This window comes from Daphnia carinata, chromosome 2, assembly GCF_022539665.2.
Source record: "Daphnia carinata strain CSIRO-1 chromosome 2, CSIRO_AGI_Dcar_HiC_V3, whole genome shotgun sequence".
NCBI classification, from domain to species: domain Eukaryota; kingdom Metazoa; phylum Arthropoda; class Branchiopoda; order Diplostraca; family Daphniidae; genus Daphnia; species Daphnia carinata.
In genome coordinates, this window is record NC_081332.1 from 6,885,120 (window position 1) to 6,955,731 (window position 70,612).

The following is a 70,612-nucleotide window of genomic DNA, read 5'->3' on the forward strand; positions in this document are numbered from 1 at the left end:
TGAAATTTCTATGATCCCCCAAAACCAATGAGGGTTTCAATTGCTAGGCACAGGATTTTACTAAATGCCTTCCTAAAAGTCCTACACATCTGTCTCGTAAAGAAGGGCTCTCGGGTTTTGGTTGCGCTAGCTTATGGGAATAGGTTAAATTGCCTGGGGGAGTCCCATTTCCTCTATCTGATTTTCTAAATCAAATACAGATGGCGTTGGGGGGGGGGGGGACTGGTAAAGCAGGCTGTTGCTGTGTTGCACAAGTGATGCTATGCCGAATAGATAAAGGACCGACTGCAATTTCGAATCTGGATTCTTATCCGGGTTTATAAATGCCATCGTCCACCATTCACGTTTTATCAAGATATGTTGATAAGGCGACAAAGGGAAACTTTGGGACAAGGTACGTCATAGAGAGGCACACAGGAAAATGCAATTAGTTCGGGATTAAGATAATCGGGGAGCAGAACAAGTACATTTTAGTCCCCTTGACGTGACTATCCTTCATCGTGCGCGAAAGAAAAGCCTTGTGGAAAGCATTCGACAAACGCGTTTTTTTTTGTGTGTGTGTTGTTCGTTCTTTGAATGCCATGAAAGGTGACTACATTTTGGTAACGGGACTGCTGATTGCTGCGCTCGCCAATCTGCCGGAAATCCAATCTCAAGGTAACACCTTATGTGTTTTCTTAAATATACCTACACGATAACATATCCCATTTATAAATTTCTCGTTTGAACGCGTGTGAAGCAGGAAAAGTGCTTTTTTCCTCTGAGTTTTAGTTTCAGACTTTCAAGGGGTTAATTTTGAGAATTTAGATAGGCAAATTTATCAAAGAAACCCCTTCAAAGCATCTCCTTGAATTCACTGTGAAAAATTATGAGTAAAAAGTTGTTAAAAAATTCAAAAAAGAAAGGCAAAATTTTAATGACCTAGTTGTATAAAGTTTAAATGTCATACTTTTTTACTCAAAGTGATATATATGGCCAATGATTTTCAGAATGCGCATTTTATGGAGAAAACATAAAGGAAAACCAAACTAATGTGAACATCACCGAAACTATACCAAAAGACACAGTCATCTTAAGTGTAACAACATCTGCGGGATGTAATATCTTCTCTTATATAATGTCTCACGTTGGCAGAAAATGTTTGTATTAAACAAATTAATCCAATTTTTAGACTTGAACTGCTCGGATCTCTCTTCGAGTTCGTTGGAGTTTTCGAAATATATAGGATACAGACACACTCCGACTGCGACTGCAAACAAAACGCTGGAATTGTTTATGGCTCAAGCGATTGGTGACGACCTTGACAACGGCGACTTAAATATTGCGGTAAGATAGTAAGGAATTTCTTTTTAGACACGGTTTTAGCAAGGTTTTGCAAGAAAAAAAAAGAACACTGTCGCAGCGCTTCCGACCCCCAGTCTGTTGCATGGCCCTGTCAAAAACAGCGTAAGCTTCGCCCCATTTCCGGGTTGAAGCTCTGCCGGTAAAAAACTGTGTTGTCTAGTCCTGGACCATCGCTTCGTGATTGTTACAGTAATTTTGTAAGCATCTAAGTCCGAGAAATTTGCCATCCAAAATTAGTTGTTTGTTATAACTTACAGACTTTAAAATATCAATTCCATCTGAGGACTTCCTTGCGCTATATTTTATTTCACATATAAGCATTTTATTAATATTTACCATGTATTTTTTTTGTTCCTCGATCTTTGTGACAAAGTATGTTTTGTCGTTTCTCCCAGTTTTTAGTCCTGTTTGAATGACATAATTCTTCAAAAGTCGGTTCTGCTACTTATTTGACAACGAGTATAGTAATCGTTTTCCATTTTCTGCCATTTATTCGCAGGAGCAAAAATATGCATTGCTGATAGGCCAATGCAAGCTCTACTGCCAACAAACCACCACCAGATTATCCGTACGTCAAAATTAATTTCATTTACCGTCTTGAAAGGTGATAACACTCATGTTTGACACTTCGTAAATAATTTAGGTTGCCGTGACTATTGAACCCGAAAATACCCAGACACCGATATTCAGCCAGAATTCGGCCCATTTGACTTTGGACGAAAACTATCCCATCGGATTAGACTTTAGCGATCTATTGATCGTTAATGAGCAGCGGTTAAAAGTCTCTGATAAGGACCTCCCTCTCGAAGAACTCACCTTTGATGTTAGTGATTCACGATTCAAGGCATTCCCGCCGACATTTCGATACTACAATGATTCCAAAAATCATTTACGTGTCGAGTACGAACCACGCATTGCTGTTAATCAGCCGTTGAACGCCGAAGATAGTCCTATCATCTTTAATTTAATCGCCCAAGTATATGGTCTATTAACGATAACTTAGTTTTGTCGGACAATTAATAAGCTCGTGTGCTTTCCCGCTTCTTTGCCGTGTCCCGTTCTAAAGAATAACCAAACTGAAAGTCTCTTCCCGATTACAATCGACATATCTCCGAACGATATGCGCGACCCAGAGTTTGTATGGCCATACTACACTTCTACAATTTCAAATTCTCAAGTAAACATTTTTCTTCCTTCTCCATCCAATGAAATATTTGACAAGTCTTTTACGTTGCCTTTTTTATTCTTTATGTTATTGTGTTGTTTATTGTTAGTTCACAGGATTGCTGACAATCAAGCAGGGAAATATTCTCGCATTCGACGGTGACAGAAAAATCAATCAGACGATCCGTTATGAAATTACCGACAAAGGTACGACTTCCATTCAAATCCCACAACTGATGTTTCAATATTTACTGTATATTACTTAAGATGTCGAATCAATTGTCATCTAGGTGGTCTCGAAGTACGTATAAGGAACCAACAGCCAGGTAAAGGTGTTCCAATAGAAATAGAACTAACGCTGTCTGTGGAAGGCTCGGCAACCGACAAAATGCGTTACGTCGTTATTAAGGTACATTGGTATTCACGCATTAAAATCCTGTCTGCGATGCACGTTCACAGCTTGTAACGCCATTCAATTACCTCAGGCGACACAAGTAGATGACGTAAATCGATACGAAACCGTCGTTCTCGCCGTAGAGCTCCCGCAAACCGTAGTGACGACGCCAGTTCCAACAACCCAGCCAACTTGTCCTCCTTGCCCGACCTCCAGCACAGCCACCGTGCCAACGACGACCACGGCAATACCATGTACTACTCCAACCCCACCGACTTGTGCGCCCTGTTCAACGGTGACGACAATCTCAACTACGTGCCCGACGTTCGATCCCACTACAGAATGTCCGACAATCAGCACAACAGACTGTTCCGCTTCTTCGACAGAGGCTACCCAGACTACCCTGTATACAAGCACGGCCTCATCTACGTATCCTAGCAGTTCTCCAGTTACGTCAACTACAACGGAAGGTAGAGCTACCCCTTATCCTTTTCACGAGACTTCCCTCTGTCTGCTTGCGTTCGAACACCGTTTTTAGCTTTTGTCGACTCAATGCGTATGATCGAAAACCCATTGGGTTTCTCCCTTTTCTGTATGATTGCTCAGCAGGAACGACAAGTTGCAGTTGCCCTACGTGTCCCGATGAGACCGTAACGGCCTGTCCAACAACACAATGCCCAACGCATCCGACAGAATGCCCAACATGTCCGACAGCAACTACCTTAGATTCATCTTCAGCTTCTACAGAAAATCCTTTGTCGACGGGTAAGCTCATAGAGTTCGGGCATTTATGAGCAATGCTTGTTTTGGGAATGCCAAAATCTTTGAGCAAGATTGTCCAGATTAGGTATTATGTTAATTAAGGTCATGAGCAGATCTTCGAGGTCCCAAAGGCATTTCAGATAAAAAAAAACACGAAAACAAATAAGGAAAAAAGAGGACCTGTGCAACGATTTACAACAGCGAGATACATGGGTCGTTGCATGTACTGTTTTAGCAACACACGTCAGCTCCGGCTTCTTATCCGACACATTGACTCGTGGCCTTAAAAACTTGCCAAACATACCCCTAACTAGGTGGTGACGCAATCACTACAACTATGACATCACCTAGAAAGCGATATTAACTTTTCCTTTTTTTTTTTAAATCTATAATCTCCTCTCTTTTTCCTCCATTAGTAACTTCAAACCCAACGACTTACTCAGAACTGACGACTGAAAGTTCTTCGACATGCGACTGTTCCACAACCCCGTCGACAGGTATAGCCCTCAGCTACTTTCTACGTTTAAAAAGCTTGACAACATACGTTTTACCAAACGATGACGCAATGACTGTAACTAGGTGTGACTTTGCATAGCAAACGGCGGTTTTTTATTTCTGTGTTTGATGCCCTTTCTTTTTCTTCCGTTGGTAGTTTCGCCTTCATCCCCAGTGACTTGCCCCGAATCAACGACTGCCAGTACTTCGACATGCGACTGTTCCACCACCCCGTCAACAAGTACAATCCTTGGACGCTATCTGTATTTTAATGCCATTAGATATGCCACAACATACGTTTTATATGATGACGCAATGCCACAATTATGCGTAACGTCGTCAAAACAGCTATGGCGCGAAATATTTTAAATTCTTTTTTTCTTTTTCGTTCTCTTTTTCTTCCAACTTCAACCTCATACCCAATAGGTTGCCCAGAAGCGACACCTACCATTACTTTACCCTGCGAATGTCCGACAGGTATAGGCCTCAGCTGTTGTCTATGTTTAACTTCTTTTTTTTATTTGTGTCCTACAACGATAGCTATTCATTTCCCCACTGAAACGGATGCTGAACGCACTTTTGTTGTTTTCTCAGCAGTTACGTGCCCAACAACCTCTACGCCGACCCCAGGAAGTCCTACGGTGCATTTCGACAAACAGCAATACGCGTCCGAATTGGTGGAAAACTCGCCCGCGCAAACTTTGGTTGTCAGTTTGAATGCCGAGAGCAGCTCGATGGACGAACAACCGGCATACAGCTTCGCGGAAAGTAAAGGAACATTAGGCCAGGCCTTGACGTTCAATGATTACAGTATACTTAAATGATTGAGTGTTTTTTTTGCGTCTATGAAAGGTTACGACGCCACGTATTTCAGTGTCGATTCCAAAACGGGAGTTGTCACCACCGCACGATCTCTACCAATTGGCGATTATACTTTGGAGGCCATTGCCGAAATTCGTAGTGGTGCCAAAGATTATACTCGGGTAAGAATTTGCCTCCAAGTGAAGAGAAAAAAACAAACGAAACAAACTAAACAACATATTTATTTAAAGATCGTCGTCTCATCGGTCATGGGAACCTTGTGCAACGGAACCCAGTTCAGCTCACCTCTGTACGAATTTCCTGTTGCTGAGCGAACAACCGGAATCGTTGGTCAAGTAGAACTGCGATCGACCGAGGACACCGTGTACGATTTGACTATCACATCATGCAACCCGCCGTCCATGATCGGTAACCTTCAAATGCCCTAAATACCCCCCGACCCTGCTCAGAAACATCCCAGTTTGACTTTTTAAGCGTTTTAGGTGACTTTGACGTGAAGCCAAATGGAACACTGGTCGTACTTAGGCCATTCGGTTGGACAGCCACGCTTCTGAAAATTACGATCACAATCACAGCCACAGGCCAACGCAATGTGAGACTATCGCCGATTTCGACAATAGTCAATCTCGATGTTTTGGATATCAACGAAGCACCCGAATTCGTTGGCTATGGTACTTCTGTGGTGGTTGGCTACCCAGAGCGCACCTACTTTGATCCTTCAGTTCAAATGCCACTCTACACAGTTAAGGTAAACCCCCACAATTTTTAATTTTATTTCTCTTTTTTTTTTTTTTTTTTAAACTGCCCTACTTAACTTGCGTCACAACATTTTTCAGGCATTCGATCCCGACAGCCAAGAAAACGCTAGTCTGACTTATCATTTGGCCAACGAATTCGAATATTTCGATATCGATGTGCTGACTGGGTCATTGTTTGTCAGAGGTCTCGACAGCTTGGATTCGACTTCTAGCCGCACGGTTCAAGTCCTCGCCAGAGATAAGCACGGCTTGCAGGACAGCCTAAGCATAACTGTACGGTTATCGATCAAAATGCCGCTATCACCGTTCGGACATTTATTGACTGTCTTGTATTTCAATTTTGATGCCGATGCTTCTATTTTCAGGTGAAATCTTTGGGTGAAGATTTCATCGCATTCATGAAAGCTAAAAGCGACACCGACGTCTTGACGGCAGACACGGTCGCTAGCGATTTGAGCCGCATTTTAGGCTATCAGACGGTCGTTTTGCGCATTGAAAAGGGTCCGGATTCCGGCGCTAGTGTCCGACAACTACCTAATGGTTACGCCTACAGCATAACTTTTTACGCTGTAAACCACACGGCATTCATCGCGAGGGAAGAAATTGTTAAGTGAGTTTGATCAGTTCCATTCGTGATGGGGATAAAGATCATCAGATTTTGATTGTAAATCTAAAAGGAAATTGGATCAAGCCAATACTAATGGCTTGAGTTGGACCATCGAAGGAAGTTTAGCCGCACCACTAGAATATGAAGTTGACACTCTTGTTGACAACTTAACTGCGGAAATGCAAGGTTACGAAATCGCCACTATTGTCTTGTCAACATTATTTGGAGTGACACTCCTCCTTATTGTAGCGTACATCATTTACACCAGAAAATTGTACGGGTCTAGTAATCGACGACGTCGAATCTAAATGTGTCATCCTAAATTTATGTTTTCTGTAATGATGTTGTAGCGAAACGAAACGTCCCTGGAGCAAAGCTGTCCACGCCGCGTCTCTGGAAATAGACAAGAAACACTGGGATCAGCGCTCGTAAGTTCCATACGTGATCCTGTGGCAAAAATAGGAGACAATGTTTGCATTTCAAAAGCTTTTCATCAAATTCTTACCTCATCTTAGATTCGCCCAGTCGAGTGGGATGGATGACGAGCAAATATTGGAGCCGGAAATCGGTAGCTTTAACAGGTGACGTACCGTTTCGTGACAAATTTTATTTCGATTCAAATTCAGAATTAGACATGACGAACGCGTCAATTGTTAATCTATAGCTCACTGTCCGGATTAAGCAACGGAGGAGCGAGACCATCACCTACCATTCGCTTCGTCACGGGAAAAACATTTGACAACGACGTTGAACAAGCGCAATCACCTACAGAAGAAGAGGCCTATTGCCCTCCAACCCCCCTTCCGAAGAAAAGCATTTTAAAAGATTCAAATGCCACGGACAAGAACAACAAACAGGTATATTGAGAAAAACGCAAAAATAAAAATAAATCGATAACCGGTTCGGACGGTCAATCATGACCTACAACGTATTTGGCTAGAAAAACTGCTCATTTCCGATTGACATTGGAATAATTTTATCGATGCTTATAGAGGACGGACGGCGATAGCAAGTTAGAGGACACTAGTGTTGGCGTCAAGTTCAACTCGACTCCGGAAGTGATTGAAGTGGCTGCCACCTCGTCTGGCCCTCCATCGCAAGGGATAGATTTGTCTACCGAGAGTAATGACGCCGTTGACGACGACAACGATTTACTGATTGAGGAATTCTAAATCCTGTAAAATATGACTATAATGAATTTTTAACGTTTTCTACTGTAATCGTTGACTATGTTATACGTGCGTTATGTTATTGGGTGGTCTTAGATCTTTCCGATTTTCGTAGACAAGTTACGTCATTACTACTATTGTTACAGCATCATTTTTTACTCGATATGAACTATATCTTTTACGGGATAATTATACTTACATAGCAGAGAGACAAGCTACTGGGAACAGAGCCGCAGAACCTTTGTCAATTTGCCGCCATATATGTGAATTTAATCAAATAAAATATGCCGATTAATAACCGTGACTGCCTAACTATGGCAAATGAACGTGACGTTACTTGGCAACACGAATTTTATTGCATGACTGCGGCACAACTAACAGGAGGATGAAAGGAAAATGAGCTTCAGTCATGTCAAGGCTGTACTGCCCATTCCGGCATTATTATGTCTGTAGATTGTGCAATGAATTTCGCAACACTGTTCGAGTGAGAATACATTTTCGGCAAGTTACAGTCCTCAGCACTACAAATTGCGGACGTCCGGCCAAGGGGGCCAACAGTAGGACGCCAGATTCAACTAGGTTAGATGAGTGGCGACATTCAAAATGCACATAAAGCAGTAAATGGTATCAACGCTCTTTGAATTGTTGGTTACAGCCAGAAAGCATACAGCATAAATGTGAGCTTCGACAAGCCAACAAGCGAAATTATAAATCAGTCAGAAATGTGTAAGGAGAAGAGAAATGTCAACGTCAGGCCGGCGCCCAGCGATGTGTCCGTCTGCTGCTTGACTGCTCACTAGTCACTCCTCACCCCTGCTTACCAGCCGCCTTCCTCGTTTGCTGACATATCTTCTCTCTCATGTCGTCAATCAGTTACATTTTCGTGCGAAGTCTTCATTTGTTGTTTTGCCATCGTTCCCACCATCAGGCAACGAGAAGTGCAACCACCAAGACCACACTCTTCACCTCCTGTCTCTCGCATAAAACATGCGTAGACAGGCACAGGCCGTCCCCCTCACCCCTCCCTCCTCCGCACGACGATGCGTCTCCATTACCAAATGCTAATGATAGACATTACGGCCCTCCTCCTGAAAAAAAAAATAAATAAAAGAAAAAAAAAAGAAAAAAAGGGAAAAAAAAAAAGAAGAAAATAGTCGACTCAAATAAAACGTGTGTGTGTGTCTCTCTACATGTCTATATGTCTAATGTACAGACAGTATATATTAAAAATAAGAAAAAAAAATCAAGGACAAAAGCGACCTCAACAAGAGGATGTCGTTCCGGCCCCTTCGGTGATGGATTGATTCGAAGCTTGGAAAATAACCCAAAACGAGGGACAGCACAGCTACCTACCTATGTATACCTATCTATCTTTATCTCTTTCCCTCTCTCTCTCTCTCTCTTTCTCTATTTCACTCTCTATCCATCTAGCCATATGGCCTATCCATCTATACACATTTAGTAACTTTCAAATTCTCCATGCGAGACGCTCAAGTTTCATTACTGACTCGTAAATTTTCTGTTCCTTCCAACCAAAACAAAACACTATAGCTGGCATAGACGAAGACGAGCAAAAGGGATAGAAGGCAAGGTGACTACAATGTCTGGGGTGGAAACGGGAAACAACTCTTGGCATTTCATGGTCCATCACTGCAGGAGCTCTACGGACCACGATCTACTTGATTTAAAGCTGTCAGAGCCAAAAATAAAAATACAAAAAAAAAATAAATAAATAAATCTCATTCTTCTTCACCAAAAAGAAAACCCGGAGCTTTTTTTTTTTTTTTTTTTTTGTCGTCCTGTCTTTTTTTATTTATTTATTTATTATTATTTAGTTTAGTTTTTTTTTTCTTATGTCTATTTTTGTTTTGGTTCCTTCTTTTCTCTATCGCTCTCGTGGTGTTTTGCCTCTGAAAAAGAATGCATGACAAATGGTGAGTGGTGGAAATAGCCCGAAGACAAGGAGCGAGGCTCGTGCCCAGCGTTTGATGAGGTGTGTTTCTCGTCTTGGACCTTTTGGGGCTTTGATTGATATCGACTCCTCCCTCGCCAGTTGAAATGGTATATATACATGTACATATATAGTAGACTACGCTTATATTTATATATATATATATATATATATATATATATATATATATATACTCAAAATAATTATACATTGTAAATAAAAACATTATACAAGCCCCACGAGCAGGAGCAGCACTAGTTGAGGCCATTACTCTCTCTCTCTCTCTCTCTCTTTTTCTTTCTTTTCTTTTTCGTAGCTAACGTAGCCAGAAAGCAACAGCCAAAACAAGACTGCAAGTAATAAATTATTCTTTTTCCCGTTTGTATTAAAAGAAAGATAATGATTATGAATGATAGAAGGGGATGGGGGGACAGTGTGCATTGGTTGTGTTGATTTGTTTTTGTTTTGTTTTTTAATAGTGTGTATTTTTTTTTTCTTTTCTGTTTTATTTTGATGGAAAGAAAACTTGGCCAACCCACAAAAGAAGTTTTCCTATCTGCTCTAGTACTACCATCTCTCTGGTCAGACTCTTTTCTTGATTTCCCAAGGCTCCCTCATTCGATGCTTTTCATTCTTTTTCCCTTTGAAAAAATATCGTTTAAACCTTTACTGTTCTCCACGAAAAATGTATAAATTTATTAACGTCTTCCTTTTTTTTTCGTCTATTTTTTTTTCTTGTCTTTTTCTTTCCTGGTTTCTTCATCTTGAGATTCTTAACGTTCTCATGGTCTAACCTGTCGGGGGTCGCCACCTCCCACTACCAAGCACACCGGCCCCCTCCTTCCCTCTCGGTTGCTCGCTCTGTTTTTGTCAGAGTGGGCACCCCAGCATGAAACCAGCTACGGCAACAGGTTGTTTGGAGGAAGAATCAGAAAAAAAAAAAAATAAAACGATGAAGATGGTGAAGAAAAAGAGAAGTGGAAGAAGTAGAAAAAGAAGCAGAGAGGTATGAAGGTGGGAAGAGAATAGAACGAAGTTGGTGAAGATAGAAGAGATGGAAAGAGAAAGAGAGAGGTAGATAAAAAAAAAAAAAGGAAAAGACAAAAAAAAAAAAAAATAAATATAAAAAAATAAATATAAAAAAAAAAAAAAAAAACAGAAAGAAAAGAAAAAAGAACCAAAGAGATAACCTCAAGCTGCTTTGAATGTTGGCCTCTCAGTTGAGGTTTCGCCCTTGGCGCGACGAGATATAGCTTTATTTTCCCGTCTATTGGCAATCCCAGAGAAGCGTTTGTACGTGAACCTTCGGCATCCTTGCGTGTATGCGAGAACGAGCCTAGTTGTCGAGTCTTCCTCTCACCCACTCTCCGTCTTCCCTTTTTTTTTTTTTTTTTTTTTTTTTTTTCGTTTCTCCCTTTATTTTTCTTGGTGTGTCTTTTAGGTGTGCCTAAACCTCTTTTCTCGCTCAATCCTGGATGCGTGATCTAGCGTGTCCGTGTGTTTCCGTGAGTGTTATAGTGTTACCTCAACTGACCGGGTCACAATTTGTGTTGCACTGCCATACCGGACCGACGGAACAAATAGTTAATTTTTTTTTTTTTTTTTTAAATTGCTGTTGAGTGTGTGTGTGTGAGTGTGTATGTGAAGGGGATTTTGGCGCGCTTGAGTTGGCCCGCTTCGTCTTCAAGCGGAAACGGAAGTTTCACTTGCGCCATCCACTGCTTCTAACGACATGCTGAAGAATCAATATGAAAGTATGAGATCGTCACGTTGAGAAGCAACAGGAAGTGTATAGAATTTTTGACGGCTGTTTTCAACCCAGTTCGACAGATTCATTGAAAATAAGGGCGCTTGCGAATCATGGCCAGTGCTACGAACGAACGCCAAAGAGTGGTGGTAACTCGTTTTCTTTGTCTTTACGTCTTGGTCTTCGCCATCTCCTGTTTGAGCGTCATACCGTCTTCTTCCGCCAAAACACAGGTAAAATCATTCAACTGCATAGGAATTATTATATTTTTTAAAGCAAAAAAAAAAAAAAATGAACGAAAGTCAATGAAAAAAGATACACACGCAGCTAGGGTGTGTCACACTGTATACAGCTGTGCTGTATGATTATGGCATAGGTTACCGTAGGCATGAGGAATAAGGATGTAAGACCCGTTTTCAGGTGGCTCGGGTTGGAGCCCAAACAGGTTCTATCCTTCACGTTCTCCATAAAGCTCTTCCCAACGGTCCAAACCGCAAAACAAATCAGAGACAAGGTTTTTTTTTTTTTTTTTTTCTTCTTCTTCTTCTCCTTTTTGTTTTTGTTTTTCTTATTCTTTTTTCCTTCTTGGAAGATCATTGGGACAGGCGCGACATGACAAGACGAATGATACCTTAGATTCCATTTGGGAATGGAGCCGGACACGAATCCCGGCAAGCGACTGTGCTGTTTTTGCTGCGTACTCATTCATGAAGCCCATAGATAGACAAGTCGGAAGTGTGTATGTGTGTGTGTGTGTATGTGTGTGTGAGCGTGCGTGTGTATGCAACCAAGGGAAGAACTGAAAATCAGCTGGCCTTGCCGCCGCTTGACTGAATGTTGAATACATTGGCGAGCTTCTATAGGTTTTTATGATTCGAAATTTCCATATAAGCGTTCCACGTCACTGGCTGTTCTCTCGCTCTCTCTCTCTCTCTCTCTCTCTCTCTCTCTCGCCCTTTTTTTTCATTTTTTTCCCTTCCCTATTCCTCCCGTCGGCCTCACGCGTTCTCTCTCTTTCTCTATTTGCCTCTCTCTCTCTCTCTTTCTGTTTCTGCGTCCCGCCCACTCGTGGCGCGCAAGTGCCAACTCTGGCAGACATTGGGGACTGGCACAGAAATGAGCCACGTCCTTGTCCGAATCTTCAACCACCTCAGCGTACATGTGTTCCGTATTTGCATTGGAATTGTGGCCAGAAGTTTGCTTGTCTTCGTGATACCGCCCGTTTAGCCATTCATCCGCAATCCCGGAAGGCCAAATCGATTCGCACAAAAAAAAAAAAAAAATACAAATAAAAAAGGCGAAAAAAGAAAAGGGGGGAAAAACAACAAAACGAAACAAAACAAAATGAAATAAGCTGACCTCAAATCTCGCCGTCGTTTCGTCCAGTTCCGCTTTGCCCATTACCCGTCTAACAAGGCATGCTTCAGTAGAAACGATTAATTTTGCTTTCGTGTCCAAATTATCTAGCGAAGACTAGGAAAGTTTGTTTTGAGTGGCTGCTGTTGACGACAGAGTTTGTCTGCCTTTCGACTGCCTACCCTGCAATGACTAAGGAGCTTCAACAATAAGCCAAATAAATAAATTAAATAAAGTTAAATAAATAACAGTCATTAAGACAGAGACCAAATCATGATGTGCATCTCTTTTGATTAATTTTTTTTTTTTTTTTTGGGGGGGGGGGGGGGGGGGGAGGGACAACGTGCTATTGGCGGGTACTATGCAATTGCCGATTATCTTCGAATAGTCCGTGTAGCCGTTGTAGATGATGTTTCGTGGCCAGCGGGGACGCGAAGGCCATCTGTCTTGCCTCTTGCGATCTGTCTTCACGCTGCAGGCTTCAAGAAGTGCTCACGTGTTAGGAGGAGGAAGACTCGTTTAAAATGCGTCGTCACCCATGTATCGCACTACAACGCAGGTGCACTCACTGCCACCGCTTTTCCTACGTCAAACATGGTAGCTCTTTTTGTTTTCTATGCAGCAAGTCGCCACAGTTCGTGACGCGTTAAAACAAGTTACAGCCAACAGGTCAGCCACGACATCCACCGGCAGGCTGATGGCAATGATTACAATCAGGGACTCTTTCTTGTGATTCACCCTCTTCTGTTTGACATTAGGAAGCAGGCAAAGAAAAATGAAAACAATACAAAGAAATAGAATTAAATTTTCATCTAAAAAAAAAAATAGGAGAAAAAAAGAAGGCCAGCAGGAAAAATCATCGATTGGATGCATAGTTCCCTTTTACGTCTACGCACCGTAAACTGATACCAGTCTGACATGCCAGATGAGATCGTGTGGCATTGTGGCAGTCAGCCACCTGAGTTACGCAACTGTAACATTCGACCTTCCTTTTTCTCTGCTATCGTCGCATACTTTTTCTATCGCTTTTATTTTATTTTATTTTTTTTTTATTATTCGTTTTTTTTTCTTTTATTTCTTTTTTTCCGTAGCTTTTCTTTTGTGTTCCCAACCACGATCGACGAAGAATTTTTACGATTCCGTTTAGGGAAAAGAACAAGGAATTTTCTTCTCGAGTATGGTTGGCGGGAAAAGAGGCACCCATGCCTCTCTCCACCAAAGAAATAAAAACTACTTACAAAACTAGAAAAATAATACAAAAAAAAAAAAAAAAAAAAAAAAAATGGCCGAGCGGACGATGACTCAATCGTATAACTTGCAAGCGCATTGTCGATATGGAGGCAAATTGTTTCTTATATTTTCAATTTATTTGACGTGACTATTTGGTTTCTTGAAGTCGTATGTCTTTGGTTTAGGGAAAGCTGAATAAAAGGGCAAGCGATACCTGCAACTTCTTTCACCTATGACCTTTCGAATACCAACGCGTTTTTGCATTCTGTTATTCGTTTTTTTTTTTTCTTTTAATTTCTTTTCTGAAGAAAAATTTATTTTCAATATAGTTGTACTTGAATACTTCGTTTTATACCGGAGCGACTTGTTGCTGCACTCCACTCGATCGCCTACAGAAAATGCTTCATCGAAAAACTTTTACGGTCGCCACGGCACTGAGGCTCGAGATGGAGTCTCTTCCTATGTAGAACTAATGCAGGACGAAAGACTTTGTCTTTCCTTTTTTCTTTTTCTTTTTCTTTTTTTTTAAATCATAATTGCAGCCATTATTATTTTTACACCCCACTTTGCTAGTGTATATTTAGTTTGTACTTTAATTTCTATGTTGAAAGTGTGCTTACAGAAGGCCAGCTGACGGCTGTCTGAGAAGAAAAGCAAACGGACAACCAAACAACGAATGTGGTTGCTGTGATTAAAAATTTTCCGCGGATGAGATACGCTATCTTGGATGGCTCTTTTGTCAATAGTGCATTGCAAACGGCAACTGCTTTATGCGTGCGTAAAAAATTGTAAGCGAACCACGAAACGAACATGGTGGCAAAAATTTGAAAAAAAGTTATCTTTCTTTATCTTAATCGTCGTTAGTTACGATACCTCAACCTGACTGTATGTCTAGTTTCGCTAGCGGATACTGCTACCTATTCGATAGCGAACAGCAGTGAGTGCCCCCTTCACAGCCGCTGTGTCTTTTTGCCTTTTTTGTTGGCTAATCATTCATCGTAGGCACACAAAGAGAAATAACTCAGGTTTCTGAGTAATAATGTTACTCGAGTTTAATCCACATCATTCAACCAAATAGCGTAATAGGCACAATCATGGTAGAGAGCAAGCACCACCATAATCGGGCCTGTGAGGAAAACGAATTTTTTTTTTTATACTGCACTTGATTTCTAGCCTTCTAATGGCCTCGTTTCTTCGTTCGCCCAGCGGGATCCAAATGAAAGTGGACCGCTTCAGGATAGCATGGTGACGCAGGGAGCATGATAGTTCTCTAGTTTGAACTGTCATCGTTACACACGTTCTTCGCTTACTCCACCTTCAGCTGTCATAATCCAAAACGGAAAATAGGCGTAAGAGTTGAGGACGCAAACAGATGCTGTTACTGAAATTTGAGTTTCGCAGATGTGAAACATCTGCTAGCGGAGCTTGAAAAGTGAAATCGCAAGCAGGAGAAGCTATTGCAAAGTTTATTTATTTGAGCTCCTATTCTAGGTCAAGTGCGTGAAAAACTGGATAATCTGCGTCCAGAAACACGATTGCTCTGTGTCGCCGAATTTGGTGTGAAAAACAGGAACGTCAGTTACTGTGACTATAGTCTGTGCGTTCACTCCAAATGTCTAAAATTTCACTGATGATTTAACGTCGTCGGTACTCTTGGTATAAACTTTTACGGTCTTGTCGTTTGTTACGTCCTACAGAACAGCACCGAATGGAAGAGAAAACCCACCGCCATCAGCCATCCCGCAACGTCCAATGGCTCGGGTGTGCAGATGGCGAAACCACTTCGCCAGCATCAGCATCGCAATCACCATCGCAACAAACGAGTTGAAGGTACGTGATGCACATTGTTCGACTGCAAAGCGTGGCAGACGTGGCAACTTAAGCCCTCGCCTCCAACCCTTCCGCCTGTCGTCCTCTGCTTTTAACCGGCCAATTTCAATTTGTCTTTTACCAGCCAGTATCCTTGAGCAGAACGGGACGACCATCGCCAACAAGAACAAGAATATTAATGGCAGTCATAACAACAACGCAACCAAAGTTAGTCCGACCACCAGCGAAGAATTATCTCCTTGGTCACCGTGGTCCAAGTAAGTCCCATTGGCGAAGTATTTGGCGTCACGATTTGCAATTTTGATTTCTCCGGACATGAAGTGCTTAGATTTATCATGAGGCACCCGTTGCTGGGTTAGGTCTGACGCGAGGTGCATCCGGTACTCTGGGTGCTCGACTGGGTGGACAAAAACGATAACCGTCGGCGCCGTCACGTTGATTTATGAGCTCGGTTAAAACACCTTACTATGACTGTGAAAAAAAAAAAAAAAAGATAAAAAACGCCGTAAATCAACGGGCTAGACAAGGATAACAGAATTTGAAAGGATCCCAAATCATAGCGCTATTTTGTCAGTTAACTATAGTCTGTATTGTTACGGGTGACTAGTACTACGTCAATGCCTGCCTGCTTTCCTCCATTTTTAAAAGAAATTCCTTTTGCTGTTGTTTTAAACATGCAAGGACATATACGTCAAGAAGACAACATCCGTTTCATCCGGCTACATCCCCTTTTTTTAAATAAATTTTTTTTTATTTTTTCAACCTTGTTAAATGCTAAAGGGAAAACAGCGGGATTTCCGGGTTCGAACAAGCCCAGTCTCGCCTTAACAAGGTACTGTAGTCCGAATTGATGTATCGTGCGTGCAAAAAAAATTCCGTATGTTGGTAATGACCACATGCGCTATAAAGACGATTAGTAAAAAAAAAAAATGATAATAATAATAATTCGAGGTTCGCAGTTGAGGACGATAAATACAAACCCCACTTGATTTTTTTTCTTGGGGCGGTTAGGTGCAACAAACGGTGTCGCCAAAATCGCCAGCGCAAGTGTATTCCGTCGGCAGACTCCGAAGCGCTAAGGCGATGCATCCAGCAACACGTGCTGAAGCAGGAGCGCACGTGCCGCAAGGGGCGCTGCAAGCGCGGCGGTAGGGCTTTCCATGTTGTTCTTCCGCCGAAACGGGAGAGCCTCAAGCAGCCAACCACGACCACGTCGTCGTCCGCTTCGTCGACCCAAAACCAGCAACAGTCCGACGTGCGCGTGCTGCTTAGTCTCAATTCCATTTTCTATTCTTCGTGGAGTAGGTGGTCGACGTGCACCAAAGCTTGCACCACTACACGTTACAGGTAAACCTAAAGTGTAGCACCAATTCAAAACGATCGATTCAAAAATTGCAAACACCTACACCATGTAGGACGTGTCGCTTTCAAGTGATCTGTGGCAACACTGTGCTTCAGGAAGACGCCTACTGTTACACGGAGGGTACCAACTGCGAAAAATGGTACAGCGGCCGATCGCGGTACACCAAAGATGATGACAGTGAGTTCACTTTTTTTTTTCTTTCGCGTGTGACGTTCGCCCAGTGAAAATGTATTTCAACACCGCGCTACCTTTGCTAGGGTATGAGCACAGTCCCGTTGCAGTGGCAGAGAAAAGTAATGGCAATAGCAGCGCGAATACAAGCAATAATAAAGGTCAGAAGAAAACCAAAGAAGATTCCGAAGTTGAAATTCAACCGGAATGCGGCGTTTCGGCGAGTGGCAATGGAGGTGTCGGAAGTAGTGGCGTCAGCAACCTGTCCTATAATTTGCAACTGCGCATTATCGGCGGCAGGGAAGCAACACCAGGCAGGTGGCCGTGGCAAGTGGCTATTCTCAATCGCTTCAAGGTAAGGCGTTTCGTCATCCACCGTTTTTTTTTTCTTTTATTATTTTTTTAACGTTGAGTCATTCCTTCATTTTTTTTTTGTTTGATGCCCTTCTTCGTAACACGTAAAAAAAAAATTTTCATACTAGGAGGCGTTTTGTGGAGGTACTCTGATCGGAGCCCGTTGGGTGCTGACAGCCGCCCATTGTATACGAAAGAGACTCTCCGTCCGCATAGGAGAATACGATCTAGTAGAGGACGATGGCACCGAAATGGATTTCCGGGTTAGTTTGTATATTCTGTTTATTTTTTTAAACTTCAGCTGTCGTGCCAATCGAAGTGAACCGATACGGGATGCGTAATGTTTTAAAATGCTAACTGTTTGGCTTTTGGTTTTCAGGTGGAAGAAGTATTCGTTCATCCGGATTATGATCCAGAAACGGTGGACAATGACGTGGCCTTGCTTCGGCTTCCTGAGGCCATTAAGCTCGGTCAGCAGGGCATTAGGCTGGCCTGTTTGCCTCAACCTGGCCAGTCATTGCCGATCACGCAAAAGTGCACCATCATCGGTTGGGGTAAAGAAAGAAGCTCACACGTCTTTGGCACCGAAGTCCTGCACGAGGCCGAGGTTACAGGCGAAGAAGGCCAATAAGTTCTAATTCAATGCCGGAAAAAATGCTCCTCAATTATTTACCATTTTTTTTCTTTCTTTCTTTCTTTATTTTTTTTTTAGGTTCCTATAGTAAAAACTTCAGCCTGTCGTGAAGTCTACGAGGACTATTTCATCACGGACAACATGTTCTGCGCCGGATATCGCAAAGGTCGGATCGACTCGTGCGCCGGCGATTCCGGTGGTCCACTTCTCTGTTCCGTGGGCGACAGGTGGACAATATTCGGTATCACCAGCTTTGGTGAAGGTTGCGGTAAGCGCGGAAAGTTCGGCATCTACACCAAAGTGCCTAATTATGTCACCTGGATCCAGCGAGTCATCGATCTAAACGGCGGCATCTAACGGTTTTGCGTAGAATCGTTCCCTACACCGTACAATCGTCTTCCCTTATCTATTGCCGAGCGAACGCGCTAGCTCCGAGATCGTCTTGCACAGAAACTCGCGTTTTTGTTTATTATTATTATTTTATTATTATTTTTTTTTTTTTGCTTCTTGTCTTTTTCGGTTTGTTTTGATTATTTGTTTCCAGTTTTTTCTCGATTTTTGGTTTTTGTTTGTCCTTATTTTGTGCTGCTCCAACAAATGAACACATATTTATAGATTTTTAAAAACATTATATTTGACTCGCCATGTGACAACTAACTCCGTATAATACATCCAAAGTAACGAAGAGAATCAATAATAAGAAGCCAGTAGAATTTGAAGAATCAATTGATTTCAAGGCCGAACGAAGCCAAAAACGTGTGACAGTTTATCTAGCTACTTACAAACGCCACCAACTATTCAATAGGTCCCCCTTCGTCCCTGCTGTGAAACTGTGATATGAGCGCATAGTTTACACGAAAAACTGAGAAATTCAAGTGTTTTCACGCGCAACAGCAGAAAATGAGAAAAAAAAAGAATTCAGCCCTAACGCTGCCCGTCATAAATAGCTCTTTGCTTTGCGATGGTGCCTTAAGCACCTGGCTTAGGATGAAACTCCATTTTGCGTATCTAGATGATACAGGTTGCTTAGTGGCTTCGTATTTCTATTATTACATTATCGAATGCCAACGTTCCACCGAAACTCCGGGTCGGTGTGCCATGTCATGCCAGTGATCAATCCCAGTTGTAACAGCTGTACTGTTTGCCCAGGTAGAAAAGAAATGACGATGACCCAAGGTGATCCGTCCCAATGTCCTCTTTGTTCCTAAAATAAAAAGGTTTAATAAATAACTCGAAAATCCATTACGTTGTTCATTTTTGGACGAAGAAACGTTTGCGAACGACTTGAGTGATATAGAAAGAGGTTTACCTATTGTGGATTTGGTGACAAGGACGAGCTGGCAGGAAGCTTCGTGAAGCACTTTCGACTGAAGGGCGAAAACGAACTTCTCTCGTAGCGCGGCCGTGGCCTCATCCCGCCGGATGCCATTAGTCCTTCGCGTTGCCATTAAATATCCGCGTTCGTACAACAACACCTTAATCGTAACTAGACAAAAAAAAAGTGGTAAGTTTTAGAAGGTTTCAAGGGTTTCTCATCAATGTGCTTGTTACAGCGAACTTGGAACTCTTCCACAATTCTTCGTAGAATTTGAAAGAAACCTTTGTCTCTCACCTTTCTCTTTATCTTGGTTGTTTGGAATGAACATTGCTGGACGAATTTGCAAAAGTTCCAATATAATCCGCCCGTGGTTAATCAGTTTTGCTTCATCCCACCAAACTCGATACAAAAGTGCAATTTGCATTTCGGCCTTGGCCAATGATTCCGCATTCTATAACGAAACATTGTTGTTCAAAATAAATAAATAAACAAATAAAACGTTATTCAAAGAAGCAGTTAGTCCCAATCCATGCGAAGATATTTAACGTTGCAGATTTCGATTGGGTGCGGTGAAACGCCAAATCACAGCTAAATGATTCAATGAATTGTTTCACGATAATAATACGAATAGGATCGTGCTAATAAGACGAATTGTTTCAGGCACAACTTGCAGACCATTGAATTAATGTAGAACAAGCTATTGCTCAAACTATCAGTTTGTTTGCAGTTGCAGAAACGTGTACACAGATGCAGCTAGCCACCTGTTCAATTACGAGGTTTACCGAAAGCAACGCAGCTTTCGTCAAGCGAATGCACTTGAAACTTTGTCTGTTGCGAACGTTCGTATGCGCATATGCCATTATAGCAATAGATGAATCACTCGAAAATGAGACTACTGACCACCTTACCACAATGTCTGCGTGAGGTGAAATGGCTGGTATATTCTCCAGTAAACACCACCTCACTTGACGCCGGTGATTCACTCCGTCGAAGTCGGCCATGCTGAAAATTGCCTGACCTAGCGTTACTGAGCGTGAAACACACCTTTCGTAGCAGGATGATTCTGGACGGTCACGAACCATCAGCAAAATTTCAGTTTTATTCAAAAGCAAATTGGACATGTCCAGTTCGAATACTTGATTGAAGAGCGGATTGCAGTTGGACTTCAGCGTTTTAGTTATGCATTTGATCTGTCTTTCGGGAAGGATTACAATCTGCATAATGAAAAACAATACTATTCAAAAATTTTGTTCTTTTAAAATATTATGTGAAGCAGTTCCGTGAATTTAATAAATCACCTTGACATATGGATCAGGAGCAATATTTTTACTCCTTGTCGGCAGATTGAGTGCACCCAAAATCTTGAGGGTTAATAATTGACGCGAAGAATTAAATTGCAAAGAAAAACCAATTTTGGCTTGGCTTGTGTGGATGAGCTCATTTGTTTCAAGATCACGCGAGTAGAGTTTCAAGTTTAAATTGGCAGGACCCAATAATTTGCTGTTGACGCGTTGAGGACAAACGGTGTCGGCAGCCGAAATGCTCTCCGAACAGGTTCTGTTTACTACGTTGTTCAATGGTTGAGATTCGTCCGTAACACTTGATTGAGATTCAACAGTGGCGGGATTTTTTTGCTGAAAAAAAAAATAAATTAAAGAGAATTGTACATTTTGGTGAAGAGAAAACATTCACTCTAAACAAGTTTCAGTTTGCGATCTGTGTGGTGGCAGTACTTTACGAGTTGCTGGTAGAACGAATGAGACGATGTCCTCACTGCGGATAACGGGTATTTTAGAGGTAAGTTTAAATTTCTGTTTGGCTGCGAAGCCGTTTTTTGTCTGCTCATGCTTATATAAGTTCTTCTTTCGCCACCAGAAGAAGAGGCAACACACAGTAGCGGACATGATGATGACGAAGAATGAACAGACAGCTACGAATAGAGCTAGCCCGTGAGTTGACAGTCTGGAGTCCACTAAGCGATTGAAACTCAAATTACCAAACTATTAAAGAATGAACTTTATCCGACTGACTTGAAAAACAAAATCAACAAAGACGAACTAACGTTGTTTCTTGAGGTACGCCAGGCGTAGGTTAATGATTCCCTGGGCAGCAGCGACACGTCCAGTTAAACACGGTGTAACAAGCGAATTGCGTCAGAAGCATAGGCAACTGGGTAACTTCACGCGGAAAAAAGATGTACAATTGAAAGACACGTAGGCAGCTTTGAAACTAATGCCGTATTCGTCCCGGAACCACAAATGCGCGTTCAGATCAAACCTGTGTGACGTCAGAAATTTTTATTGACCAGCGGTCACTGACAAAAGCGGGCAAAATCCTGGACGCGACTATTTAAAAATTTTTTTTTTTTGTGGCGTTAAACGAGCGTCCAACACCATCGCACCCCAATAAGGTAATAAATATAATTTTGACTGGGAAAGGCTCAGTATCGTTTAAAGTACCTTGCGTGCAAACCATATGATCCCCCATCTGTATTGCACTCAAGGATAAAGCTAGAGTTTGCAGAGAAGCTTTTGTGTGTACAGTAGCAGTATTTATTTTTATTTTTATTTTATTTTTTTAACCATACGATTATCCAAGGTTGTTCCAACGCAGACAGCGAGCACACTTGTTTTGTGTTTTTTATCAGTTCCGGGACTGAGCGTGAGATGGCAAGGTCGCAGTGCCATAATCGTCAAACTACGCGCGTCGCTTGCAGGTGTGTGTGTTTTCACTGACGGCTGCATCGTGATTACGGTTGCCAGAGATGCAACTAGAGAACATGGAATGCCTTGATCACCTTCACACCAACGTGCTGATGTGTTGTCTCTTTTGGCCGACATAATTCTGAAACGGTGAGTCACCATTCGATAAATCGTAGAAAACGAATGGGGAGCTTCAATGCAACGGAATCCGCTAAAGAAAGGAGGCTGGCTGTTATATAGCCATTGTCTAAACAATGGTACAAAAATGGGGACATAAATTGATTTTGCCGGTATATTTTTAAAAATCTGCATTGTGATAAAAAATTGGATTTGCTTTGAATGAAAAAAGTTTTCGCTGTCTTAATACAGCTGTGTAGTTGTGTGTTAACACACCAAACAAATCCTTGTCCTCAACCTCGAAACTTCAAATTGGAATACAGAATACAAAATAAAGAATGATTCTTCCAATAAATTTAATCTGATTCCTTTCATTTTTCTTATTAATTTTGGCCTCAAATTCTATTCTCATTCGACATTCGAAGTTCGAATAAGAATTCAGATAGTTGATTGGTTTTTATTGTTCTAAGCACCTAGGACTCGACCCGATTTGCAATAAATCCGCGACGCCCTATAATTTGCCGAACACAGCTTGTTCAAATTTGTTATTACTTGTGACAAAATAAAAAATGCCTTAACAACTTAACCGTGACATGTTACATGCGTGTCATCCAATTTCTTCGTTAGTCGTTTGTTTGGTTATTTATTTATTTATTTGGTTGCCATTTTTCTTTCAGTAAAACCGCTGCTCTGTTCGATGTTACATCATAGTTTATGGTTTAACAAGATTTTAGGATTTTAATCGATTGATGGCCAATAAAATTAAAATTTTCTTTTTTCTACTTTACTTTCGATATTAAAGCCCAAGAACTTTGCTGTTTCCCCTCTATCTTTCTTCTAGCTTTCGCCCGTTGTAAGCATATACGCTATGAAATAAAACCATCTCACCCGAACAAAACAAATATAATAATGTTGAACCAGAGTAAACCATAATCACTACATTCAAATTGTGATATAAAACTAAAGCAATTAAAGTAATTTCCTGAAGTAACTCATAACTGGTAGTATTATAGGCCGGTGTTATTCCCCTCTGGCGTTAATTGAGTAAACGTTTGCTGTCAACGAGACATTTTCAACGGAAAAGATTGCCAAAGAAAACGTACAATTTGCGATTTTTCTTTAATATCCATAAGTTAAGTATAACATTCATTTGCTTAGCATAATATTTAATAAATGACTAAAAATCTAAATGATCGTTGACCAAATACACAATTTTTGAATGAGTTGGCAACCTACTGAAATCTTGCGTCACACGTTAACCTTTATCATTAAAAAAATTTATATAACGCTGAATGATAACAAAAGTCATTTGGGTCGGCGGGACGTTGCTATCGATGGCTCACATCACGTGCTTTAACATGTGAGAAACAATTGCGTACTGCATATCGATAATTTACCGTGCCCATAGCTTATAAAAGTTCTTGCGGCCTTCTTTTAGGTGTACACTGACACCAATAAGCATTCACGATGGAATTTCTTCTAGTTGCTTTGCTTTTCGTGAGTGGCTTAAGCAGTGTAATCAATGGGCAAACAGTTGGTACACTTCCACGCCTGGTAAGTAAATTCCAGTTTTAAAAAAGATTTTATTTTAATGAAATTGTTCAAAGGAAGTTGGTTGGTATTTGTTTTGCAGATTGGTGAAATTAGCGCTTCAGCTCCTGCCTTTGCCGACATTCACGAATCCAGTGACAGCTCACTGCCTTATGCAGATAGATTTACGCTTTATGTGTCAACATTCAAACCATTTCAGCTCAAGGTATTAAACGATGTTCTCTTATTTCAGAACTATTTATGATACCGTTACTATCGTTGGCTAAATAAACCAACAGACAGATCCAGTTCTTTTTTTGCGTTCACCTGGAAGATATTTGTATGATACCACCAACTGGCCGATTGAGATTCTAGCGGATAGCGCCCTTTGGCCTAATAACCCAGACCTTCTACCAAGTAAGAGGAGATGCGTAGAGTAGTGAGAATAAAATTTATCGGATAAATACGATGACTAGACGGGGTCGTCATTACGTATTGTGAACACGCGCTTATTGTATCTGTAAACAGAATAGTCGGTTGTACGCAGATTTCTTACGTTTTACGCAACTTACTGTGTTCGGTTTTTTTCGTCCCATTTGAACAGAATCTGTTGTTGATGGCTATGAAGGAATTGTTCAGACCTCTGGATTTTTGGTACCCGGAAAAACTAAAGGGCAACTTCAGCTATACAACATGAATGCAGCTATTCCAGCTGATACAGAAATCAACATCGCCAGCAGTGATGTAAGTAGAAAAAACAAGTATTGGGTAAAAGCTAAAGAAATCTAAAAAATCTGGCCGAAAACAAAATGTGAAACTTTTACAAATGAAAATTGTTCCCTTGAAAGTTACATTTTTACTTGTTCGTTGAAGATTAAGGACTATTCGTATCATCGTGTTATCTGGAAGGATATGGACGGCGATGGTGATTTAGACGCTGTAACAGCTCGTTTTCACAATAGTAAGATAAATTCATGGCTAAAAGAAATAAAACAAAAACGTAGATAAAGACCACAAATTCTGTTACAGCTGCGGAAGAACAAAATTTTCTTTGGCTGGAAAATCCAGGCCAAGCCGTTCCAGGTATTCATATCGATTACAGCGGTAGGGAATGTTGAAACTTGGCTCATTGCACTAACCTTTGGCAGGCTGGACCCAGCACGTCATATACAACCAAGGGCCTGATGTTCACTTTCGTAACATATTGCTAAATTCTTCTGGCCTTCCCTTTGACTGCTTCATAGCCGGTGAACTTTGGAATAAGCGCGCTACGCTATACTGCATACCGCTTGGAGCCAACAATGGCTGGAATAATCCTGAAAATGTTATTTGATTAGCTGATTGAAACACTTTTAAAAAAGTGTGATAAATTTTATCTTGTGTTACAGATTCAAATGAGAATCATTGATGATACCGTAGGTCAAACATTCGACCTGCTACTTGAAGACTTCGATAATGATGGACGTATTGATTTCCTGCTAACATCATTTGATGATAGATTCGGAGTTAAATCCGGCAGTGTTTATATTTACGAAATTCCTGATGACCTTTTGTAGGAATCTTTTCTTCCCAGATCTACTTAGTTTGATAAATTTCTGAGTGCTAAAAAGAAATTATTTAGAATCAATTTTATGTTATAAATAGTGCTGGCACCTGGGTTCGCCATATCATCGCTGATAACTTCATTCCTGACGGAGCTAACACGATGTCTCCTGGAACACCACAATCTTTTTATCCTAGCGCTGACTATGCCAATGAAATTCTTCCGGATGGCAGGTGAGACTTAACGTGTAGGTTGTGCAACTGAGAGCCATTCCAAACTTCAATTTGGGTTTACCATCTTTCAGGAACCACCGCAAGTGGATTCTCGTTAGTGGAGATGATGACGGTAAAATTTACATTCTGCGACCGAAAACTGAAGCAGCTAATGACTTCTCACCCTACGAAAAAACTGTGCTTATAGATACAAATGCCCAAACAGCAGGTGAGCGCACTATTTTTTCGGTAAAGCTTAAACTGGTGGTTATAATTGGCTCTTTAATCATCCAGGAAAACCAGCAATAGGCGATTTGGATGGAGATGGTTATACCGATTTCGTAGCTCCCGGCTATTCCGCTAATAAACTTTATGTATTTACATATGCTCCATTGCTTTAAAAACCCATCCAGAGCAAAACTATTGCCAGGAATTTTTGGAAATCCTGTGTAAATTTATATGTTGAATAAAGAAAATGATTAACAATAATAATTAATAATAATGAATAATAACAATAAAAATAACTTACCAAACACTTCGTGTTGGTCTCTGTTTTAAGATAAGTTTGTCAAATAAAAATCTTCGAATAAAAATTTCGAATAAGAATAAAGAATCATTAATTTTTTATTCGTTATTGATTGGTTTAATTTAGTGTTATTTTACTCGTTATTCCCATTTACTGTATGCCGTTATTCTGTTTTTATTCGAGTAAATTTCGACAAATGTGAATACTGGTTTGAAATTTTTTCAGCTTGGGTTGGTTGTGTAGGTATTTCTAATGAACGAGGCGCCTCACAACCATTTAAAAAATGGTTTTGTCTTTAAACAAGACTATGAAGCCACCCACTCTCTCTAAATTTTCCGTCGGCGCATAAAGTAAGTGAACGTTGACTTCGACTTTACCCCAATTTAAAAACCACGTTAAATATTGTTAAGAGCTTTCCAGCTCGGTTGAAGCTCGGTACTCGCCATAATGTCACATAACAATTCTCGCCATAATTAAATGTAATAATTAAGGAATAAAACAACATACCAGAATAGGATTTCGATTCCGTTTATCTACCAACGAATAACACTATATCCAACAACGTTAAGTGATAAACCTAGAAAGCTAAATCAAAACAGCTCGCTGAGACTCTTCTTTTCGTGACTACGTTGTTAAAGATTTCTTTAGAAACTAGTGAGAGTTGACGGTTGACGAAGTGGCAAACGTTCACAGCTTGTTACCATATGATTTTAGCAAGCTGAGAAAACTACCTACTCGACTCCGGTGGTTATTTTACACGGACCAACATTTTGCCGTGTTGACGCGTATGTAGGTCACGGCCAGGACTATTCCTTATCTAAAAGCTGTGCCCTGCTTACAAGAGCATTTTAGTTTAGTTCCTCCTTGGTATCCAACCTCTCTTGGAGCCTTCGACCGTCCAACCAGTCCCGCAACCTACAATAATATTTGGTACCAGCCAATAAATGTGTCATATATCATGTCAAAAATACACATTACCCGAAAAACAAAATCTCACGATTCCCAGCTTGAAGCTGCTCGTTGGCAGAGGGTCTAAATATAGCTCTCATAATTTGTTAGGAGCTCGAAATCGATCTACGGCAAGTAACCTTCCATACATATCACAAACTGTGCTATATTGGATTCACTCGAAGAACTGCCAATTCGAAGTCTTCGTAAAGAATCATATTGGTAAAATTCTTCGAAACACAGATCATCGTCAATGGCACAATGTTTCTTGAGTTTCAAATCCCGCAGATCTCTGCAATTGTGGCATTCACCCAAAGGACGTCGATGAGTTGGTCCAATTCCACAAGTGACCGCAATTTTTGAGTCTTCTTCCATTGGAATTGGTACAGTTGGTAAAAGATTACAGAGACAGAAGAATTGGACGTGAACGGAATCTGGATTTTTGGTCGTCAAAACCGAAGATGAAAATCACGTAATCGATCGATGTACAACCCGTTTTTCTATTGTGTGAAAAATCCAGCGAATTCTGGCCTGGAGTCGAGATTCGCCCAGAACACTCGAGGTAGAATAGTGGCGGCAATCTAACTGTTAGAGAGCTGACGGTTGAAGAAATGTTAACGTCGCTAGTGTTGCGCATCAAACGTGCTCAAGAATTGTCATTCGCAGAAGAAATTTATGCCTTACGTAAGAATTTGAACTAAGGTAAAAGAGCGAATTGGGACAGCGTTTAGGCTAACAGCCTTTCTTATGGGGAATGCGTGTAAAGCCGATCTGCTAATTTCGGACAAAAACCCTAATTCATTGGACACTTCTGCTAAATCCGGACAGACATATTTTTAAAAAATAATTATCTCATTCGATTCAGTTTTTGATTCTGAATAGAATTGCCTATGACATTACTGAGGGTGCAATAGAAATTTATTGCGAAATTTATGTTTCAACAACCAAAACAATGAGCTGTCAAAACGAGACTTCATTTTTCAGGCCTGGTAACTTGCAATTGAAATTCACCTTAAAAACATAAAATATGGATTTTTAAAATTGTATTAAACACTTCGCTCTTTAAGTAGCCAATAGGTTATAGGTTCCACGGTAAAAACGAAAAATAAATGTGATTCAAATTTTCGAGAAAAAAGCATAAGCACTTCCCGTAAACACGCCGTAATGTCCGAAATTTTAAACCGAAAAAAATTGTTTTTAACTTGCCCTATCCTACCAAATATCGCCGTAAGAATGTTCGTCGACTGTTTCGTAACAATGCGTTAAAATTTCTTACTAACGTAGACATATACTATTCATTTAATTGCTGACTGATTTTAGTCTATTTTCCCATAAGTTCCCATGACGCTAAATCTGGACAGCAGACTATATTGATTTGTATAAGTTGTATACCAAAAATTACAAAACGTTCATAGCACAGTCATAGGGTTTTGGCGTGCAAGTTTGAAAGTCGGTGGTTCAACCCTACATAGTGACTGAATGTATTTCATTGCTTATATATTTCAGCTCACTTTTTTTAACCATACGAAATTTTTTTTTCAAGAGAGATTGTTAATTCATTTTAATCATCCAAAGCTAACATTTTTCCAATTATTATTACTTCCCTGGGTTCGCCTAAATTCCGGTTATAAATCAGAAACTTCATCACCTTAGCCAGCTTACAATATTCATCTAACCTGTGATGGCAATTTTCATATTTTTTACATAAGCTCCCATGGCACTAATTTGGGACATCAGACAATAAACTAAATAACGTTGGTAGGTTGTGTTTCTATTATCAATCAACAGTGGCATAGTCGTACGGTGTTGGAACACCAACTCGAAGGTTGGTGGTTCAATACCAGTTGGGGCTCTTGTGCAAATATATTTTTATTACTTGTAATTTTTAATCTTATTTTGTGAGATTTTATGCAATCGCCAAAGACACTTTAAACAAACGCAATATCAACAAATCTTGGTATTAATAGATTCGTTTAAATGTTCTCCACAGGGCTGTTAAATATTTTATGAAAATCATATGACAATATTCATCTAACCAATGATTTAAATTCTTATATTTTTTACATAAGCCCCCGTGACGCTAATTTGGGACAGTAGACTACATACAAGTAGACATGTTATGCTTTTCAATAATTTTACACTAACCATGGCATGATCGTAAGATGTTGAATTGCCAACCAAAAGGCTAATGGTTCTATACCGTATGGAAACTATACAACAACTTGTATTTTCTTATTTTTGAATTTTTTCGTATTTGATGAGATATTTTAAAATCAATAAAAACATCTTAAACTAAAGCAATATCATCAATACTGGTATAAATAGATTCGTTTAAGTTTCCTCTACATGGCTGTTAAATATTTTATGAAAATCATATGAAAATATTTATATAATGGGTGATTTTAATTCTTATATTTTTTACGTAAGCTCCCGTGACGCTAATTTGGGACAGCAGACTACATAAAAAAAGACCTGTTAAGCATTTTAGTTATTTTCTGTGAACCATGGAAGAGTCGTAAGACGTTCGATTGCCACCGTAAAGGTTAGTGGTTCTATACTGTCAAGGCACTATTTGTAAGTTTCGTTTTCCTCATTTCCTCATTTTTCCCTTTTTTGTGAGATATTTTGAAATCACTAAAAATACCTCACACTACTACAATATCAATAATATTAGGATCAATAGATACGTTTAAGCTTTCTCTACATGGCTGTTAAATATTTTATGAAAATCATGTGAAAATATTTATCTAATCGGTATTTGCAATTTTTATGTTTTTCACATAAGGCCCCATGACGCTAATTTGGGACAGCAGACTACAAACAAAACGACATGTTATGCTTTTTAATAATATTTTGTTAACCGGGGCATAGTCGTAAGACGTTCGATTGCCACTCTGAAGGATAATGGTTCTATACTGTCCACAAACTATTTTTAAGTTTCATTTTCCTCATTTTTCCTTTTTTTTTGAGATATTTTAAAAGTCACTAACGATACATCGCACTACAAAAATATCAATAATATTATAATCATTAGATACGTTTAAGTTTTCTCTACATGGCTGTTGAATATTTTATGAAAATCATGTGAAAATATGCATCTAATTGGTAATTACAATTTTTATATTTTTCCCATAAGGCCCCATGACGCTAATTTGGGACAGCAGACTACATACAAAAACACATGTTATGCTTTTTAAAAATACTTTATTAACCGTGGCATAGTCGTAAGACGTTCGATTGCGATTCCAAAGGTTAGTGGTTCGATACTGTCAAGGCACTATTTCTAAGTTTCTTTTTCCTAATTGCTCATTTCCCTTTTTTGCGAGATTTTTTAAAAATCACTAAAGATACCTCACACCTCTACAATATCAATAATATTAGGATCAATAGATTCGTTTAAGTTTTCTCTACATGGCTATTGAATATTTTATAGAAATCATATGGAAATATCCATCTAATCGGTGATTGCAATTTTTATGTTGTTCACATAAGGCCCCATGACGCTAATTTGGGACAGCAGACTACATACAAAAAGATATGTTATGCTTTTTAACTACATTTTGTTAACCATGCCGTAGTCGTAAGACGTTCGATTGCCACCCTGAAGGACAATTGTTCTATACTGGCAACACACTATTTTTAATTTTCGTCTTCCTCATTACCTTATTTTTCCTTTTTTTATGAGATATTTTGAAATCACTAAAGATATCTCACACTACTTCAATATCAATAAAATTAGGATCAATAGATTCGGTTAAGTTTTCTCTACATGGCTGTTGAATATTTTATGAAAATCATGTGAAAATATGCATCTAGTCGGTAATTGCAATTTTTATGTTTTTCACATAAGCCCCCATGACGCTAATTTGGGACAGCAGACTACATACTAAATGACATGCTAGGCTTTTCTGTCAAGTTGTGTTAACCATGGCTTAGCTGTACGACGGTGGGTTACTGACATAAAGGTTGATGGATCTATACCGCATTGGCACCACACTTAATTTTTTTATTCTCGTTTTTGAAATTTTCCTATTTGGTGAGATATTTTTGAAATCACTAAGAACACCTTAAACTAAAGATATATCAATAATATTGGTGCCAATTGATTTGTTTTAGTTTTCTCTGCATGGATGTTGAATATTTTGTGAAAATCATGTCACAATATTTATCTAATCAGTGATCGCAATTCTTATGTTTTTTACATAAGCTCCCACGACACTAATTTGGGACAGCAGACTACGTTTTAAGACACATGTTATGCTTTTCAAGAAATTTTTATTCAGCATGGCATGACCGTACGATGTTGGATTGCCAACCTAAAGGCTGACGGATCTATACTCTATGGGAACTATGTATATATTTTTTTCTCTATTTTGTAATTTTTTACAATTTGGTGAGATATTTTGAAATCACTTAGTACACCTTATACTAAAGCAATATCATCAATACTGGTATCAATAGATTCGTTTAAGTTTCCTTTACATGGCTGTTGAATATTTTATGAAAATCATGTGAGAATATTTATCTAATGGCTGATTGTAATTCTTATCCATTTTCCATAAGCTCCCGTGACGCTAATTTGGGACAGCAGACTACATACAGAACGACATGTTATGCTTTTGAACTACTTTGTGTGAACCATGGCATAGTCGTAAGACGTTCGGTTGCCATACCAAAAGGTTAATGGTTCTATACTGTCAAGTCACTATTTTTAATTTTTTAATCCTCCTTTCCTCATTTTCCCCTTTTTTGTAAGATTTTTTAAAATCACTTAAGATACCTTACACCACTACAATATCAACAATATTAGGATCGATAGATTCGTTTAAGTTTTCTCTACATGGCTATTGAATTTCATATGAAAATCATGTGAAAATATGCATCTAATCGATGATTGCAATTCTTATGTGTTTTACATAAGCTCCCGTGACGCTAATTTGGGACAGCAGACTACATAAAGAAAGACATGTTGTGCTTTTCAAAAATGTTTTGTTAACCATGGCATAGTTGTACCAAGACGTACGCTTGCAACCACGAAGAACTCTGGTTCTATACTGTCAACACACTATTTTTAAGTTTCGTTTTCCTCATTTTTCCCTTTTTGGTAAGATATTTTGAAATCAGTAAAAATGACCTTTACACTAACACAATATCAAAATATTACGCTCAATAGATTCTTTAAAGTTTTCTTTACATGGCTGTCGAATATTTTATGAAAATCATGTTATAATATTCATCTAATCGGTGATTGCAAGTCTTATGTTTTTTACATAAGCTCCCGTGACGCTAATTTGGGACAGCAGACTACATGCTAAATAAAGCGCTTTGCTTCTCTGTCAGGTTATGTTAACCATGGCATAGCTGTAGGACGTTGGGTTGCTGACATAAAGGGTGGTGGATCTATACCGCGTTGAAACCACATTTAATTTTTCTTATCCTCATTTTTGAAATTTTCCTATTTGGTGAGATATTTTTGAAATCGCTAAGAACACCTGAAACTAAAGCAATATCAACAATATTGGTACCAATAGATTTGTTTAAGTTTTTTCTACACGGCTGTTGAATATTTTGTGAAAATCATGTTATAATGTATGGATGTAGGTTGCGACCGCATTCTCTAGATCCTCTGTAGTGTAAGCCATCTTTGAAACAGAAAAATTAAAAACTCATTAAAATTTATTTTTGTTAGTCAGCATATGTTTACTGGTAATGCAGCTTCCTATCCTTTTATCAAACAAGTATTAACATTTAACCACTGCCTGGGATTGAACTTCAGTCCTTACGATCGTAAGGCTAGCGCTTTATCACTGAGCCATCTAACTGTTGTTGGTAAGTTTGTATTTATAAACAATATTTGAAACAAAACCCAAAATGCAAGCGGAAATGTTACTTTTTTTAGAGTTTATTTGACGTGGTAGACGCACATCTTTCACGCTACATAAATTCATTGGACGAATTAATAAACAAGCAATTTATCATCGATGGTGAGGATGGAACCTCAGACCTTCGTCTCCCTAGCCAAGCATTCATCCGCTGGGCTACCTCGGGAGTTTTCGAGAAAAAAATCCCGCCATCCCATTTTCTTCGCAAACAATGTCCCAAATTAGTGCTTTTACGTAAAGCGTAAACAAATGGGACTTTGACCGGAAGGGGAAAACAGTTTTTAAAAATATTTTTACTTAAACATAATAACCTATTTGTAAATTTCTATTAGGAAAAGTAAAAAGACCATGAAAAGCGTGAAAAACTACTGGAATTCCAGAAACATTTGGAAAAAAGCTAGTGTCCTAACAAGGGACAACAGTTTCCTAAGAAATTCTTGTTTACTATCTCATAAGATGAGACAAAAAATACCAAATTACCTTTAAAATTACAAAGAGTATGTTAGCTCTGAAGTTACGAAAAAAAATGTGAAGGGATGTAAGTTAATAAAAAAAAAAGCTGCGTGGATGAAGCCAGACTAGAATCTAAGTCCTCAAAGTATTTTTTTGCAATTTCTACCAAAAGGATACAAAAAAAACGTAAAGATATCCCACATCAATCGATTTCTTTTTGAATTCTGCATCGATTGATGTAAAACTCTTGAAAAAAAATGTGTTTTGTTTTTTTCGAAAATATCTGTGTCCCAAATTAGCGTCGGCTGTCCCAAATTAGCAAGAATGGTTTTTTTTTTCTTATTGTTGACATTGGCATAAAATTAGTATTTAATGGGACAGACTTGTACTTAATTTGTAGTCCTTAACTTTCTCTACGGTTTGATATAATTAGTTAATGGGTTTCTTCAATTTTACCTTATATATTTCCTGTGTCGTCTAGGTGTCAACTTATAAGTAGTGCACTGTATACGTTATTCGCCCGCAAGCAATACGCACAGATTTCAATTATCGTTTTCTCGGGTATTGTTACGTTTTATAATTTGCCCTTTGGACAAATTGTATAACCCCGCTTTTAGTTTATAATTCCCCTATAAGATGTCCCAATAGAACCATTATTGGTATGCGATTCGTGAAGCGAAGATATGTGCATATGTTGTCCCAAATTAGCAGGAGTCGGGCCTGTGTCCCAATTCGCTCTTTTACCTTACTCCCATCCGACACGAATCCGTCTCGTGACCTCTGACAGTACGGGTTGGTGGAAGAGGTAGAAGATCCGGAAAACGCTGGATGTGTCTGTTTACGGGCTTGACAATGCGAGCCGTCCACTTGGAAGTAGCAGTCGGAATCAGCATGGAAAAAATTTTCCTCGGCTTCTCTCGGTTTACCAGCGTGGGAGAAAACTGAAGGTGGCCTACAGCGACAATGGAACAAACTTTGTCGCAGCCGAACAAGAACTTCGTCAAGTCTGGTGGATCTGATGAAATGATCTGAAGAAATTAAGGTTGTTTAGGCTGCTGACACATCGAATGGTATTTTTACTCCCTCAAATGGATCTCATTTTGGTAGGGTATGGAAGAGAATCGTACAGTCTTGCAAACGAGCAACGAAGCATCGGTAATCGTCTCGTCACCTATCGAGTCCTACGAAACGTCGTCGCTGAAGTGTCAGCTCTTCTAAATGCACGACCACTGACACATCTCAATATGGACCCAGAAGACGCTGATCCGTTGACACCCAATCACTTGTATGATGGAGCTCGTACCTACCTTCCCCTTCAGCTGTCAGATTTGGAACATGTGGACGTCACCATGAAACAATTTTTTCAAAGCCAAGCCAGCTTCCAACATTTTTGGAGTAGATGGTTACGTGAGCACGTTCCACATCTGAGGGAAACAAGAAAATGGCAGGCAAACCGACCGAACGTTGCCGTGAGAGACTTCGTCCTCGTAATCGAAGCTCTGTGTTCTGGCTTCGGCCAAACAACAAGAATTTAACGTAAACATGGAGCGAAATGTATCTTCAAAAGCGTAAATCTTCAGTTATCGTGTTTTACAATATGTAAATAGACTATTGTACTGAATGTCTATATAGACTATATATACAAATGTTTGAACTTTAAACGTCATGAAAATGTTCAAATTTTAAAGTAAACGAAAGATGGCACATTTGGTGACATAAGCCGTATACGTTCATAGACGTTTTCATAAATTCTGAAAGGTTTTTGATAACAGCAAATTAAAATGTTCGTCACAGCATAATACCAAAGTTTGGTTGTCAAAGATTTCCATCAGTCGTTGAAAATGGCATGGGTCCAAGCGTTAAGAAAAAGGCGTCATGTGTTCATCATCAGCTTTAGTGTTTAATTTTCAAACAAGAAACTAACTTATTACGAATATACGAATTTTATATGCATCAAATAACTTTTTTTATATATTTTTTTATTACTCAACATTTAAAGAATACAAATTAGATTTTCTGTTATCTATTATGTAGCGGTAGTAGACTATGAATTATTCAAAATGCAAACCACTTTTGCACACGCTAAACATTATAAAAAAACAGCCGTAGCGTCATTTTAGCACATAATTTTTACATTCAAGATTGTAATATCAAATCTGCTTGTGAGTCTTTGCGAGTGTGGTGTTCCTTGGAAGATGTTGAGCTTGAAAATGAAAAAAATATGGATCCGTTCTCCTGTATCCCAAATGGATGACAGAATTAGTGTTCCTAGGAAAAAGCAAGATAGATCCTCACTTATCAGAGAATAACGATTCCATTGCATGCTTGCTGCAACTGTTTCTCTCTTTTGTCTGTATTGCAAGTGGTGCCATCTTTTGTCAGACTCTATTACCTTGCTTGTTTTTCCTTATTGCTGTCTTTCTACCCCTAGAGGTCAGGTTGAACCTGAGTCGATCCCCTCTCTTTTAATTAGAGAAGGGATCGGGATTTGGCCCGATATCCGATAGGACGTTAAGAGGGGGCTCTGCTGTCAGCTGGCCTCCCTCGCGTAAGTTCTTAAGAAGGAGCAATGCGTGATCTGGCTTCCGTTCGCGTATATTGTGTGTGTGTAAATATTATGTTATGTGTTATTTTGTATAATCTTTGGTGTAATGTCTGTGTCAGTGTTTGTGTAATAAGTATAAACTGTAACATCCTTTTTCATTTTCCCATTTTACAATGAAGATCCCTTTATTAACTGGTTTGACGATTTTATTTGTACGTATGGGTTGTTATACCTATTCATGTCGATTATTTACGTAGAGGGCAACACACACCTAGTACAATAAGGTTACTGTTTAGCCTGTCTAAATTAACGTCGTAGCCCAAGTGAACCTTACGGCGCCTGTTACGTGTATATGTGCTGCTCGACAGGTAATATGATATTATAATTTGCTTAATTGAACTTATGGTTATCTATGTTATTTGATATGGATTTTAGGGTGTCTCAGAACACGTCGGTCACATTGACGTCCTAAGTGTATCCAACTCGGATACGGGTAACATCTTACGGACATCCTGTGGAACTGCCCGACCTCAGGGTTGGATGTCTATCAGGTACCAACTGAATATTACAAGACAGCCCCGAAAGCTGCCGGTGGAAATCCAAGGGAGCCTACTTAAATTTGGTATAGGGAAAAACAGAATACTGTGGCTGGAATAGAATGGGGTCTCCCGAACGACAGTCGGATGTTCTACCACTGGACCATTCAACACATATTTTAACCATCATTTTTTTACGATAGAATAAACGTTAAATAATGTTTATAATACTTTAAAACAAGATTAAGAAAAGAAGAATTAAATAATAAAATAGAAATAAAGATTAAGTCGAAAAATTAAAGTAAGCTAGTATTCCATCAAACATAAACAAACAAATTCTGATAAATTTCTAAAGTTTTAACTTTAACTTCAGTATGAAATAATTTTTCATGGGGATTTAATAATTTGAAATTAAAATCCTATCATACCTAACTCTTGTTTTGAATATTTAAAATGCTAATTCATATATATTTCTTAACTCTATTTTTTTTCAGCTAACGTTAATTTCAACGGCTTGATTCTCGTAAGCTACACACGGTTTCATAGGTTGCGTCGATTAAATTTTAAGCCACTGACGCTACCTCACAAAATTCAAGCTAACCCAAACGTTTAATATCTGCAAGCTAGTGACGACGAAGTTTGATGAGGCTGACATTTGAACATCGCCAAAATTCAAGCTTCGTTCTTTTACGGAATGCACAATAATTATCGCCAATTGGAAGACATTTCTGGACACAGAGGGCCTCTCCATTCCAGGCTGCTGAAGTGGAAAACACGTTGCGAGAGGATAGCGCCAATTCCGATGAAAGTACTGTTGAAAAGCTGTTCCGAAACCACTCGGCGTTATAAAAGGTTGGGAAGAATACTGTTGGAGTCAACCGCGGATTCAGTGACCAGCTGGTGACAAGTCGGATTTCGAATTGTATTTAAATAATGCTTGCAAATTATTTAAGAAACTAACATAAATATGATTAATTAATGGCATATTGTTATTCATTCTTTTGATATTAAGCTGAAAATAAACCATCCTGGGGTAAACCATAACCGTTATTTTCTTTGTTTTTGTTTCAATTTTAGAACACGGTTAGGTCCCTGTTTTAATCAAAGTTTATTTAGACCAAAAAAACACTTGAAAGTCTTCTTGATGAAATGCTTTGGCTATTTCATGCTTTTCGAATTCTTGGATAATTCCCTCAATATTGTGGTCTATTTTCCATGCTTCACGTTCCAGTTTTTAAAAAGCGTTTTGTAGTTCTTCAACTGCGTTCGAGGTTGCTTTTGTTTCCCAAAGCGTCTCGTTAATCAGAGAGGAGTTCACGTCCAACGCGTAAACGATGGATAATGATATTTCAACACCTCCTCTCATTATGAGCATCTATTGTGGAATTTCCACAATGTTCAACAATTCACAGAATTTACTGAAACTAGAATAAGCTAGCGCTTTGGTAAAGATATCTGCTAATTGCTCATTGCTATTAATATAGGAGATGTTGATTTTCTTTTGATCTTCTGCATCCCTGATGAAGAAGAATCTCACGTCCATGTGTTTTGTCCGTTGATGGAATAGGGGATTTTTTATTAGCGTGATTGCTCCTTGATTGTCGCATCTAAGTTCTGTGGTTCTTTCTGGCCACCCCAGCTCCATTAACAGTCGTTGCAGCCATATCGCTTCTTTTGTAGCTTCTGCCGCTGCCATGAATTCCGCTTCAGTTGTGGATAAAGCTACACACGTTTGACGTCGACTGAACCATGAACCTCCTAGGAAAATAAATATCGAGCCCGAGGTTGACCGACGAGTCTCTAAGTCACCTGCATAGTCGGAATCACAGTATCCGACTAGTAGACTACTTCCCCACGAAATCGGATTCCAAAGTTCAGTTTTCTTGAGATACGCTAGAATTCTTTTGGCTGCTTTCCAGTGTTCTTTTCCAGGCTTTTGGACGTATTGGGCAACTTGTCCAAGAGCTTGTGCGATGTCAGGGCGTGTGATATGTGAGATGTGTGTAAGGCATCCAACTAACTCTCTGTAGGATATATTGGACATTGATGCTGTTTCCTCTTCGTTTTGTGGACACATTCCGGGTGCAAGTTTGCAACAGGGGTCCTCTGGAATTGTGAGAGGATTACAGTTGAGCATATTAAATTTTTTAAGTATTTGCTTGATGTACTCCAAGAGCTTGATTGAGATAAATGAATTGTTCGGTTAGTGCGATCTCTGGTTATATCTATTCCAACAAACCGGTTTGCTGGCATTGATCTTATCTCAAATTCTTTTCCAAGGTGATCCAGTATGTCTGTGAGAACTTTGGGAATATTGCTAAGTATGATTCCGTCGTCTCGTCCGTCGTAACAAATGAAGACCGTAAACTCTTGGCTTTTTTTACTTGGTTGGTTGTGGCGAAAATAGACCAATGCATCCGCTTTGCTTCTGGTGAATCCGAATAATAACAGGAATTCATTAAATTTTTTGCTCCAAGCTCGTGAGGCTTGTTTGAGTCCGTACAGGCTTTTCTTTAAACGGCATACGTCCTTTTCTCTTCCTGGGATAACAAATCCTTCAGGTTGGATCATGTAAATTTCTTCATCTAAGTCACCATTTAAGAACGCCGTTTTGATATCTAACTGCATCATAGCCTCGGTTCTGCTTGTGGAGTTTCGCTTTCGTTGTTTTCTGCTACTTGAATATCATTTGTTTCAGCTGTATTGGAAGGGGGCATCAAAAGAAAGATTTCGTTGTTCCTAGACTGTCCCATTATTGAAGAAGGAGATTTTTCATTCAGGTTGCTGCAGATTATTTGTTCATCTACCTTGAAATTATTGCTTGTGATGACTTTTCTGGTGGCAAGGATAAGGATGCGGGCAGCATTTTGTGTATGGCTTTGTCCTAGAAAAACTCCTTCTTGGCTTTTTGCATCAAGTTTCGTGCTGGTTGGAATACGTACAAAGGTTTTGGAGCCGAAAATCCGTAAGTTAGAAAGGTTTGGTTTCTTTTTAGTCCATGCTTAATGAGGTGTCATTTTTCTAGTAAGAGATAGAACGCGATTGTGAATGTAGGTAGAATAAGATGTTGCTGCTGCCCATAGTTCTGGTTGAAGTCCACTTGAGATTAACATGCTTGGGGCTGAGTTTTGTATTGTACGGTTGGTCCTTTCTGAAACACCATTTTGAGATTGGTTGTACGGGGCGCTGCTTTCGTGTCTAATCCCTTTTTCCGCAAGATATTTTCTGAATTCGTTTCCATTGCATCCATCGCATTCGCTGCGCATTCGCCAACTTGGTTTTAAGGGGCGACCAAATCTAGAACGACGACGTTCTCCAACAGCTTCTATTCCATTATTGGCAGCTGCGCCTATTGAAAAAAGGCTTGTTCCTAGTTCTGGGACGTATAGTGCGTCTTTAATAGTTGAATGCGTTATTATTTGGTCCAATTCTATGGTTACGTTGATGCCTCCTTTGCCCAGTACGTTTAGTTTTGTATCGCCAATGCCTTGTGAAAGAGAGCAAGAAAGAATAAAAAAACATCCACTTAGACATCGTGTGTTTAGTATGTCGTTTACCTGACACAGACCATTTTCCTTCTTCAATTGGTGTAATAGTTGAGAAAACACTTTTTTGATCTGACATGTGTCTGGTTGCTCCCGAATCGGCAAAGAAGGCAAAGATACTCCTGGGATCAAATGAAGATGGTGATGCCATGCCCCATTCTTCATTGCTTTTCACTTTTTCTGCTCTCTTTTTCTTAACTCTTTCTTTTCATGGCCCCGGATCTTGCAGTAGTTGCATCTTGGTCGAGTGTCATTATAATTCGGTAGAGACTGGTGATTATGTCTTCCATATTTGTTGATGAATCCTCCTCTTATTCCAAAATGTCCTCCTCGGTAATTACCACGACCATAACCTCCTCTGCTTCCATTAAGGGCTCGAATTCTTCGTCATTACTTGTTTCTTGTTTTGAGTAAGAATCCATCACGTTTTCTTCATTCAATAAACGTTGAAGTAGGTTTTCTAGTGTGCGCTCGTGTACCGGAACACTTGACCAGACTAATCTCACTACTCTAAATCTCTCAGGTAAGGTAGCTAGAGCTTTGCTAACGACTTGAATTTCTTCGATGACTAGGTTTCGTTACCTCAGTCTATTTACACATGTTGATAGTTTTTGTAGATGTGTTCGCATGTCTTCACCTGTTGGAAGAGGTTTATATGAAGTGCAAGATGTGTATCAATAACTTTAAATTGTAAATACCTTGTGTGAAGTTGAAATCATAGAAATTTTGCCAAATGAGATGTATCTGTTCCACAGTGTTGATCTCATATTGATTATTCAACTTTTTCCACATATCGGCTGCAGTCAAACCAGGAGTGTAAAAGTTTTTTTTTCATTTCTCTTGTTAACGTACTGAATATGCAGTTTCGGGCTGTAATGTCTTTCTTGATCCAACTATTGATAACTGCTTCGTTTGTGATTTGGTCACCATCATAGGTCTAATAACACACTATAAACAAGAAATTATGTGTAGTTACTGTGATTTCATTTGCCATTTTGAGTTAGCAATGTAAATTTTGAACTGTGTAATTGACAGTGACAGTTGAGAATCGTAAAACTGAAAAGGTGTAAATAAACCAGAATTGTACTTCTAAACTGTGTGATTGTCAGTGACAGTTGAAATGTAAGACATTGTATTCAAAATTGTGTTACTCGCAGAAATAGTTTCAATTGCGAAGGTAAAAAAAAGGTAAATACCTCTTCTGGTCGCACTTCATATCCTGACACAATCATTGAAAGATCCAACAGTTTCAACACCAGATCCAATTAAAAATGCCATTCACGGTAATTGGATTCGTCGAACTTGGGAACATTTTGTACTGCTTTGATTGAAATGTCACCGTTTTCTGCCATATTAATTTTGGGAAGATTCTGTAATTCTGGGCCCATAACCTGTTGGAATAAGTGATAGCTTATTCAGTACAGTTTATATAAGTTACACTAGCTCTCTATTTGATATCCAAATGGAAAGAATAATCAGTTCATAATATTCAAACTTATATTAGGACAGAGTACCTTTACATACGGAGTTTGAAAGAAAAGAGAGCGCCGTAAGGCGACACCTACCCATGAAGAGAACAACCGAGGGTTAGGGATAAACAATACAAGATGATTCAGAAACCTAAATAGGTTTCCGTAACATGCTCATAATGATATTTCAACACTTTGCTCTTTTTTAGGTTTCTCGCTTCCGCTTCTGCTTTTTGTTCGACTTCTTCTTCTATTCGTTGTTTCAATTCGTCATCGGGACCGTCATATCGGAAGTTGATGGTGTTAAATCTTCTTCCAAATACGTCGTACAGTGTTTTGATCACGGTTTCTAAGGGATTAAACATGAAGTCAGAGATGACTACTCTTTCAGAATCAGAAAAGGCTTATTTCTCCTTCGGACTTCAAAATGACACCTTAATAGGCGAGTGTTTCTTTTGAAGTTGTTCGTCGTGACATCACGGTAAGCAGTAGCAGCAACGGTTAGGTTAACATTACTGTATCTCTTTGCACTATGCGAACAGATCTTCCTACGGATATAATTCCTGTTCTAGCCCCTTGTGCCTCTTCTGCTTTTTTTGCGTCTTTGATGTTACATTCGGACCTTATGTGTCCGTTTTTGTAACATCCGGCGGAGTGTTACTTTCGTGTGACGTATTGTGCGAGGATCTAATGCATTCTTTTGGCAGTCTTTCAGGTTCCGCAGAATTTGTGATTAAGCATCTTTCTGGCTGCTCATTCTAGTTACTTTTTTAGCTGTTGATAGTAAATTGATTTTTGGTGTACGGTGCGATATTCTTCATGTCAATCAAAGGTTTCATTCGTTCGATGTGTGCAATGTTTGTTTTTGGTGATTTTTCCAAACGAAGCTCGGTAATTACTTTGCGTCGTCTGTCTAATCACTATATAAGGTCCAAGCCAACGATGTAGAAATGTCTCCAGGTTGGTCACCTTCATAATAGGTTTGTAGACCAGTACTTCTTCATTTGGTAGGTACGCCATTGCTTCCCTTTTTTTTCGTCGTAGATGTCCTTTTGTCTCAGCTGCACTACGGTAGCTCGTGCTTGCTACAAGAGTTGAATTTCCTATTCCAACGAATCGCAATCTTAAGGTTGTATCCGGTTTGGGTTTGCGTTTGAAGCCACATCTATTGGGGGTATGGCTTCTGATTGGAACACGAGATAAAGTTGGGTTCTTCCCGTGGTCACGTGCCGTGTAGTATTGTATGCGAATGTTACAAAAGGTATCGATTACGATTCCCAGTCTCGATGATCTGCACTTACATACGCCGTAATCATACATTGACAAAATATTTGCCAATGTATGATTACGGCGTTCCACCAATCCGTTGGCTTTTTATGCCTGTATCATTTTTCGTGTCACTCTTGCAGTAAAGCGGCGGCCTTGATCACTTGTTAACTGGCGTGGCGACCCATGTTTTAATAAGGAACTTTTACTAAGAAGTCAACTACTTCGTTAGCGTCAGCGGTAGGAAGTGCCTTCGTATCTGCCCATCTTATCACGTAATCAACTGCCACGACGATGAGTTTGTTCTTCTTTTTGATAATGGGAACGGGCCCGGGATATCCATTCCTAATGTTTCAAATGGTGGTCGGTTCTTTTCCCTTCCATTTATCCGGCCGATTTGCGGTACACCGGTTTGCGAAATTAGCACTCCCTGCAATTGCGAACGAACTCACTGATATCTTCGGCCATCGCCCACCAAGAGGAACGATCTTGTACTTTCGCTAGCGTACCTGTCAATCCTGTCGTGATATCATGATGGCAAGAACGCATAACTTCTTTTTTGAACGACTGAGGCACACACAGTTTTAAAAGTCGTCCATAGTCAACTAATTTCTCGTAGAGCAACAGACCATATTTGATTCGATACTCTCCTGGGACTTTTTGATCGCGACAAACACTTCATCCCATTCTTCTTGCTGGGCGCGTTGCCTTTCTTCTTTGGTATCATGGTAGATGCTCAAGGCGGCCACTATGGAGTTTTGAGCCTCATCTGTCCCTGTTACGACGTTTACTGGATAACGTGATAATGCGCCCGCATCCGTATGCAGTCTCCCGTTACGACGTACAATTCTTAGTAAAAATTATTGTTACTGTAGATTCCAGCGTGTCAGACGTCCTGCTAAGTCTTCTTTGCTTAACAGCCAACAAAGCGCGTGATGGTCAGTCACCATCATGGTCTCCATTCCCCATGCGTAGCTTCTAAATTTCTTCACCGATCATCCAGACCAACGGCAGGCATTCCTTTTCCGTGATGGAATAATTGTTTTCACTTAAGAGGTGACTCCCGTAGGCGAGGGGACTTTAGACGTTGTCGATCCGTTATAACAGCACCGCTCCAAGACCGTAGTCACACGCATCATGATGTGTTTCGAAGGGCTTGGAGAAATCCGTATACGCTAACGTAGCAGCTTTAATTAGTGCTTTTCTCAACGATTTTATACAACATCATCTTCTCTCAACGATTTTTTTTAGCTTTCTTCCTTGGGTCCTTCCCACACGAAGCATCCACCCTTTTTGAATCAGTTAGAGGTTTAGCAACGTTCGTGAATTGTGCAATGAGCCGTCTATAGTAGGAGCATAGTCCTATGAAACTTCAAACACATTTCAGTTGATCGGCTGGCTTGTTCAATGAGCACACTTACGGGAATTTACACATTTTTCCGCTAATTACTTGTCCAAAAGTTTTCATTCCTCGGGTTGCAAATTAACATTTCAAGAGTTTCATTTTTAATCCCGCTTCGTGCAATGCACTTCGCACTTTTCAAGACAGCTTGTCCACCTTAAGCCTGATCACACTAGATCCATCATCCGCTGGAAAGCCCCTTGGGCGGATGCCAATCCAAGCGGCATTACAAAAAACTAGTAAAGGCCATCTGGTATCACGAATGCTGCTTTTGCCTTGTGCTCTTTGTGCATTGGGACTTGCCAGTACCCGCTATCTAGATCTGTTGCTTCAACCCAGTCTCGTTGCTCTTTCCCGTCTCAATCAAGCGTTCGGTTTTTTTTTTGTCCGTCTCAATAAAGAAGTCCTTTGTTTTATATCATCGTCATTTTCACTTCATCCCTCATCACTCATCCATCCCACTCTGTCTCTGTTACCAACTCTCGCACGGAGTCAGTAACAAATGGTGTCCGGGATTTGACGAACACTTGCATTTCCCGTCATCGTTAGTAAAACCCTCGCTTGATTTGTGAATTGTCGGGTATTCTCCCTGTAAACCTTTGGCAGACGTCTACGCCAGCCTGAAGGCACCCACCTGTCCACCACGTGTTTGCCATCTGACTAGAAGATCGGTGTATCTACGTGAATTATCGACATCCGTTAACGTGTGACTCTATCAGCCTAAAATAACGTTTCTACGCCATGAGTGAAGCCGTACCCAAAGCCGAAAATATGGAAATTGGCCACATTTGGGGGCCCACCCCCAATGGTAGACGCATCGAAACCTGAACGGCAGAAGAGTGAACGGACCTTACTTCCCGAAAACGTAAATCTCAAGAAGAAACGTGGGAAGAGAAAGGCGGCCCACACGAAATTAACGACACAACTCAGAAAGGCTGTGGAAGACCACAAGATGGGAGCCATCAGATTGAAGAAATTGCAAGTAGCAGCATGGCGTGACGAATTGATTCGTATTTATGACGAAGTCAAAGTAATTCACAACCAATATACAGAAAGTATATACGACCTCACTGAGCAGCAACGTCAAGCATGTGACAAGTGGGAAGCAGACTTCGAAACAGACCACGTTGAAGTTATCAAATTCACAAGTCGCTACGCCACTTCCTCAAATCAGTCCGTCAACTCGATCGGGGCATTAGCTTCGGACATCACATGTAGTACCACGTTATCTGGCTGCTGAAGCTGGAAGTGAAGTTGGAAACAGCAAGGGCTCAGATGGAGGCAAACACAACTTCCATCACAGAAACCCTCAACAAGGCGTTAAGGAGCATGAGCGAACAACTGAGTAAGCTCATTGATAGTTCGGCGGCGACAACACGCTAGTCAGAGAAGCACACCACACATTGGACGGGTTAGACCAGAAAATTGATGCAGTTAAGGTGGAATTAAATGCCAAAATCGAAGACCTTCGAACGGAAGTAGACGTCATGAAAGTTCAACCACGAACGATTCAAGATCAACGACCTCCCGGGCGATCACCAGTCTTACCAACTCGTCAAGATGTTTCTACCCTGTCACCCCTGCGAACGATGAAAGATGCAGTCCGATATCGCAGAAGATTGGTCGCCGCCGATGCATCTCTACGAGACCCCGATGTCGTCCAGCTGCGACCCTACGGATCACGGCGAAGATGACCGTTCTGAACGTTCGAACACCCACAGTCAAGCCAATCGACCTCATAGCAGCTGCTGCAGTCGCCTGCAACCTCCCAACTTCAAGATCCAGCCATTTGACGGTAACCCGAAGAACTACGCGCGATTCAAGGCCAAATTCCAGGCCTTGTATGAAGAGTATGAAGATTCTCCGGTACTTCTTTTTATGTAGGAGGAGCTGCTAGCCGAAGATGTACGAAACAAAATCGGTGAATGTCTTACCGATGGAACGACGTTTAGACGCGATGTACGGTCGTACGGAAATTATGGATCAGACGTACCTCGACGACCTATTACAGGTCCCGCCATTGAAGAGCCTAGACGCTGCCCGCCTCAAGACCTTCGCAAACCGTCTTCATGGTGCAGTAGCCACGCTCTCCAAGTCGAAGTATGTCCATAAGCTATACAGCCGTACAACGTTGGTGGCCCTTGAAGCAAAATTGACGCCCTACCTCAAGGATAAGTGGAACGAGAAACGTAAAAAGACAGGAGTAGAACTGAATGTTCTAGACTTAGAAGACTGGGTAACGTTGAAATCCATGAGCAAGCAACATGGAAAAAATGTATTCGAGTCTTTACCCACGCCGACGTCCAAAGGTGTAAAGTTCGACGAAAGGAAGCTCATCAAGAGACCCAGCTTCCCACACTTGTCGACCATTGGACACGTATCGACGATGGAAGGTTCGAAAGTAGCGGCGTCAACATCTTCAGCAACCATGCCTCCAAGGAGTCGATCAGCATCGGGGAAGATGCAAGCCGAGAAGACGGAACGGTGGAAATGCTTTGTATGCAACGGCAGGAGCCATCATCTCTCAACCTGCACCGTCTTCATGTCTCTCACGCCCACGAAAAGGGCTGAGAAAGTATTCAAGTCCGGAAGATGTCTTTATGTCTTACGGGAAAACACGAACGCAAGGAGTGTCCCAGGGACGTCAGCTGTACTATCGCTGATTGTACTGGAACCCGTCAACACACCTTGCTTCATGGATCCGAATTCACCCCATTGAGGAGGCTAGCGGATCCAACTGCTCCATCAGCGCCCCCTTCGACACCATTCCTTGGGACCTTAACCCATTTGGAAACAGTAAAACGACGTGTACGTTTCGAGATCGTACCGGTTCGTGTTGGAGCTGGCAAAACATGGGTCGACACTTTCGGTTTCCTGGATACCGGAAGCAACACCACGCTGATTCGGAGCGACTTAGCCAAGAAGTTGGGACTCGTTGGGCCATCTAAACGCATCAACGTTGTCTCGTATGACGGAGCCACGTCTAACGTTACGGCTTCCGTAGTAAACTTCGCCCTAACGTCTCGCGATGGTAATAGCCAGTTTGAAGCCAAACACGCTTACGCCGTCGACAATTTGAAGGTGACGCCGAATTCGCCGATCGACCCTCGACAGTTCCAGTCATGGAAACACCTACGTGGTATTGACGTCCCGACCGTTCAACAAGAGGACGTGACCGTGCTGATAGGAATCGACGTCGCAGAGGCCCATGATCATGTAGCTTGCATCAAGCCACCGGCTTGAACGACTGGGCCCATCACCTTCAAGACGCCGTTTGGCTGGTGTTTGGGTGGACAAACAAGCCCGCCACAAGACGGACGCCCGTTCATCGCTCATCTGGCCACCGTGGAACGTCCCGAAGACCTAAACGAGCTGGTGAAGAAGTTCTGGCAACTTGAGGCCAGTAAAGTAGAAATAGAACCACCCGTTCTATCTGAGGAAGACTTACGGGGAAATCGTATCCTAGAATCTTCCGTAAAACGTATTGGTAACCAGTATCAAGTCGGCTTAATGTGGAAGGCCGACGAAGTAAATCTCCCAAACAATCGGGCATCTGCATTGAAGAGGCTCTACGCCCTCGAACGACGTTTTCATCGAGACGCGGAGTTTGCCCAACGGTACGATGCAGTGGGCAAGGAGTACATCGGCTTAAAACACGCCCGACTCTTAACGACCCAAGAAGCCCAGACGGAGACAAATAAAACGTGGTATCTGCCACTCCACGGGGTCGTGAGCCCTTCCAGCTCATCGACCAAAGTTCGTGTCGTATTCGATGGGGCTGCTGAGTTTGGTGGCACATCGATAAACAAAACCTGCTCCGGAGCCCTAACTTACTTGTTATCCTGCTTGGTGTGCTCATCCGCTTCCGCCGTAACCTCGTACCAGTCGGAGCGGACATTGAGAAAATGTTCCACCAAGTGAAAGTCCCGGAAGAAGACCAGGCCGCCTGGCAGTATTTCAGCTGCGTTAACGTACCAGATGACGGTGCAGGTATATGGAGCCATCTCCTCCCCAACGAGCTGCATCTTCGCCCTCAACAGGACGGCTGACGACTACCGCAGCCAGTTTCCAGACGTAGCCGATAGCGTTCGACGTAATTTCTACGTCGAAAATTATCTCGACTCCTTCGACTCCGAAGACATGGTCATCAAACGGTCCCGCCAAATGAAATCCCTTCTTCAGCTAGGGGGATTCAACTTGACCAAGTGGACGTCGTCATCCAGAACGGTGATAGCAGTGCTACGAGAATTCGGCCTCGCATCACCAACTCTAGATCTGGACTTGGAGAAACTTCCGGTCGAGAGAACGCTTGGAGTAATGTGGGACAGCGAACGAGATGACGTTCAAGATACGGAAGCCACCGAACAACGTGACCCTCACGAAACGAGCCTTTCTAAGCATCATCTCTAGCGTCTATGATCCGTTGGGACTGGTTGCCACAGTTATTTTCGTGATGAAGTCTCTACTCTAAGACATATGGACTAACGAAGAGCGGATCGGATGGGACGACGTCATACCGGAAACGTTGAGGCAACGCATCCATTGCTGGTACGACCATCTGGAAAATTTGGTGTCGCTGTCACTGCCGAGATGCTTCCATTCCAAACGAGGACGTTGGACTCAACAGCACCTCCACGTCTTCACGGATGCAAGCTTCAAAGGGTACGGAGCAGTAGCGTACTTCCGCACTCTATTCGAGGACCAGTCCGTCAAGGTGTCATTCGTCATGTCGAAAACGCACGTCACGCCGGTGAAAGGTCTCACGATTTCACGTTTGGAGCTACAAGCTGCCGTAGAAGGTCTCAACATCGCCCTCACGATTTGTCGTGAGCTGGGGATCGAATTACGGCAAGTGACCTTCCACACAGACTCGCAAACGGTGCTGCAGTGGATCCATTCAAAGACCTGCCGATTTGAAGTATTCGTTAACAACCGCATCGGAAAAATACTCCGAAACACGGGTCGTCGACAATGGCGTCACGTTGCGGGAGACTTAAATCCAGCGGATCTCTGCAGCAGGGGTATCGACCCAAAGGACGTCGAATTGGTCTACTTCCATCGAGGACCTTCGTTCCTGAACCTAGACCCCTCAGAGTGGTACACTTGGGAAGAGATTGCGGAGCCAGAAGAACGAGGCGTAAATGTAATCCGCGTCTTGGCAGTCAAAACGGAAGACGAGAATCATGTCATCGACCGGTGCGTCGCACGTTTCTCCAGTCTGTTGAGACTTCAACGAGTGCTGGCCTGGAGTAAAAGATTTGCCAACAACGCTACAGCAAAACTACGTGATGAAAAACCAATTGTCGGAGAGGACGAAATGCATCGTACGCGCGCAAGAATTGGCCTTTGCTGATGAAGTCTACGCCCTTCGCAAGAATCTGGAATTACCACTCAGATCAAAACTTCGCACCTTCCAGCTCTTCTTGGATGAAGCTGGACAGATGCGAATTGGCGGACGTATACTTCAAGCGCCGATCGACTATGCAGCCAAACACCCCATAATTCTACCGGCATCTCAACCTTAAAGGAAAAGGATAATTTGGGATCACCGCGTTAGAAACATGCACGTCAAACACAGAGAGAAGACAGAGAGATTGCTAACTGACCTCCGTTCTCGCTATTGGATACTCTCTGGACGTAAAGCGGTAAAATCCGTACTCAACAACTGCTGGCCTTGCAAGCGCACGTCGGCGAAGCTCAGCCCGCCGTTGATGGCTTCCCTTCCAGTACATCGTTTAATGCCTCATCTACTCGCGTTCACGTACACAGGGATCGATTACTTTGGTCCCTTGACCGTAAGAATTGGTGAACGGGGAAGAAGACAGGAAAAACGGTGGATCAGCCTATTCACGTGATTCACCACACGAGCAGTTCACCTGGAAGTAGCCAACGGGCTCTGTATGGAGGAGTTTTTACTTTGCTTCTCCCGCTTTGTTAGCCTACGTGGAAAACCCAAGGTCGTTTACAGCGACAATGGGACAAACTTTGTCGCCGCCGAGCAAGAGTTACGACAAGCCCTAGAAGAACTTGTTGCTAAACACGAAGAACTTCAGAGGTTAATGGCTTGTCAACAGATTCAGTGGCACTTCTCTCTACCCCATGGGCCCCACTTCGGTGGTGTTTGGGAAAGGATTGTACAATCCTGTAAGCGGGCAACGAAAACCAGCATAGGCAATTGCCTAGTCACGGATCAAGTACTACGAAATACGAAATATAATTGCTGAAGTGGCAGCTTTATTAAACGCCCGTCCGTTAACTCATCTGAGTATGGATCCAGAAGACCCGGATCCATTAACGCCAAATCACTTTCTAACAGTGGAGCTCGGCCGTAATTGCCCCTACAATTGGCCGACGTGGAAGACATGAACGTAACCAACAAGCAGTTTTTGCAAAGTCAAGCCATCCTCCAACATTTTTGGAATAGATGGCTACGTGAATACGTTCCACACCTAACAAAAAGGAGAAAATGGCAAGAAAACAGACCTAACGTTACCGTGGGAGATTTAGTGCTTGCAGTTGAACCAAATATTTTACGTGGTCAGTGGCCGATGGGCAAAGTGTTGGAAGTTATTCCCAGTGCAACGGATAATGTTGTTTGAGTTGTAAAAGTGAAGCTTACCAATCATCCAAAACCATGTATTCGGCCGGTGGCCAAATTGTGTATCATGGTTGCGGCAAAAGAACAACAAGTTTACGCAAAAGAAGAAAAAAAGGAATCTTCTACAGCGTAAATGTTCAACCTCAATATTGTAAAAATGTAAATAGTGTTTGTAATGGAGCTACGATCAGTAGCTCCCCTGGTAAAAGTAAAATTGTAATGTAAAGACACAAATGTATACAACGTAGGAGAATCGCAACTCAACTCTGGTGGAGAAGTCACCAAGCTTAGCGCCACCTATATTCAAGTTCAAATATAGGGCAAATGGCAAAAGTCAAGTCGCTTACTGTTTAGTAACACAGAAAATTTGGAAACTGTTTAGCCTTACCTGCTAGCAGACAGCATTCAGTCGACCTAACTTCGTCTAAGTGAAACCTGTGAACTCCTACGTGAAACGTGTAACATGGCCGAGAATCCATTGCCATCCGCGGCATCAGTAAAAGAAAAACTCAAAGTAAGCCGGGAGAGAAAGGAGGAGTGTGCGGTCAACCTTAAAGACACAGTGGACAACTTATTACGTGCAAAAAAGGAACTAGTGGACAAAGTGTATTCTTGCCAGCGGGCCATCTTAGAGATCGACAAAGAAATCGCCAAGTACTCCGAGGATCTAGACAATGTACGCGTCCACTTCCGAACTGAGCGAGAGATCTCGATGAGCAAATTCATCGGATCTCTTTTACGCAAAGTTCGGGAGTTGGAACCCGACGCTCCGCCAGCCACGCCGGTCGCCACTCCAACACGTCCTACGTTCGTGGTCCCTCTCCACACGCCGATCATCCTGTGCTTTTTAAAGTCCCACGTGTTGGGACCGACCCCCTGCTGGAATAAGACCACGGAGTGTGAGGAGTTCATGCTCCTCACAAACGAGGATAAATTGGAGCTCCTTTTTGCCCAGCGACGGTGTTTTGGTTGCTTTGTCGCAACCGCCGTCGCGGGGCACACGAAGACCGCAGACTGTCCCCATCCCCGACGTTGCACGTTGTGTAACACACAAGATCATCATCAGATCTTGTGTGCGCCAAAAAGGGCGTACAACAACCTGCCCGCGCACTAGGGATGACCCATCATTTCATCCAGTCCTCAAGTACACAGCTGCGGGGAGAAGACTCCACATTCACTTTGTTTCCTCTTTTTCGTGTGTTCTACGTTTCGTAAAGTTGCCTCTTTGTTAATTTTGTTCTTTGCACCTGTGGTAACGGTGGGTCCCGCTGTCACCTACGGTACAATCCACTTTTGTAAAAAAATTCTTTAGCGATGGCGACATACCAGTATTGATTTCGTGTTCGGCCGCCTTACACATTCCAAGTTCACTGCTCTTAAAGGCGAAACGGTGATTGAATTATTTTTAGACGTCTATGACAGATTTAAACTCCATTCCTTGGCAAACAAAGTCTTCAGTGCTAAGGTTGGCTGGCTTGATGACAAGGACGGTGGATTCTTCATCTTCTTCATCTGTCGACACTATTCCAGTATCACTGGCTAATCTCTTTCTTCATTTCACGTAGCATTCTTCTCGTCTCTTTTGCCTGGTCTTCTATCATCTCGCTTAGGAATGTCTTTTAAATCCTTGCTTTAGTACTGTTTTCATTCCCCATCGGATTCAGAGATTCCGCTTCCGAACTTGAAACGGAATGCACTATCACTTGAGCCGCTTGAACCTTCTTCTTGACGCTGTCCTTTGTAAGTTCCCCAGGTCTTGTTACTGCTTCACCATTTTTACTGCGTACCTTCCGTTCTCTGATGGGTAAACCTTCTATTCCCTTAACCCGCTTACTCTGCCAGGCTCACCAGGCTTCATCTATCCCTTACAATTTATATTGTGTATTATATTTATACAATTTACAACATCTACGGACCTCACGGTAGGTCCTTATGTTTACGGCTAAGTTCCATGACCCTTCTACGACTCCCTTCCAATACCTACCGCTAGATGTTCTAACATACCCCATGACGGGACAGACGAGGTAAATGTGAGGGGGGCAGTTCCCTTGGTGACTTGATAGAGTAAGCTCGCTGCGTTTGAGAGTCTGGGAGGGTAGCCCTCCGTTTTCGAGTGACGGGCCACCGCAGAACCCGTCGTCAACTTTATGAAAGACAACATCATCAATCGCCATGGGTTTCCGACACGCATGATAAGCGACCAAGGAGCGGATTTCACTAGCGGGGAAATGGATTCAGCGATGCAAGCGTGGAGGATTAGCCACGTTTTTTCCACTGCCGAACACCCCCAGACGAACGGACTTGTTGAAAGGGTAAAGCGGACTCTTGCGCTCATTCTAGCCGCAGGGGTAGACCCAATTCATGCCAATTGGGATAACCTGCTTGGAGATGCAGTCTATGCAATCAACTCGGCCAAACAGAGCACGACAGAAGAATCGCCGTTTGAGTTGCTTTACGGCCGACTACCAACCCATACGGGTGAAAATGCGTATGAATGGCCAGACGATAGGCAGGAGACACATCGCGCCTTCACACGCAGAGTGGCCGCCCTGAGGAAAGCAGCGAGAGAGAGAATGAAAAACAAGCAAGAGCGAAGTAAACAGTTGACAGATGCCCGTCGCCAAGCTGCAGTTCAGCTCAATGTTGGCGATCTGGTGCTAGTCCGACGGCATATATTAAGAAGAAGGGTCTAACAAGGAAGTTCTTGGCGAAGTTCACGGGCCCCTTTCAAGTTGTGAAACAACTTACCTAGTAGAGGATCTGCCGGCTCGTGGGAGAAAGAGGCGTTTCCGACGCTTTAACGCCCATGTGTGTCAAATACGACAGTTCCGAGCAAGAAGGGATGACGACTGGGAGGAGGCAGTTGAACGCGAGCCGGAAATACTTGACGAAGATTTGACGCCGGTAGAGCACGATCTTGTAACAAACCCCTCGCTAGAGGAAGAAGGCAGGATACCACCGCAAGTCATTTCACACAGGGGGAGGAATATCAGACCACCTCAATGGCACGCAGATTTCGTACGCTTCTAGCAAGGCGTAAGTGTACCGGTCCTCGGGTTGAAGATCCGCTATCGTGGTTGCGCAGGTTGTTTCTATACCATTATGCTATTATTGTTCTTTTTTAAGTGTTTACCATTGTAAGTGTTGACCTAGTACTCAGGGCTTTGTGTCAGCTGGGATCTGTTATTAGTATTTTTTTTTATTTTTCTTATTATTATTTTTTTTTTGTTTGTTTTGTTTTTTTGTGTTGTTGTTGTTTTCGTCAACCGTGAGCCAAGAACCGTCCCATGCCCATGGGTATAGCCACCATCTCCCATACTGGTTCCAAATTTTCCTAATATTTATTTCAGTTAGGCAAGAGGGAAGGGAAAATATTAAAAAAAAAATCGTATGTCAGGAAAGGCCGAATGTTACGGCTAAGTTCCATGACCCTTCTACGACTCCCTTACAATACCGACGGCTAGATGTCCTAACATACCCCATGCTGGGAAAGACGAGGGAAATGTGAGGGGGGCAGTTCCCTTGGTGACTTGATAGAGTAAGGACAGGCTCGCTGCGTTTGAGAGTCTGGAAGGGTAGCCCACCGTTTTCGAGTGACTCCGTGTGTTAAGGGTTCCCTGCATGTGTCATGTGTCTTGCTGCCCCGTAATACAAGTAAGTTATAGTAGAATTCTGTCTTTGTTGTTCTCTTTTTCTTGTATCGAGAGCCTCAAGAGCTAACACTTAATTTCATCAAGAAAAAAGCAATAGACCACTATTCGTGAATATCAGAAACAGGCAAGAAACTTGGCCACACCTGTGGTCCTATACCCAAGCAATTTAAGGTAGTTATACCCGCTGGTCAGTCCATGTCCAAGGATCTCCCCAAGAAAAACAAATTTTAATATTTTTAGCGATTTTACTTTAGGTTTTTATATAAACTCTTTAATCTCATAAAAGCGGATTTGAATTTTAAATTTAATCTGTTTTACACTTTTTTTAGTATTTATATTTTAAGTTGATGTAAAAGCATAGAAGATTTTGCCATCAGTACCTGCCTCCTAGTCTCTTCCTTAACGCTAGATTCACATACAAATTGGTCTTACCTTGCCTTGCCATAAAGGACTACCCTGCATCTCACCATGTAACGAGATCGTCGGTACGGCCGTTTATTTGAAATTTAAAGGATACAGTCTACAGAATGAAAACGTGTTTTAACTAGGGTCTAGAGTTGAGTAGGAACAAAGGGACTTTTGTAAGATAAAATCTAACATGCTTAAGCAACTTAGCTGTACTTCACTTCACTTGTTCACTTGACTTCGGCCGCAGTGGTTGCATAGTGTCCGATGTTTTGCGACCTTAAAAAGTTGAAATGTCCTATGAATATCCTCGTCCATGTGAAGTTCAGCTCTACCCTACTGTTATGAGTATGTGGGCGTCTGGGAGTGCGTGAACTTGAATTGGCGGGTACCTTCACGATTTGTCAATGGAAGATTACGGCCTCTGGCAAATTACGATTGGTGGCGACTCAAGAGGCCACAAAAAATCATGTATAAAACTAATCTTAAGTTAAAATTTCATTTTCAGAATCATCTATGTCCGATGATTAGTATATTTTTAAGAGCTTAAAGAAAACCCGGTTTTTCCATAAGCCGCTCTCGGCTGTCCGGAAACTTTCGACAGGTACTGTAGGTTCACCATTTTTTTATCAAGAGGCGAACAAGCTATTTTCAGTAATTAATATAACTTTCAATCTACGTTACAACGTAAGGTAGCGTTACCGCAATTTGCTTATCTGTAGATCATGTATGGGCTTCGATCCTCAATGACAAGACTGCTGTCACCTATGGTGCTGCCCTCATGGCAAGTACTGTAGTAGGCAAGGGACTGCCTGTGTCTATCGCGATTTTATATTGTGTGAACAACTTCATTCCTACAATCATCTACGTTAGATGATTACCGTATTTTTGAGATTTTTATAACAACGAGGTTGGGTATGCCCAGACTTGCCGTCCGATTATTTCTTGAGCGATTATCGGTAGCCGTCGATAATCGCAAAAAAAATGATCGGCGATCATTCGTCTGTTGAAAAAATTTGATCGGCGATTAAATTTTCTTAGCGATTGTTTTTCCGATTATTTTTGAGCGCCATCTAGCAGTAAGAAAATAGCTTGCCACTGTTTAAATTGAAAAAAATTGAAAAAGAAAACATTTCAAAAAAAGCGTCTGCTACAAAAATGACAAAGCTATGAGTAGACTTTCATATAGTCTCATCTACCGTTCATAGATGTCGCTAAATAATCGAAAAATAATCGCGATTAAAAATTAATTTTTTCCACTTTAATCGCCGATTGCGATTATTTTAAAATAATTTGATCGCCGATTAAAATTTTAATCGAAATCGCAATCGCCGATTACGGCAGCTCTGCGTATGCCATGTACCAACCAAATCTCGTAAATTCCTACAGGATAATAAGTTACAGTTTAGCAACATGGATTCCTTGGATGAAAATAAATTGTCCTTGTTAGTGTTGTTTGCGTGTAATTGAAAACCAACAAGAGCTTAGAATTTTCGGTTCCTCGATGGATTTTGCGATTGTTGAATTAACTTCATAAAGTAGCCGAACTAGCGAGTAACGTTTTTCACTTTTATTCTAGATTGTAATCAGTCAGAACACGACCAAGAGCAGACACTTGAGCTTACACTCTTTTACACACTGCCATCTTAACTGTAAGGGGAAAAGGGCAGAGAGCAACATTGCCGGATTAAATCAGAAGAGAAAAGTACATTCGGTTTGACACAATACAAAAAACAACAGCGATTGCCCTTTTTCCTAGTTTCCCGGAAAAAAAATTAATATCTTATTAAAAGTTCATTAAAAGTGTAGGGATATTTGGTTAGTTCATTGTTATTTTCTAATGTTTAATATAAACTTTTGAAAATAAAGTGCATAACTGACAATTGCCGTTTAACCCATTCATTATTTAAAGATCTCTGTGTCCCGATTAACTCAGTTCTTAAAGCATGAAACTCTTCACTACTGGATAATGGATTCGACCAAAGAAAAAGAGGTACGAAACCTAATGTTGAAAGTGCGCCAAAATGCTTCCATTGTCCTTGAATTGTCCTCATATCCTTTCGTTTTCCCAGCCAGTCAGTTCCTTTCCCTTAATTGTTATTGATTCAGTTTTCAGTGCTCGGTTAACAGTTATCCCTTTCCTCTTGCTTTAATTTGTCTTCTGTTTTATTCACCTTAGCAGATTATCGTCTCTTTTCGTTCATTGTTTCTCTTTACTTGTTTACTCGCGAGTCCCATTTATATTCTCAGTGTATTTGTCAAGCCGTGTTGTTTCCTTATCCGTTCCGATTTGCACCGTCTCGTATATCCCCTTGTCCATGGTGTAACGCGGTAAGCCCGATTTGACTTGCTGATTGAACTGATTTTTCCAGTTTTCCTATTTTCTACGATATTTACATATTTGTTATCTTATTATTCTTCTGTTCAATTAGTAGGAAAATATATTCGGCGCTGTGTGTAAACGCCTCTGAGTTCTATTTATTATTATTTATCTTACTTCCGTTAAGTCAGTCACCCTATAGTGGGAATGATTTGTATTACCAACCCAACAGCGTAAATTCAGGCAGATTGATAAGTTACAGTTTAGAAACTTGGATTCTTTGGATGAACGTAAAATTTCCTTTTTAGTGTTGTTTTCGTGTAATGTAAAACCAACAAGAGCTTAGAATTTTTGGTCCCTAGATGGATCCGGCCATTGCCTTTTATACTAGTTTCCCGGGAAAAAATTTTTATCTCTTATTACAAATTCATTAAAACTGTAAGGATATGTGATTAGTTCATAGTTATTTCCTAATGACTAATCTAAAATTTCGAAAGGAAATACATGACTGACAATCGCCATTCTGTTCATTCCTTATTCAACGTTTTTGAATTTTCATCAGTGATTACTACGGGATGATTCAACACGATCGGCCGGTTGGAATTGGCAATACCAATTCCCCACGAAATGCACTAGATAAAAGACGTATTTGATCGTTGAATCCAAATTAATTGCCATTTGCTTATTTCCTAACCCCATTTCTGGTTTTCAATAAACCTCTTCTATTTCGTCCCAGGTTCATAACCGCGCTGGCAGAGCAAGTCAACATTCTCAACAAACTTAATCAGGCAGGGAGACCAACTGCGCCGCGATCCAGTAATCAACTGAATCATTCGTCATCTTCAGCGGATCACTCCCAAAATCGCCATATCCAAGCCAAACTTCCCTCTTTTTATGCCATTGGGAGTCGAATCGCTCTTTTTTGCTCGTAAATGGTCTATGTTTACAAAAAACCCTTGGGTCTTGCCAACAGAAAGTAACGGCGGACGGGGGTGATATACAAACTTATGTAGAACGTCGTTGTTTGAAAGGTGAGAGCGACGGTTCGCGCCGGTATGTTTGTAGCACTTCATTGTCCGATAGCTAGGTGTGAGCAAAAGACACGTCTACCTGCTACAGAGGTTTGTAGGGAGCTCCTTTATTATATTGCCTTATCCCTATTATTAGGTTTTTCGTCTGAACCAAAGAAACCCGTCTGTTTTTATTTTTTGTCACACGTTTTTTCCATGTCCATAACATGCCAATTCCCAAACCTCTTTTTAAACAGTCATGTAATGTAATAAGGAATAAAAATTGAAATAAATGGGAATTTTAAATAAAAAAAATTTGATTCTAGTTGGGAAAAAGATAAATAACTGGAACAGAAATGTGAAAATGTAATAGTATGTCTCAGATTCTGCAGCTCGTTGCGTTGAAACAGTTAAAAGTTACCGGAATTTGTTAAATCATGTAGTGTTCTGGGCTGTCGACAGGTGGCAAGTCGAGATGGAGAAGAGAGACCGGTGTGTATCGGGCGGGCAGTGAGGGACGAGGCTAGAGACAGTGTGGTTGTCTCAGTTAGCTGTGCAATACACAGAAGTTTATCCAGCAACATCGTGGTACGTTTAATTACAAAACCTTTCGGACTATTACACTGGCGACGAAGACGAGTCTAAGTAACCTTTCACGTGAGCAATAAAATGCAAGCGGCTGCATTGCCCTCTTACGAGGCATTCTCCATCAGCCTGGACAAAACCACGCTAAGCGCACGCTGGGTTGAATGGATTGAAGGTTTCACTGACCTACTGAATATCCTGGGCTACACTGACGATGGAAAAAAAGTATCAGCTCTCAACTACTACGGTGGAGGTGAGCTAAAGAAACTGGTCAAAACTCTCAAGGTAAATCCTCAACCTGCGGTAGCCGCTGACCCTGCTCAGAACCAAGCCGCAGTCGCTGCAGAGTCGCTGTTTGATGCAACGGTTCGGACGATCTCGGCTCATTTTTGCCCAAATGACCACCAGATCTACAACACGTATGTGTTTCGTCAAGCGAAACAGGCAACCGACGAGTCATTAGATGGATTCCACATGCGGTTGACTACGCTCGCGTTGGGCTGTGGCTTCACAGATGTTGATCGGGAAATCCTGATTCAGATCATTACGGGCTGCTCAGACCGTAAGATACGAGAAATTGGTCTTTCTAAACCAGGCCTGTCTCTGTCTGACCTCCTTCATCGTGGCCGCACGTTAGAGCTAACCAAGGTTCAAGCCACCAATATAGAGGACCGCTCAACGGAGGCAGTTATAGACGGGCCCAATGAGTCGAAAGTCTACAAGGTTGGTCAACGTGGCACTGGGACATCGAAGCGTGGTGAGCAGTTCGGGCGGAAAAACGCAGGTCCACGGAATGTTTGTCAGTATTGTGCAAAAGATGACCATGAAAAACTATCTGATTGTCCGGCGAGAGGCAAAGAGTGCTCGTACTGCGGAAAGCCCAATCATTTTGCTGCGGCATGCTACACTAAACAAAAAGAGAAGAAGGGTCATTCTCGCAGAAACAAAAGTAGTGGCTCAAACGGTGGTCTGAAAAAAGACGTGCGTCAAGTAACTTTCAGTGCGACAGAAACAGACTCTGGGTCAGACAGCTCGGTCAGTCGGTTAGTCTTCAAAACAGCTGGTGGCAAGGACTTATTTCCGTCCGTCTCCCTAATACTCTGCAGCCGCAAGATAAATTTCATCGTGGACACGGCTGCCGGACTAACTATCGTCAATTACCGAATGTACAAACAACTTGGTTCCCCTGCCCTTACCACTGTTAACAGACGTGTGTTTGGGTATGACTCTGTGTGTCCCATCACCCTGCTTGGGAAGTTTAAGTGTGAAATGCGTGTTGCAAAAAGCTCCCGGTCGTGCTCAGTTGTGATACATGTTGTCCGCTCAACAACGGAACCATGCATTCTGGGATATGAAGCTGCAATGAAGCTTGGTTGCTTCAAGATGGCTGCATTTGTTGAAAACTCAACAGTTTTCAAAATAGGAAGCCCGTCGCTGTCAATTGGGAAGTACAAAGACGTGCAGGTGAAGCTACACATTGACCCGTCAGTCAAACCCATAGCACAGCCCCATAGAAGAATACCGTATCACCTACATGGCGCAGTAGAGGCGGAAGTTACACGCCTGTTAGAGAATGACGTCATTGAAAAAGCGGTGGGCCCAACGCCGTGGATCTCACCCATCCATATGACTCCGAAGAGGGATGAATGGAGGATGGTGGTTGACATGCGTTTAGCCAACAAGGCTATCCAGAGAGAACGCCATGTCATGCCGACCATAAGTGACATCATCTCAGATGTTGCAGGCTCCTGTTTCTTCTCAAATATAGATCTAGTGTCGGCGTACAACCAAGTTGAGCTAGCTCCTGAGTCCCGACACATCACAACGTTTTCAACCCACATAGGGTTGTTCAGATACAAACGGCTTTTCTTTGGCGTCTCAGCTGCAGCGGAAGTTTTCCACAACCTCATCCGAGAAACACTTAAAGACATTCCAGGCGTTGTTAACCTCAGTGACGATGTTTTAATCCATGGTCGGACAAAAGAAGAACATGACCGTAGATATGCTGCGGTACGTCGTGTCTTCCAAGACAAAGGTCTCACGATCAATGAGAAAAAGGGCAAATTCTGCCAAACACGAGTTAAGTTTGCCGGTATCATCATCGGTGCTGATGGAGTAGAGATTGATCCGGCCAAGCGTCAAGCAGTGCTGGAAGCAGGCCGCCCACAGTCCATGTCAGAAGTAAGGAGCTTTCTAGGCCTAACCACGTACTGCTCCAGATTTTTCTCGCGGCGTGCAGATCTGTCTGCACCTCTTCGCCAACTCACCTCCAGAAAAGAGTTCGTCTGGTCTGAAGAGTGCGAAAGAGCTTTTCAAGACCTCAAGTCTGCAATCGCAAACCCAAGGAAACTGTCGTACTTCAGATCGGACCGCCCAACGGAAGTCATCGTGGATGCAAGCCCAATTGGTTTAGGTGCCATCCTTACTCAACTTGACTCTCATGGCGGCCGACATGTGATTGCCTTTGCTAGTAAAGCCCTAACCCCAACTGAGTCACGTTACTCTCAACTTGAACGAGAAGCCCTGGCCATTGTATGGGGCTGTGAGCAGTTCAAAATATACCTCTTAGGAGCACCTTTCACAGTTCTTACCGATCATAAACCGTTGGTACCACTGTTCACGAACCCATCTGCCAAGCTGTCTGCGAGACTCGAACGGTGGATGATGCGACGGCAACAGTTCGATATGCAAGTGACTCATATCGCTGGGAAAGACAATGCAGCCGACTACCTGTCGAGGCACCCACCCCAATCACTAACTGGAGACGCAAGAGCCACGAAAGCTGCGGAGTTGTATGTCCGAAGGATTAGTAGCTCGAGTTCCCTAACAGCGATCCCAGAACACACGTTTGCGGAGGAAACCCGTAAAGACAAAGAGCTGCAGCTGGTTGTGAACGCTCTAACTAAGAATTTGTGGCACACCTTGCCAAAACAGGTGCAAGCCTCCTACAATCTCGTCAAGCAGGAACTCACAACGACTTCTGATGGCATACTTCTTCGAGGTCTACGGATTGTGGTGCCAAAGTCACTTCAAGAACGTGTCGTCCAACTTGCACACCTTGGGCATCAAGGCATCGATCGCAGTAAGAGGCTACTAAGGTCTAAAGTGTGGTTCCCTGGAATGAATGCGGCCGTGGAAAACTTAGTGAACGCATGCTTTCCATGCCAAGCGGTGACGGCGAAAGCATCAAGAGAACCATTGCAAATGTCAACACTACCAGATCACCCGTGGCAAGCAGCATCGGTTGATTTCTACACCACATCCAGCGGTGGGGAAATCCTGGTCCTCATTGACGATTTCTCCAGGTTCCCAGTAGTTGGTCATGTACGAAGTACGAGCGCAACTCACGTACTCCCCACGCTTCAAGCAACGTTTGCAATGTTTGGGAATCCTGAGACGATCCGCTCGGATAACGGCCCTCCTTTCAACAGTCAAAAGTTCGAGGAGTTTTGCAAAGATCGAGGGATTCATCATCGGAAAATCACACCCCAATGGCCGGAAGCAAATGGCCTAGTTGAGCGCTTCATGAGGACGCTCAGTAAGGTAATTCGAACTGCAGCAATAGAAAAGAAAGACTGGAAAGTAGAAGTGGAGACGTTCTTAGCAAACTATCGACTAACTCCTCACCCAGCAACCGGTGTCTCGCCCGCTGACCTTATGTTTCGCCACTCACCTCGGCAGCTGCTTCCAGAACTCAAGCGTAGGGACGCGCTTTACAAGTCAAAACTAAAGGCATACGCAGACTCACGAAGGAATGTATGCGTCTCTGGTCTGAAAACGGGGGATAAAGTCCTACTAAAGAGGCCCACCAAGCTACTCAACAAGGCAGAGAGCCGTTATGAGCTGGAACCGTACCGAGTAGTCCGCGTCAAAGGATCGTGCATCACGGCAGTTAACTCAAAGTTGACAGTGTGCCGAAACAGCAGCTACTTCAAGAAGATGTCATCCAATGTCCCGCACCTGCGTAGCAGCCAGCTGTCTACTACCAAGCCGACGCGGCAACAGACCGAACGATCCAGGATACTTACTGGCAGCTCCGTCGCTCACGTATCACCCCAAGGACCAACTATGCTTGCTCAAACACCAAATCCAGCCGACTCATCTCTAACACTGGGTCGAGCGGGGCCTGTCTCCCCCCAGCAGTCATCTAGGCCCCCGAGTTGTATGCAAAATGCACACCCCCAGTCAGAGATGGCAACAGAAGTGGTCGTACCTAATGACTCAGACAGAGTGGAAGGTTCTAGCGAACTCGAAGAACCAGGCAGCCCACTCGTGGCTGCTCAACAACCAGGGATGGCAGCTGAAACTACTACTCCGGACAGCCCAAGCAGTGGAGTTGCCTTTCATGGATTTGAGATGTCAGAGCGCGCACAAACAGCGGGAGCAGAAAGAAATCCTGTTGTGACGAGATCAGGCCGTACGAGTAGGCGACCGGGTTATCTGACTCAAGACTTTTTGTAAGAGGAATGCGAAGGGAAATTAAAACTCAGGAAAATGATGGTTATGTGTGTAATCCCCTTGTGAACGTGTTGTATCTCCTTCTCTTTCTCCACATGTCCGTCTCGATTTCTGTTTCGATCTCATTGCTGTCGCCATACTCAATCTGTCACACTCAGTGTCCTTAATCCGTCCTGTGTTAGTTTTGAAGGGATGTAGTGTTCTGGGCTGTCGACAGGTGGCAAGTCGAGATGGAGAAGAGAGACCGGTGTGTATCGGGCGGGCAGTGAGGGACGAGGCTAGAGACAGTGTGGTTGTCTCAGTTAGCTGTGCAATACACAGAAGTTTATCCAGCAACATCGTGGTACGTTTAATTACAAAACCTTTCGGACTATTACAAAATCATACATGGGTTTCCGTCCTCAACGACCAGACCACGATGTAGCAAAACAATTTTCGATGTAACTAGAAGTATCACTTAAACATGTGAAAGTTCAAAAGTTACTTCAAAATCGTACGATCGTGTCTTCTAACGTCGCTCTGTGGCATTGAACCACCAAGCTTCCGGTTGGAGAGGGGAAAATGCCTTGCCAACAGTGTTCATGGGTATTAACTCATATTTTTATCACAACCTTTTCAATCCTACGCGCCGGCAAACGCTGTCATGGATGAACAGCAAAAGAAAATCTGTAAATATGACACCGGGCTTTTGATTTAAAATGGCGCGACAGTGAAAGAGCGGGGCGCTGATTGCGTTAGCAGTATTTTTGTCATTCTAAAGAAAACGGAGGGACACCGACCCATTATCAATCTTCAGAGTTGAAAAATTTCTTTTCGAGCAACCCTTTAAGGTGAAAGGTATTAAACCCATGAAAAACACTATTAAAAAGAAAGATTAGCTAGGAAAACTTGACTTGAAAGACGCCTTGCTAAACGTGACGGATTTCGGAGGTCATAGGAAATTCCTACAATTCTTTTCGAAAGACATGCGTTACGAATTCATTATCCTTCCATTCGATTTGAACGCCGTACCCTTGGGCATTCAGAAAACTTTTAAGAGTAGTGGTCGCATACCTTAGAAGGAATGGGCTACGCCTATTCATCCAAACCATAAGCCAAACTTTCGTTGTTTTTGACTTATAATAATAATAATAATAAATACAACCGTAAATAAATAAATATAAATAGACTTAGTCATCAATACGGTTACCATGAATTTCATTCTCCCAAGAGAAAGATTTCTTAATTTCAGTGCAAGCATGCTCTGAAGGAAAGTTTAATGGTCTTAACCGAAATCATTTGCTTACTTATTTCTTCCCTTAACACCTCATCATAGGTGAAGTGGGAAAAAGAAAATGATCTCCTCATTATTCCAGTTTTCAAATGACGGGTAGGCTGAGCATGAGGATTGACGTGAAAAACCCTTTATCAGATGCTTACGTTCTTTCTTTCGATCGCGAAACCTTATTCAGCTTGTCTGCAGAAATTGAGAATACAAGTGTTACCAAAAGCGCGCCACAGCTGGTCATTGGGATTCATCACGTAAGCCATGTGATTTTCAGCAAAAAAACAACAATTCTTAATGCCCAACGTCGAGCTTGAAACCATAACCCTGAGATGACGATTCTCATACTCTACTGACCAAGTGCACTTCCTGTAGTACAATTGATTATAGAAATCAATCTTGTATGTAAACATGACACCGTTTCCACTATGTTTTTGAGAAACCATTCTCTGTTGATATGCTAATTCGCAAGACAGGAGCTACAACCAGTAAATAAAACAGATTTTGTTTTAGGTATAAGAAATCATTGTGTGAATAATTGTTAACTGACATACCTCTGTAGAAAAAACTAATAGTAAATCATTCATGAGCATCGAAGAAAAATTTAAGTTGTTGTGTCCACAAAAGTGAAACTTCATTGTCATGTAAATTTCGTTCCACAGTGACTTCTTTTCAATTCTTTTGGCCTTGGTCAAGAATACCCTTTAGTTGGACTTCGTTTGTTAAGGCCTTTAACCCTGCTGCCCACTTTGGTGAATGAAAAGAAAAGTGCCTGTATCGACTCCAGCTTCTCCGAGTTTCTCTCTTATTCATCGGCCGTGTGTTGAACGTGTGACGGGCTTGTAACATCATTTAGAGCTGATAAACATGAAATGGTTGTTAGTCTCGTTTCTTAGCGGAACTATCTTAAACAGGTAAAATTTAATACACTGGACGGGGAATGTTGCTGGATTTTTGCGACCTAGGTTTGCCAAGCAGAAATGAGACCTGAAATTCTGAGATATTAATTGATTGTAGTTGAATGGATGCTACTTTACCGCCTATTAACATTGATGTCAGTGGCATCAGTGTAGCTGTTTTTCTTGACATCTTAATAAGAGTCGGTTGATTGGTCGATGAAGCATTAAAAACGCTAGTAAAATCGAATGGTCCCATATTGCACTGTTTCTAGGTGGATTTTGGTTGCAGATTTCTTCATCACTCTCACTACTGGAGGGTATCTTCCTACGGCTGCTATAATGCGGTTGGACTACCCCTCGTGGGATTCCCGTGTGTGATCCTTATCCCGTTTTGTGAAGTGTTGGATCTGCCTCGATCGAGCCCAACTGAAATAAAGTGTAAGTAAACGAGAGTATTTGTACTTTTTGTTTATGTTGTGGGGCGTACACCGATCGGTAACTCAACTTGAAGCTAGAAGGAATTGACTTTTTTTTTCTTGAACGAATAGTTCCTTTAGCTGGATAACACATTTTAGGCAATGAACCAACCTACAATGGTTACAAGAACACGCCATTAGCCTCAACATAAAGTTCATCCTGTAAGCAAACGGCCATTTAGCTCTTAACATCGTTTATTCAACGCAGTTGTCAAAAAGGCCAATCGAGAAATACCTAGAATTTTTAACGACGAGCTTTGGGTTATATATCACGAATCCCCAGTCACGGTAGTATCAATGGAGCACCTATTCAGGAGCTTCATCGATTCCATCTTCGATCATGCTCAACAGCTTCAACTGTTTCAGACCATCAACCTGTCAGGTGTTGCCGATAACGGAGCGCATTTCATTAGCTTTAGCAACTTTCCAAACTTTCTCGTAGTAGCCGCTGACATCGAACCATTACTGGATCGTTCCGTGGAACGTTTCACAGTAACCTTCGATATTCCACCATTTACAATTAGCCTGACACGGCCTAGCACACATAGTACTTTCGATCCTTCACTTCCTCAAAAGAGATATATCCGTTTGACGCCCAATTACACACCCTCAAGTCAAGTAGAAAACTCGCTTCCATTTTACGATCTAAAGGGGTACGCATCTAAAAGATGGTTCCTTTACACCTATGAGGTCGAGGAAGCAATTTTTAATGAGTAGCAAAATTTCCTAATCCCCTTTGCCCCAGCACAACAGATGGCCGTCCCCCATTACCACGTATCGTTAGCAAAACGACCAAACACGGTCTTGTAGGTGACGAAAGAAAGCAAGTATAAAGCAAGGTTCCGACAAATAACTCGCACTTGAAGCATCGATCAGCTAATTAAGGAGATCGGTGTAGTAAACAAGGGACCTATAACACCTCTTCACGATTTCGTAGACAATCACACCACAGATGAAAAGCACACGACATTCAGTGAAAGCCTAGCAAGAAATTTAATTTCTAGCATTTCATATATTTCTCCGTCCACTATCCACTCATTCTTAGAATAAGTCAACCGTTTCACATAGGACATTTTTTTACATTCCACCATCAAATACCAGTACTCCATCGGCAAACATTCCCTCAAACAAGCTCTATTATACCACAGACGCCATCAATATTTTCGACCTTTTTGACAGTTTTTCTGAATCGACAGTATCACTACAGGGCTGAACCAGCATAGATACGCTATCGACGGAGAGTGCGGCGGGGTTCGCAACTGGAAACAGGTAGACTACCACTGTATTTGTGAGGCCCGTAGGGAGGCCTGCTTTTTTATATATATAATTGATGTAAATGTAGGCCGCTAGGGGCGTTGTTCAACAGAGCTTTCTTAGTGGAAGATATCTTCAAGTACCGCCTGTTCAATCATTCTTTTTAGTACAAGCAGAGGTCTTGTGATATTTCTCGCTTCAATAGAATGCTAGTGTAAATCGCCTGATTTTTTACGCCCCACAAAGTGTAACACAGATAAAAGTTAATATGTTTAAAATCAAACTAACAATTACCAAAGAGAAATCTGTGTTGAAAACCTTTTTGTTAGGCCCTTCTTCTTTATCTGCCGTCAAACTAGCACCAGATCGCCAACATTCAGCTGAATTGCAGCTTGGCGACGGGCATCTGTCAACCGCCTACTTCACTCTTGTTTGCATTTTATTCTCTCCCTTACTGCTTCCCTCAAAGCAGCCACTCTGAGTGTAAAGTCGCGATGTGTCTCCTGCCTATATTCTGGCCAGTAGGGGAGGTAGGGCGTGGTTGGAACACAAAACTGATTTTTGTTCCGTACGCTTACAAAAATCGTCCAACTTGACTAAAAACTATATAGATTTGTAGCCAGTTATCTCAGCTACATAATGGTATTTTTTTTTGGGTGGTGTCAGCAAAGATAAACATCTGCTATGTGTGAAAAACTGGAGGTACCCCAAGATGTTTCAATTGCCAATTCTACTCGGCAATTGAAACAGTGCGTCTGGGCAATTGAAACGTGGGTTTTCCCATAAGAGAGTTCCCGGTTTAATGAAGAAACTAAAACGACGATATCTCAGAATCTGGGATACGTATTTTAATGAATTTTTTACAGAAATACAAAGAATTAGGATCTTTATTTTTTAAGATATTTTATAACTTTCTATAGTAACTAAATATTATTTAATGAATTTTGGTAGTTTTCTGAATTAGGTTCAGAATACCGTTAGTAATCCAAAGAACGGTTAATAGTATGGAGATCAAATTTTTATAATCGAATATGGAATGCCCAGCCTTATATCATAATTGTTGTTAATGTCGGTAATTTAATTTTTAAAATTTTATTTCTTTAATCAACGCTGTAAATAAAAACAAAACATTATGGCAGACGATAAGTGTCAGCTACCCAGCAGACGATAAGTGTCAGCCACCCAGCAGACGATATGCGTTGATGTGCATTATTTACTTTTAAGTAGCTGGAATAGGAAAACAAGGTAGCTAAATTTTTTTCAAAACAACTAGAGGAACTTTAGCAGTAAACTCTTTGACATTTTTTTCGTCACCACAAAAAATACACAACAACATTCAAAAACAAATTGAAAAAAAAACTCTGCTAATATGCTGCGAAGGGCTATAGCACCGTTGCCAGACTGCAGTAGCAGAGACGCGCATACGAAAGGGTCGCAATTGGAACAAGGTGTTCCAATTGCCCCTAGCATGGGTCTTCACGGAGTTTTAATGTTTATAGGGGATAAAATTTAGCTAGGAAAAAATTAATATTATCAATTTATAGCTTAATAAACGATGAATGATTCAAGACCTTTTTTAATGATTTCCTCCATCGTTTTATGTGTGAAAATGAAAAAATTGTCTGGGCAAAAACTACAAATGGACAGTCAAAAAACAACTTTCTGGGATAACTCAAAAACTTTTAGAGTCTAAAGCCTCCAATTTTTTCTGATTATGTACAACCCTAATTCGCGTTAGCTCAAATTTTTTAAACTAAACCTCTTACATACTTGAAGTGGTAGAATTTTTGTTTCAATTGCCGTGCGTTCCAATTGCGCCCTACCTCCCCTAAAGCGCATTTTTGCCCGTGTGGGTTGGCAGTCTGCCGTAAATGAACTCCAACGGCGATTCCTCTGTCGGGCTCTATTTGGCCGAGTTGATTGCAAAGACTGCATCTCCAAGCAGGTTATCCCAATTGGCATGAATTGGGTCTACCCCTGCGGCTAGAATGAGCGCAAGAGTCCGCTTTACCATTTCAACAAGTCCGTTCGTCGGGGGGTGTTCGGCAGTGGAAAAAACTTGGCTAGTCCTCCACGTTTGCATCGCTGACTCCATTTCCTCGTTAGTGAAAGCCGCCCCTTGGTCAATTATCATGCGTGTCGGAAATCCATGGCGATTGATGATCTGGTCTTTTAAAAAAGTTGACAATGGGCTCTACAGAAATGTTGGTCTCCGATGAGGCTTCCACCCATTTGGAGGGATAGTCGATTGCCACGATAATGTGTCGGTTTCCCGAAGGTGTAACTTTGAACGGCCCTAGGTGGTCGATCCCGAAAGTTTCGAACGGATGTGTAGGGGGAGGAATCGATTGAAGTGGTCCTAGGGAAAGGCTTGCACGATGTTTATAACACTGGCAATACAGGCAGGACAACACATACATTCGCACAGTGGCCACCAGTAGCGCTCAGACACCTGGCACAAAGTTTTTTGCAGCCCCAAATGCCCACTTCTTGGATCGCCATGACAATCACCAATATTTACTCAATTGTTGTTTAATATCCTTAATTTGCCTTTCGTTAAGATTTTCTCCTACTCCTACCTCCCCAATACCGTCAAGTCCAGGTTCTCATGTACGAACGTACAAGCAACTTTCGATCGAGTTTCCCCCCTCAAAACTACTTCAATTTCACATTCGAAATCCAACTCTAAGCTTGCTAGGACTCTCTGCCCTTCAAACAAAGCGTCTCCCTGTGAAGGTTTAACACAGAGATTTTTACGTGTCCCGATTTTACCGTCACCAGCAGGGTTGGACTATTGCGATAAAAAAAAGTATCGTGATAGTATCGCAGTATCGCGATACTGCCGGCACCGGTACCGCAACATTTCTTTTAAAAAATATCGGTAGCGGTATCGGAAGTATAAATTGAGTCTTGCGATCCCGATACTTTTAATACATGGCGCCATATAGGAGCCAAAAATATTACTACCATTTCTGTCAACATACAGTACCTGCCGAAAGTTTCCGGACAGCCGAGAGAGGCTTATGGAAAACTCGGTTTTTCTTTAAGCTCTTAAAAATACACTAATCATCTGACATAGCTGGTTGTGAAATTGAATTTTTTCCTTAAGATTAGTTTTTCACATGGTTTTTTTGGGGGAATTTTTCTTACACGGGAAAGGCCCTTTAAAATAGGAGGCAAAAGTTTCCGGACAGTGAAGAGGGCCAAGTAGCAAACGGGGCTACTTTGGCTCTCTTTTACGGAAGAAAAAATAGGACGACGAGGGTGGACTACGGTTTAAAAAATAGAGAAGCGTTTATTTAATAATATAACATGTGATTTTGCATACCATGCCATATGCAGAATCAGTCTAATTCCTACTTAAAAACGGCAAATTTTAATTTCTAGTCTATTTTCGCTTTCTTCCCAACTAGCGCAATTGCCAGTTTTCCCTAATTCATACATTTTTAATCATTGAGCGCTAAAATTAAAGTGCGCTACGACTACAACGCAAGCCGCTAGAGGCTCTGGAGTCAGGGGGCTAGGGTTGAAAAGTGTGGAAAAAT

At 41.5% G+C, this 70,612-nt stretch overlaps 6 protein-coding genes across 9 annotated transcripts; 5 read left to right on the forward strand and 1 right to left on the reverse strand.

The window, feature by feature from the left end:
• Positions 1-450: 450 nt before the first annotated feature.
• On the forward strand, positions 451-8,026 carry LOC130687004 (uncharacterized). 4 transcript variants are annotated; one of them, XM_057510159.2, is made up of 24 exons: positions 451-657; positions 990-1,097; positions 1,172-1,326; positions 1,844-1,912; positions 1,988-2,320; positions 2,411-2,521; positions 2,619-2,715; positions 2,799-2,917; positions 2,994-3,372; positions 3,509-3,667; positions 4,081-4,161; positions 4,317-4,400; positions 4,586-4,636; positions 4,754-4,927; positions 5,012-5,142; positions 5,212-5,389; positions 5,464-5,729; positions 5,818-6,012; positions 6,105-6,349; positions 6,417-6,620; positions 6,697-6,774; positions 6,862-6,927; positions 7,011-7,203; positions 7,339-8,026. In XM_057510159.2, the coding sequence occupies exons 1-24, from the start codon at positions 582-584 to the stop codon at positions 7,516-7,518; spliced, it is 3,732 nt and encodes a 1,243-aa protein (XP_057366142.1). In that variant the 5' UTR covers positions 451-581; the 3' UTR covers positions 7,519-8,026. The 4 variants fall into 4 exon arrangements, with proteins under 4 accessions (XP_057366142.1, XP_057366144.1, XP_057366143.1 ...); XM_057510161.2 differs by having other exon boundaries at positions 4,757-4,927; XM_057510160.2 differs by having other exon boundaries at positions 3,512-3,667.
• Positions 8,027-10,682: 2,656 nt separating this feature from the next.
• Positions 10,683-19,378, forward strand: LOC130687079 (coagulation factor VII-like). Its single transcript, XM_057510241.2, has 9 exons — positions 10,683-11,446; positions 15,497-15,629; positions 15,754-15,886; positions 16,641-16,976; positions 17,045-17,169; positions 17,250-17,518; positions 17,646-17,780; positions 17,897-18,124; positions 18,230-19,378. The coding sequence occupies exons 1-9, from the start codon at positions 11,327-11,329 to the stop codon at positions 18,506-18,508; spliced, it is 1,758 nt and encodes a 585-aa protein (XP_057366224.1). The 5' UTR covers positions 10,683-11,326; the 3' UTR covers positions 18,509-19,378.
• LOC130687082 (synaptotagmin-9-like) lies at positions 19,028-21,641 on the reverse strand. Its single transcript, XM_059497671.1, has 7 exons — positions 21,532-21,641; positions 21,169-21,431; positions 20,768-21,103; positions 20,378-20,683; positions 19,764-19,920; positions 19,461-19,637; positions 19,028-19,355 (listed from the first exon to the last, which is right to left on the reverse strand). Exons 2-7 carry the CDS (start codon positions 21,313-21,315, stop codon positions 19,201-19,203), a joined length of 1,278 nt encoding a protein of 425 aa, XP_059353654.1. The 5' UTR covers positions 21,316-21,431; positions 21,532-21,641; the 3' UTR covers positions 19,028-19,200.
• Positions 21,642-23,681: 2,040 nt separating this feature from the next.
• On the forward strand, positions 23,682-26,050 carry LOC130687080 (uncharacterized). Its single transcript, XM_057510242.2, has 11 exons — positions 23,682-23,842; positions 23,922-24,044; positions 24,118-24,235; positions 24,423-24,562; positions 24,692-24,779; positions 24,848-24,901; positions 24,967-25,142; positions 25,207-25,370; positions 25,463-25,594; positions 25,666-25,802; positions 25,868-26,050. The coding sequence occupies exons 1-11, from the start codon at positions 23,756-23,758 to the stop codon at positions 25,972-25,974; spliced, it is 1,326 nt and encodes a 441-aa protein (XP_057366225.1). The 5' UTR covers positions 23,682-23,755; the 3' UTR covers positions 25,975-26,050.
• A 22,073-nt stretch (positions 26,051-48,123) lies between these two features.
• On the forward strand, positions 48,124-48,555 carry LOC130687001 (uncharacterized). The gene has a single exon (XM_057510156.2). It carries the CDS (start codon positions 48,124-48,126, stop codon positions 48,553-48,555), a length of 432 nt encoding a protein of 143 aa, XP_057366139.2.
• A 316-nt stretch (positions 48,556-48,871) lies between these two features.
• LOC132087766 (uncharacterized) lies at positions 48,872-49,498 on the forward strand. Its single transcript, XM_059494139.1, has one exon. It carries the CDS (start codon positions 48,872-48,874, stop codon positions 49,496-49,498), a length of 627 nt encoding a protein of 208 aa, XP_059350122.1.
• Positions 49,499-70,612: the final 21,114 nt, after the last annotated feature.

Bases quoted from the DNA above. Each gene is read 5' to 3' on its own strand.
- LOC130687080 (XM_057510242.2), top strand. From the start codon at position 23,756: ATGGAATTTCTTCTAGTTGCTTTGCTTTTCGTGAGTGGCTTAAGCAGT. The intron at 24,563-24,691 runs GTAAGTAGAAAA...TGTTCGTTGAAG, and splicing joins TCAACATCGCCAGCAGTGAT to ATTAAGGACTATTCGTATCA. The intron at 25,803-25,867 runs GTGAGCGCACTA...TTAATCATCCAG, and splicing joins TACAAATGCCCAAACAGCAG to GAAAACCAGCAATAGGCGAT.
- LOC130687082 (XM_059497671.1), bottom strand. From the start codon at position 21,315: ATGAGCAGACAAAAAACGGCTTCGCAGCCAAACAGAAATTTAAACTTA. The intron at 21,104-21,168 runs GTTTAGAGTGAA...TTTTTTTTTCAG, and splicing joins CAGATCGCAAACTGAAACTT to CAAAAAAATCCCGCCACTGT. The intron at 19,356-19,460 runs GTAAACCTCTTT...TTTTTATTTTAG, and splicing joins TGTCACCAAATCCACAATAG to GAACAAAGAGGACATTGGGA.
- LOC132087766 (XM_059494139.1), top strand. From the start codon at position 48,872: ATGTCGAAAACGCACGTCACGCCGGTGAAAGGTCTCACGATTTCACGT.
- LOC130687079 (XM_057510241.2), top strand. From the start codon at position 11,327: ATGGCCAGTGCTACGAACGAACGCCAAAGAGTGGTGGTAACTCGTTTT. The intron at 17,519-17,645 runs GTAAGGCGTTTC...TTTTCATACTAG, and splicing joins CTATTCTCAATCGCTTCAAG to GAGGCGTTTTGTGGAGGTAC. The intron at 17,781-17,896 runs GTTAGTTTGTAT...TTTGGTTTTCAG, and splicing joins GCACCGAAATGGATTTCCGG to GTGGAAGAAGTATTCGTTCA.
- LOC130687004 (XM_057510159.2), top strand. From the start codon at position 582: ATGAAAGGTGACTACATTTTGGTAACGGGACTGCTGATTGCTGCGCTC. The intron at 2,918-2,993 runs GTACATTGGTAT...CAATTACCTCAG, and splicing joins TGCGTTACGTCGTTATTAAG to GCGACACAAGTAGATGACGT. The intron at 6,013-6,104 runs GTACGGTTATCG...TTCTATTTTCAG, and splicing joins AGGACAGCCTAAGCATAACT to GTGAAATCTTTGGGTGAAGA.
- LOC130687001 (XM_057510156.2), top strand. From the start codon at position 48,124: ATGACGGTGCAGGTATATGGAGCCATCTCCTCCCCAACGAGCTGCATC.